The sequence below is a fragment of the Vigna angularis genome, chromosome 2 (assembly GCF_016808095.1).
Source record: "Vigna angularis cultivar LongXiaoDou No.4 chromosome 2, ASM1680809v1, whole genome shotgun sequence".
Classification (NCBI taxonomy): Eukaryota; Viridiplantae; Streptophyta; class Magnoliopsida; order Fabales; family Fabaceae; genus Vigna; species Vigna angularis.
In genome coordinates this window covers 41484056-41542436 of record NC_068971.1, presented here as the reverse complement: position 1 = coordinate 41542436, position 58381 = coordinate 41484056, and the positions used below count along the sequence as shown (strand labels likewise).

General features: G+C 31.9%; 6 protein-coding genes and 1 non-coding gene across 15 annotated transcripts in view; 4 read left to right on the top strand and 3 right to left on the bottom strand.

The window, feature by feature from the left end:
- Positions 1 to 4683: 4683 nt before the first annotated feature.
- Positions 4684 to 9791, top strand: LOC108347952 (F-box/LRR-repeat protein 17). The gene is made up of 11 exons (XM_017587416.2): positions 4684 to 5328; positions 5621 to 5722; positions 6228 to 6372; positions 6497 to 6681; positions 7551 to 7655; positions 8070 to 8167; positions 8250 to 8467; positions 8559 to 8625; positions 8733 to 8818; positions 9016 to 9114; positions 9431 to 9791. Exons 1-11 carry the CDS (start codon positions 4778 to 4780, stop codon positions 9494 to 9496), a joined length of 1722 nt encoding a protein of 573 aa, XP_017442905.1. The 5' UTR covers positions 4684 to 4777; the 3' UTR covers positions 9497 to 9791.
- An 890-nt stretch (positions 9792 to 10681) lies between these two features.
- Positions 10682 to 10753, bottom strand: TRNAD-GUC (transfer RNA aspartic acid (anticodon GUC)). Its single transcript has one exon. It is a non-coding gene; the product is annotated as a tRNA-Asp (tRNA).
- An 85-nt stretch (positions 10754 to 10838) lies between these two features.
- LOC108347985 (putative uridine kinase C227.14) lies at positions 10839 to 17349 on the top strand. Of its 6 annotated transcripts, none has more exons than XR_008246978.1 (14): positions 10839 to 10929; positions 11054 to 11172; positions 11376 to 11419; positions 12285 to 12342; positions 12912 to 12997; positions 13444 to 13521; positions 14106 to 14298; positions 14732 to 14762; positions 14838 to 14896; positions 15139 to 15212; positions 15890 to 15976; positions 16665 to 16746; positions 16885 to 16972; positions 17112 to 17163. XR_008246978.1 is itself a non-coding variant. In XM_052872981.1 (14 exons), exons 1-14 carry the CDS (start codon positions 10866 to 10868, stop codon positions 17196 to 17198), a joined length of 1071 nt encoding a protein of 356 aa, XP_052728941.1. In that variant the 5' UTR covers positions 10839 to 10865; the 3' UTR covers positions 17199 to 17349. The 6 variants fall into 6 exon arrangements, 4 of the variants coding, with proteins under 4 accessions (XP_052728941.1, XP_052728942.1, XP_017442960.1 ...); XM_052872981.1 differs by lacking the exon at positions 16665 to 16746 and adding an exon at positions 16788 to 16849 and having other exon boundaries at positions 16944 to 16972; positions 17112 to 17349; XR_008246977.1 differs by lacking the exon at positions 16665 to 16746 and having other exon boundaries at positions 17112 to 17349.
- A 3005-nt stretch (positions 17350 to 20354) lies between these two features.
- On the bottom strand, positions 20355 to 23206 carry LOC108347912 (auxin-induced protein AUX28). Its single transcript, XM_017587373.2, has 5 exons — positions 22794 to 23206; positions 21630 to 21856; positions 21188 to 21323; positions 20814 to 20881; positions 20355 to 20722 (listed from the first exon to the last, which is right to left on the bottom strand). Exons 1-5 carry the CDS (start codon positions 23066 to 23068, stop codon positions 20685 to 20687), a joined length of 744 nt encoding a protein of 247 aa, XP_017442862.1. The 5' UTR covers positions 23069 to 23206; the 3' UTR covers positions 20355 to 20684.
- Positions 23207 to 34945: 11739 nt separating this feature from the next.
- LOC108347948 (auxin-induced protein 22E) lies at positions 34946 to 36367 on the top strand. Its single transcript, XM_017587412.2, has 4 exons — positions 34946 to 35350; positions 35435 to 35640; positions 35733 to 35832; positions 35962 to 36367. Exons 1-4 carry the CDS (start codon positions 35121 to 35123, stop codon positions 36032 to 36034), a joined length of 609 nt encoding a protein of 202 aa, XP_017442901.1. The 5' UTR covers positions 34946 to 35120; the 3' UTR covers positions 36035 to 36367.
- A 10944-nt stretch (positions 36368 to 47311) lies between these two features.
- On the bottom strand, positions 47312 to 51041 carry LOC108347991 (transcription factor UNE12). The gene is made up of 6 exons (XM_017587480.2): positions 50516 to 51041; positions 49749 to 49868; positions 49588 to 49653; positions 48616 to 48681; positions 48049 to 48126; positions 47312 to 47969 (listed from the first exon to the last, which is right to left on the bottom strand). The coding sequence occupies exons 1-6, from the start codon at positions 50831 to 50833 to the stop codon at positions 47739 to 47741; spliced, it is 879 nt and encodes a 292-aa protein (XP_017442969.1). The 5' UTR covers positions 50834 to 51041; the 3' UTR covers positions 47312 to 47738.
- Positions 51042 to 57614: 6573 nt separating this feature from the next.
- The window catches only part of LOC108348001 (tryptophan synthase alpha chain), a 5028-nt gene continuing 4261 nt past the window's right edge, over positions 57615 to 58381 (top strand). Inside the window, exons 1-2 of one of the 4 annotated variants that reach the window (XM_052873220.1) lie at positions 57615 to 57777; positions 58194 to 58381. The exon at positions 58194 to 58381 is cut by the window's right edge and continues 12 nt beyond it. In XM_052873220.1, coding sequence (XP_052729180.1) covers positions 58208 to 58381 — 174 coding nt within the window. In that variant the 5' untranslated portion in view covers positions 57615 to 57777; positions 58194 to 58207. Of the gene's footprint in view, positions 57778 to 57871 lie in introns of those variants that run through there. The other 3 variants (XM_052873222.1, XM_017587497.2, XM_052873221.1) reach the window with 3 other exon arrangements.

The following is a 58381-nucleotide window of genomic DNA, read 5'->3' as shown; positions in this document are numbered from 1 at the left end:
AGCACTCAAGGTGAATTTTATTCATGTAAAATGAGGAATGAATGAAAATCCTTGTGAAAAACATGATTAAATACCCTTTACTTTGCGTTTCAACATCGTTACTGCCTAATATCATCTTAATTAAGTTGGGCACCATCACTTAAAACACGGAAGGTACAACCACTTACTTGTCACCATCGAATGCCAATGTGTCGTTGCCTAACACCACCTTCCAAATCTTCATGTCTCTATTGGGGAGACAACTCCTTTCTCAATAAGCCTGGTGGCGCTCAACGCCCCTTTTGCACTCCCAACCCCCAATAACTCTACACTTTTGTTTACTCTCTAATATTATGCTAGGCATAATTCTTGAGGCATAATTCTTGAGGCATTCGATGAAGGTATTTGTTTGAAAATAAACTTTCCTTGTCCAATCATGCTTTCTTGAAGTCTAGTTTGTTTCCCTCCACCAGAATTGCTTCATAATCACTTATTTGACACACTTAAACAAAGATTGGAGTTAAAACAAACACAAAATAACTACAAAAGCAAGATAAACTCAAGGGTTAAACAATATAAAGACTGTAATAGAGTTAATTTTAATAACAAAACTTGACACAAATGAAAGGTAGAAATATACACATAACCGAAAACAAAATCTTACCCAAAATATACGAAAAGTGGTAGTACTCAATAGATGTAAACTTTGAGACACAAAATCTCACCCAATTTAGTTCTTTGGTTTCCTAAGGTTGTCATACAACATGTCACAATCATTAAGCGCAGTAAAAACAATAACAAAATTCACGATATACCTAGATGAGAGCAACCACAAGTATAAGTTTTCATTAAATCACAACACATTCTCACTGTACTCCAAAATCAATTTATGATCAAACACAAATGGTTCTCCTTAAAGTCATGCAAAACTCACTCAAAGTTATTAAACCAATGCATCATATTTGCCAGACCAACCGAGTTACACTTACTATCAGTAAAACATGAAAGAAAATAAAAAGGAAAAGAAAACGCAAACTCTTTTTGGGTGGACTAACTTATTACTCAAATCCCTTAGCTTCTTGTGTATTCTTCTTCGTCAACATTAATACCTATCACTTGCAAGAACATCAAGAAACTTAAACAAACACGTTAGTATTTTAGAAACCAATAATTGAGAATTGAAAAACATAACCATAAAAACAACAAAGAGAAAATTAAAATAGAAAATTGAAAAACATAAACAAAAATAAATAAAGAAAATAATCATAAAACATGTGCACACCAATCAAACAACAGTTTCAATACGAAAAATGATTGAATTGGATTTCCCAAATAACCTCACTCAGATCTTTCTTATTGCAGTATCACTTGGTACTTTCATAAGGTGATGAATACTACTTTTCCTGTTCTTTAAGGTACAAACACCCAGACTCCTCTTGTTGTATCTATTTAAGCTTGACACACCTTACCCAATCTTTTGGCCTAAGCATGCATCAAGACTTGCATTAAGAACCAGATCAGTGAGCCCAAACACACAATCTCATCTCCGGTGACTTGTGTTATCTAGTTTGATTTGGTTGGGTAGGCTACTAAATTCTCATCCTTGGGACCCTCTAATAAAGAGATCATGCTATAAGCAAAACTAAATCAATGAAAAGTAGAAACACCTATACACAAACTGCATATAAGAAAGCATATGAAAATAAAACATACAATGTTCTCTAAAAGAGTCACAAATGCCCAAATTGCATTGTGTTGGAACACAAGTCCCCGACAACAGTGCCAACAACTTTTTGGTTGTAAAACCAACGACAAGTGCATCGGTCGGAGCATAACAAGTGATAAATATCGTTTTCTCCCAAGGGACTTGTGCAACACTCGACAACATGCATTATAACTCAATTAGACCATAAAGTTCACAAAAAAACAATAAACTCTTTTTAGTATTTTCATTAAATAGTTGGTGTGCAAGGAAACTAAACATAAATTATTTATAAATTGTCAAGACCAGAGTTCATCCACTTCACTCTCATGCATTCACAAACATCTCAATTCCATAATCAAGTCAAAATAAACTCACAAACATACTTAAATCCTATCCCTAGTGACTTTGAGCATATGATAACTCATTAAGGTCCAATTATTTGATTCCTCAATAAGCAAACATACATTAAGTTCAAAAGTCTTAAGATTACTAATGAATCATGTTCTATCCCTATATACAAGAATCCATTAGACATTCAGTTTAAAGTTATAGGTTTAAGTCATATTTCTTAATACACCAGGAACCATAAATGGAGTCATGAGTGATTAAATCACAATAAGCATTAAGCATAAAAATCAACTACTAGCTTTAAAATGAAAAAACATATGCATTCACATCATAAAATGTACAAGATTCAGTTTATTATATCTAATATCAACAAATAAGAATAACTCCCCATGGTAGAGAACTTAAGGTTCTACAAATTGAATAGATGAGGAAGAAATTTAAACCAAAGAGAGATGAATGTCTTTCCCAAGGTTCTTGGTAGTTGCTTCATGATCCAATTGCAACTCCTTTTCGCATCTACACCTCCAATTCGTGACCCATCTTCCTCCTCGATCCTAAAAGGGGAAACCCACCATGGATGAAGGAGCAGAGAGAAAGCTTCCCAACACTCCAAACAGTCTCCAAGAGCCTCTCCCAAGCACGTTAGGCGATTCTATTTGTGTAAGAACAAGGAATCCCTAAAACCCTTGTGAAAACATGATTAAGTTCCTACTTTCCAATATAAAGGTTGACAAACTCGCCTAACTATTTCATTCTCACCCAACGAGACCTAAAAACTGATGCTCCTTGACTTGTAACTCATTGGGTGAGTTAATTTTTTGCCTAACAACTTGAATACCGTAGGTTTAGGTTGTCAAGCTCGCCCAACGAGTTAGCTTGACGCCCAATGGTGATTTTTTGGTCGTTCGAAAGTGGTCAATGGCAATATAACCCTGCAGATGAGTCTTTTCTTGTTTGCAGCCTTGAGTGTGATTCTATAACTCATAAAGTGGGTATTTGTCTAAAATAATTATTTTTTGTCCAATCATGTTTTCTTGAGTTGCAACTTATTTTCCACCATCATAATTGTTTTCTATTTATTTATTTCACACACTCAAAAAGAGATGAGAGATAAAACAAACATATACTAGCCAAAACACAATAAAACATAAAAACACACTAAACTTAAAAATAAAAACAAGGTAAAAACTATGAAAGAGTTTATTTATTCATCAACATATATACACATAAAACACGTAAAATCAATCGTTATATGCGGTTAACACTTATTTAATTGAATGATTCACGTTGAATATTCTAAATAAATTAAAAATTGAATTAAAGAAAACAAAAATAAAAAGTTTACATTTAAATTTCACACACATATATATATATATATATATAATTTTATGATGATAATAATAAAAATGATAATAATTTTATTATTTTGTTTTATCATAAAGAAAAATGAACCCATGTAAACGTTTGTGTTTTTGTTTAACTAGTATATAATATAAAAAAATGGTATATGTTTAATTTATCTACATTTTAGTTATTAAAATGAATTAATTTATCATATTTAACAATTATTTGTACTTTAAGAAAAAAAAAGTTAAATTAAATTAACCATATGATATAGTAATAGTTATACAGTAAGTATCTTCAATATGTTTTTTTAATCCGCAGTATTGTTAATATGTATTATATAAATCTTTATAAAATCAAGTTAACAATTGAATTTAATGAAATTCCTGTTATCAATTGTATATTTATTTTTATTCAGTATTTACTTAGTTTATACTTCTGAATTTATTCCAAATAAAATAAAAAAGGTAAAAGCTAGTAAGTCTTATAATTATTTTACCAAAATAATTTTATGATATTTATTAATTTTCATAAATAAGTATTGAAAAGAAAAACAAAATGGAAAAGGTGCATGCTGTATTTAAAAAACTTATTTATGATTAGATAAAATTTATTACAAACTATTAATTATGACGGAATTTATTTGAGACATGTAGAGAGTAATTACAAAGCAATCAACTTGATGCAAATGTTATCATTTTAAAAGATCTATACTATTATAAAAAAAAGAATTTTCTAGACTGATGTATATATTTTTTGACTTTATCTTATAAGTAATATATTTTTTTAAAATTAAAATAATTATATTATTAATTTTATATTTTTATATGTCTGTTTTTAAAATTTAAATAGTTTCTCAATTTATTTTTAAATATTGTAAAAGTGATTTATTTTTATAATTATAATAAAAATAATTTTATTATTTTTATCCTGGAACAAGTGAACAAGTTATGATGTGTGCTTCACTAATTAATATATATATATATATATATATATATATATGTATGTATATATTAGTATTAAAAATAAATATAAATTGTATTTTATAATCTATTTTATTCATGAAAAATATAAGAAAAATTTGAAATATAATTTTTAGTTATAAATTATGCAATTTATTTAAAATCAGGAGGGAACTTTAAAACTATAATTACAGTAATAAGAAACATAAAATCTGATTTAAAGAGAAAGGTAAAACATTGATTTGATTCCTAAATACTTAATTTTTATATTTAATTCAGACAAGAATTTAATAAAAGAAATGGAAGCCTGAAACACAGAAAATGAAGAAAACAAATATGGCGCGAACTCTCCCGCTCTGAACCTTTGTTTTATGTTACATCTCAAAGCCTCCACTGTGTCTGTTTCCGCCAAGATCCCTCACTTCTCAGAGTTCACACCATGCAACACTTTCACCCAAGATCTTCCAATGCTGTCTCCTCCCAATCAAAGTTCGGCAAGAAACGTGGTAGCTACAACTGCGGCCGCTGCGGTCTCCCTAAGAAGGGCCATATCTGCACCGTCAGTACCCCCGCCACCTCCACTTCTGCCACTCCTTCCCGTTCTTCTCTCTCTGTGGCAGCATCTGCTCCTTCCTCCTTCTCCGCCGCTGGCTGCCCTCCTCTCCACCCGCGTCGTGCTCTGTCATTTGATGATGAAGAATCTGACGGTCTTGATCCATTGGAGTCCTCGGCCATGTGGCCCCAGGGGGATGATCTAGATTCGTCTGGATTGCCCGGGAATGTCCTTTGGGACGTGCTAAAGAGGCTCCCGCCATCGGGACTCTTAACGGCGGCGAAGGTGTCCAGAGGCTGGAGGGATATGACGAAAAGATTGTGGAAGGCGGCTGAGGAGTTAAGACTCAGGGTTCCGGCGAGTGTTCAGGTGGGTTTCGTGGCGTCGATGTTGCAGAAATGTCCGGGGATTGTGAGTCTCTCTCTTGTAATGGAAAGGTCCGGTTCTTTTATTTTTTTTTTATCTTATCCGAACTAATGAAAATCGAACAGTGTAATTTGAAACATCCATCCATTCCTTTATGTCTGCACTGAGGTGCAAGATCTTTTGGAATCCATAAGATGTGATTTGATTAATGGGAAGAAAAAGTCAGTTCTGAATAACACCATACTATAAGTTGGACATCATACTCTAATTAGGACAACGATCTAATCATCATTCACAGGATATATAAAATAATTTGTGTTGGGTTGAGATTTTAACTGTATAATATATTCCTTGATCTTGCAGTGATTTGGATTCCACAATGCTGGCTTGCATTGCATTTTCGTGCCCCAATTTGATATTCTTGGAGATTTTGGTTTCTGATTCTGCAGTCAATCGGATCACTGGGTATGTTTTACGTTTTTACTCTTTTATTTATATGTTCTTTGTTTTCCATGATTTTTTTTCTAGCTGTTGAACACTAGAGTTTGCATCTTAAGGTGAAATTTTAAGTCGTGAATACGTGATTATGGCTTGGGTTCAACAGAGACAAAATTGTATATAACTCTAATTCTAGTTAGGGTTTGGAATCTCAGATTTTGAGGACTTTTATTTAAGTTAACAATTGCACCTAATAATTGCAGATTTGGTATTATTAATGAATTGATTAGGTAAGTTTGTGTTTGCAAATCTTTAAGGTTCTTTTGTTATAGATTTTGGTTTATATGAGAGGAGTGACATTTAAAGAAATAATATAAAAAAATGAGCTTTACATAGATTTGAGAAGGATAGTTTTGAGCGGTTACAAAACACGCTATAAACAATTTGTACTAGTATTGAAATATGCAACATAACCAGAGGATGCTACTTTTTACTGATTAACTTTGCCTTTCCTGCAACTTTAACTATGCAGGACTGAGTTAGGTCGATTTGTTGCTGATAAAAAGAGCCTCAAAAGCCTTAAGATGGAAGGCTGTTCTAGCCTTGGAGGCTTCGTTCTTTGTTCTTCTAGTCTTTCTACCATTTGGCTGTCCGATCTGTACTCTCATTCTAAGATGGTAATATTACTTTTCTATCTTCTTTTAATTCTGTTAGATTTGTTAAATTTCTGAATTTGATATATCCCTTTGATCTTAGCCTCGGAGTGAACTCTGGTTACTAATAGATGCTCTGAATTGGTAGGTTTTTAATTGTCCTCACTTGAGGGAGATTTCATTGAAGTTTTCTCATCGAGAAAATAACAGTACTGATCTTGCAACCATGGTTGAAGGTTTGGGAAGAAGTTGCCCCAGGTTGCAAAACATACGTATATATTCAATGCAGCTTTCTCATACTGCAGTGCTCGCTCTTACTGCTGCTCAGCTAAGGTTTGTTTAAGTCTAGGATTGCTGGCCTCCTTTTTGAATTGTGTAAGGGGATTTAAGCTTTACCATAATCCATATAGCGGTCAATGTTAATGTCACCTTAAGTTTGTACTAGACATGCATAGAATAACATAGGTTTATTTCATTTTGTAGTTGTTGACACGAATTTTGCATTATAAACATATATAATTAGTATTTTTTTATGAAATATACATTTTTGTTTTCCTAACAGTTTCTATAATAAGCAACCACTATTTATAGGAGCAATTCTCATTTATTTTTGTTTTGTTATATTCGATGAATCACTAGCACTTTAACCTGTTTTATATGTATGCACTCAATGTGTCCGATATTAAGAACTGTGGATATTTCACTGATACATATTTGTTACGTATCTCGCATTGCTTAAAGAAAAGTATGAAAATCTAGTTGCTAGCTACATGCAAGGTATAGAAACATGTATAGTATGAAAACATTGAAGCGCTACTCTCCAATGATTCAAAAACAGTAACTCCCCTCAAGAAAGGAATGAACATGGTACTATTCCTATTCGTAGAGAATAGGAAGTAATTTATGATGACAGTGATTTGTAATTTTTATTTTTTTCTTAGTCATGTACTAATGTCTAAAATGCTTTTAATTTGAATTTGCAAAATTAGAATTATGTATTTATTTATGTGTTTTATAAATTCTTTATACATATTTAAAGACATCGTTTGCAAATTAATATGCTATACTTTTTTACAGTAATCATACTGCATATCAAACATGTATGATATTGATAGATGTATGGTATCTATGTGTCATAGGTTATATTTCAATGGCTGTTGCAATATTTGCCCTGACAAAGTTTTTTTGCTTCTGTTAATTAGGGGGCTGCGAATGCTTTCACTTGTTTCTGGATCTGATGTTACTGATGCATCTGTTGCTGCCATTGCCTCAAGCTATCCAAATCTGGAATTGCTTGATCTCAGTGGGTATGTGTGATTCCATTCTGGTTTCCTTCAATATCCTGAAAATTTGCGTATGTCTTGAAAATGGAAAAAATTAAAGGTCTGTTGCAACTCGATACATTTTATATAGAAGTGGAAAATCCAGAACAGTACCTCATGCTTTATGAGTGGATGAGTGACCAAAATAGATTCTCTTCAGCCAACTGCAGTCTTTGGTCTAATACAGCGGTTTTTCTAAAAGTCTACAACCACTGGTCAATTAGTTGTTAGATTGGTTATTGTTAATGGAGAATGATTAATGTTACGATATAAAGTAGTCTTTAGATTGATCAATTTTAGTTAATTGACATAGAAGTGGTCAATGTTATTGGATATTGCATATCTGACTGTGTTGCCTGTTCAAGAAGTTTGTTTAACGGTTATTTTTCTATATAACAGATCCAGCGTCAGTGACAGTGGCATTAGCATGATTTGCAATGTGTTCTCTGAAACATTGACACGACTTCTTCTAGCTCTTTGCCCTAATGTGACTTCAAGTAATCACTGTTTTATACTCAACTGGTTTACTAACTTTCATTTGGTTTATTTCTACCTTAACCTCTTTATCTTACATTTCAGGTGGCATTCAGTTTGCTACTGCCCAATTGCCACATCTTGAAATTATGGACTGTGGCATGACAATATGTGAACCAGATTCTGGCAATCCAATTGCCGATGAAAATAACCACAAACTACAGAAGATGCCTATTACTAATCTACACCTTACAAACCAAAAGCTAATCATCAAACACAGCTGTTTAAAGAAACTTAGTTTATGGGGATGTTCGGGCTTGGATGTAAGTTTTATTTGACTGGGAAAGTTTATTGAACATGTTAGTTTCTCACGCTTCTAATATTTGGAGTCTCTTTTTTTGAATTAATATACAGGCCTTATATTTAAACTGCACTCAGCTCAAGGATCTGAATCTAAATTCTTGTAGAAATTTGCACCCAGGTAGTATTTTCACACCCGTTCTATGGTTGTTATCAGCTGAAGAATTGATGCAACATTAAGGATTTCCTTAAATAGTTGTTTCATCCCTTTTCACCATTTTTTTACAGAGAGACTGTTGCTTCAGTGCCCTAGTTTAGAAAATGTGCATGCGTCTGGTTGTCAGGACATGTTAGTAGGGGCTATCCAAAGTCAGGTATCGAAACAGTTCAGATATTTTCTTCTTAATTTATAGTTCTATAGGCTTTTTAAAATGGAAGCTTCAGTTGTGAGTAACTGTGAAGAAATAAATTCCCTTAGTTAATGAACAAAACATGTTTACCCGGGTTTCTGGAATTCTTCATGTTCTAACCCAAACGTACCTTTGCATTCGTGGTTGTGATTTGTTTGCAGGTTTGCAATGCTTTTACTGATGTGGAAAACTATTCACCTTGTAAGCGATTACCTGATGGCTCCAAAAGGGTTCGGGTCCCTCATTTAGTCAATACTGAGGTAAAGCTAAAAGAAATAGCAGATCATGTTTTAGAATAATTTGGTGTCATTTGTTATTCTGCTAAATAGACGAATTTTAAGAATGTTAGTAGTAACTAGGAAGCTATCTCCGTAACCCACCGTGGCCAGTGGCTTTTTGTCACTTTCCGCAAAGTCATTCATTTCTTTTCATTCCACATTATGGAAACGGGATTAGAACTTGCTTGGATACTTTAACTTGTTACTTGTGCTATGATGATTTTATTTTGGATTCAAACACCTCAGCTTAGTGTTCATTTTTCTAACATAGTTTACACAATTTTTTAAAAATGTGCAGTCGCCCGATGAAGAAACGAAGAGAAGTAGAAAGAAGAGACGACTTTGTAACGTGCTTCTGGATTGAGAAGACACGAGATGAATCAAATTGAATCTCAGATAGCTGTTAACGCCTTGCATGTTATTTAAACTCTACTAGGCACAAAATAGTTCGGATTTGGTTCTCGAATTTGCCCCTATGATAAAATAGAATGCGATAACTTTCTTTTTACGCAATCTGTTATCGCTTAGCACTGTGATTAGTCACCTCAGGTCTGTCATTCTGTTCCGTGGATTTTTTCAAATAAAATTACCCACAAATTTATTGGTCTGGAGCTGCTGCCAATATAGTCTGTGTTAATCGCTCTCTCTATCTCACACATATTCGTTTCCTTCACATAATCAACTCAGGTTGGAATTCAATATGCAGTTATAATATACAAAGTTTTAGAGCAAAATAAATATAATATACCATTTGGACACAAAAATGGTGGAGTATATATAGTTTTGTGTAAGATACTGAAATTAAACGAATATCTACTAAAGCGAATATTTGAATATTGATTTCGCACGAGGGCATTAATTCTCTGTTGATTTGAATATAATTTTACTTAGATCCAAGTGAAATATCCAATGATTGTTTGAATTTAATTTCCTTTTTATGCCTTCTCAAATGAGCTCATTTACACCTTAAACTTTGATAAATATAACAGTCTTAATAATTTCGATTTAAATAAATGGTGAAGTCTTTTTTTATTCTCTAGTTCTTGACATTTATTTCCTATAATTTTTGATGTTCACTCAGTTTTTTTATTTGTCCTTATAATGTGTTCATTTGTTTTATTTTGGTTTCTATTGAAAGAGAGCAATTCATAACGAAAAACTATTATAGGAACTGAAACAAAGATAAGTATTTTACAAAAACTTCAATAAAATAACAAGAACCAAAGTATTCTTTTTATAAAAAAAACTTAAATTGTATTTGAGTTTAATTTTTATCTTTATTATATAAGGTTGCTTTTCTATTTTCGTTTTGAATTTTTATAATTATTTTATTTAGTGTGTATAAAATTGTAATACTGCAGTTCCTTGTTATTCCAAAGTACAGTAGACTCGTTTTAAAGTTTTTTGTTGAGATTAAAATGAGATTATTTTGATATTATAAAAGAAAAAAATAATATTTTGACTAATATATGTACCAGCTAAAGTAGACAAACCCCAAATAATACTTGTGGCTCTAAATTTTAAAGTAAAAAAACAAAATTTATAAAAACGCCGTTGCCGGGGATCGAACCCGGGTCGTCCGCGTGACAGGCGGAAATACTTACCACTATACTACAACGACTTGATGAATAATCATTTAAACTAAATTTAATTAAATATATGATCAAGCACTCATATAATACCATGACGTAGTGTCATCGCCATACAGTTGAAGGCTTTTGAAATCCGGGTAAATGGAAGCAATTTTCTCTTCAACGACGGGAAGAGGGTACTGGAATAAGGTTCGTGCTTCGGCAGGTATGCTTCTATGTAATCCTTATATGGTTCTGATTTCGCAACCGAAATTTCGCATTACATTCCCTCCTCGTTTTACTCTATCCGCGCACTACTTCAATCTTCCTTCTTATTTCGCTTCTCGCAGAACCTTTGCTCCTGAGAGTAGTGGAGAATCGCGATCGGATTCCGTCTTCACTGTCCATCGCTCGTTCTAGCAAGTTTGTGCAGCTGTCACTTCACCCGAGGAAGAGTTCTCTCTTTAAGGTTCAGAATTCAGTTTTGTATAAGCATCAAATATACCACCAAAACGATTTGCAAATGAGAATTGATTTATTAAATCAAATTTTCATGTCATTTCAACATAATACGTTTGTTTGTAAGAGATTTCAAACGCATATAAGTTTTCATTAGAGTGTTGGCTCTGCATGCCTTGTTAATATGTTTGTTACCGTTATTTGCTCTGCCAGGTTTTATCAGCTGAAAAGGATCAAATTCACGTTGTAGAGGGAAGGTATAACATGTTTCGTGTTGTATACTTTGATGTGTTTTTAATCTTCGTATGTACTTTTTTCTTTCATCCACTTGCAAATATAACATGAATATATGATATAGATGTCAAGCTCATTTGTGGGGTATGGTGCACGGATATTTACATTCATGAGCAAATTTTGGTAATCATTCAAGGAAAATGCGGAACTCAGCATAGAATTCAACTCACGTGATATTTACTAATTGAATGATCGACATTGATTCTGTGTCATTATTTTCTAGTTAACAAAGAACCGTAGTTATTCAGAAGCAGTCTTAGCTGCTAACATTGGAACTTAGTCTTAGCTATTGATAGTTTTCAGTCATTGATAGTAAAGCAGACTCAACTGCTAACAAAACTCCTCCTAACTGCTGATTAAAACTCCTCCTAATTACCCTAACCACTTCTTACTCCTAACTATCCTAACCACTTCTTACTAATTTCTATGCTTTTTCCTAACGTAAACCTTCAGGGTTCTATCAGATACATGGTTTCTGTTAGTACTGTATTCAGTTTGATATTGTTTTTGTTATAGGGGTTTTCTTTTTATCTGCGGTTCTTTACAGCCCTGTCTCTTTTCATTCTCTATATTAACAGAATCCTTGCCCTCCTTTGTACATTTTATCAATACAAAGGTTACCTTTTTGTTCAATGCTCTACTCATATTTTGACGACATTCTTCTTTCTCAAAATGACATCTTTGAGATCATCTTTATCACTCATATTCTTGATAAACACATGAAAGATCTTGGTTTTGTGGTTTTTCCTTGGATTTGAAGTTTCCCATAACAGAACTGGAATTCATATTTATTGGTGCAAGTATGACTAGAAATTCTCATTGATACAGGCTTCTTGGTGCTAAACCTGTGAGCTCCCAAATTGACTATTGCTACATCAAGCTTCTGGTAGTGCTCTCCTTGATTCGTCTCATTATCGTTATATGATTGGTAGATTGTTTTACCTTTCCACCACTTGACCTGACATTTCCTATGTAGTGCAACATCTAAGTCATTTCATTGATTCCCCCATTTCTTCTGATCAACAAGCAACTATCAATATCTCAAGAATGGTTCTGGTTTAGATATATATATTTCTCTAAGAAAATCATATTCAGCTCAAGGGTTTTAGTGATTCTGACTGGTCCGTCTGATTGCCATGACACTTGTCAATCTGTGATTCTTTTTACCGTGTAAGCCCATCCCTCAGTTCATGGAGGTTCAAGAAACAGTTTCTCTTAGTTCCTCTTGCTACCGCAGCATGTAAATTTTTAGTGGGCTGATGTATTTGCTTGAGAAATTTAAAATCTATTTTGACAGACCTGCTTTCTTTTATTACGAGAGTCATTCTCCTCTCCATATAACTGCCAATCTCATTTTTTATGAAAGAACAAGGCAGATTGGAATTGATTGTCATTGTTTTTGAAAAGGTCAACTTGGGTTTACTCAACTCCTACCAGTTTTTTTCATATCTTCAGTTAACTGGTGTCCACCCAAAGGCTTTATTACCCGCTGATTTTGCTCATTTCACTCCAAGCTCGGAATGTCAAACATCTATTCCAAGGTTGTGGGGGCATCTTAGCTAAAGTTAGTTTTCAATCATTGATTGTAAAACATGATCAGTTGTTTTTTCATTGTTAGTTCTCAATTATTGATAGTAAAACATAATTAATTTGTTAGTCTTTCTCATTCTGTATTTTAGCTTTGTATATAAATGAACTTTCTATCTTTTGTATAGCAGTTTTTTCTGATCAATGATAACAGTTGTTTATTCATCAAGCTCTCTATCATGTTCTCTTGTATATTCATCAAGCTTATTGAGCTTGAATTACAATATACAGAGCAGTTGATTTCTCAGGAATAAAAGCTTTGGTGAACCCGTAAAAAGCAGTACACGAAGATGAGCATAGCATTGAAATTTGGCTACATAGTTTTTTTGCGGTAGAAAAAGCTACAAAAGATTGTCTGAATTGAGTTTATTTTGTTTCTTCTGGTTCTTGTACTATGCAGTTGTGTTGATGAGTTATATGATGCATTAGTTGCACGTCTTCTGCCTTTGGTGTTACTGTCATCAAATCCTAATCACAAGTAAGTTATTGTTTGTGGAGTTACAAAAACAAAGGTTATTCTGAGTAATAATGCAATTGTATAGAATGTAATTTTCCTTGCAGAATGATGTATATCCTCTACCATGTTGTATAGGGCCATTAAATGTGTCTTTTCCTTTGTGCTAAATACATTGTGTCTTCTCCTATGTGCTAAATACATTATCAGTACTATCCACTGCATGATTTTGAAGTATTATGTGACTGTCATAGCTATACTGTTATTTATACCTTAAACTTTAACCACTGAATAACCAAATTCTGTCGTGAAAGCCTTGGTTGGGTTGTGCAAACTGCTATATTACTTATCTGCTTGCCATTCTTTATGTTACCTTCCATTAAATATGTGTTTCCTACTATCCAATATTTGACAATTTATTTATTATATCAAATCTAGTGAAGTGGTTACAGCTCCTTCCTTTACACCTTTTTTTTTTGGGGTTGCGGGGGTGGAAGTGGCGAGGTTAGTGAAGTAGAAGATATAATCAAGCATCAACTAATTATACTGTCCTTTTGTGTCTTCATATTTTAATCACGTTAGTCACGCTTTCTGTGATACTTGCATAGGCTTTTAGTTGGCCTGGCTGGTCCTCCAGGTGCTGGAAAGAGCACTCTAGCACACGAAGTAGCCAGACGCATAAACAAAATTTGGCTAGAGAAAGCTTCTTCCTTTGACTCTAAGGTGCAACCTCCAGATATTGCGATTGTCCTTCCCATGGATGGTTTTCATCTTTATCGTTCTGAACTAGATGCAATGGAGGTAAGTGTCCTGCTGCTCAACATTTTTTGTTGCTATCCATATGAAATTTTATACCAGATTCATTTCATTGATCTTAGTGATGATCTACAGTTGACTAGTTAGGGAACAATCAAATCAGTTGTACTTTAAAGTGCATTAAGTGGGTTATCTGTTGTCATTTTCCATTTGACAAAGTATTCAAAAGGTTGGGATATGCACATGCGATGTATTTTTTTAGTGATCTCTTTCCTTTGAAATTGAATTGATGCTACTTTCACATTATTGGAAGATTAGACCATAAATTAGTCACCTTTCCAAACAAATAGAAATAGAAGTTCTAGAGTGAACTACATTTAGTAAACTGTACAAATACCTGTGAAATGAGATCCTTATTTACCGTTGATAGCATGAGGAATCATAATTCTGACATTCTGAGTGATTTTTTTGATAATAGAATCCTGAGGAAGCACACGCCAGAAGGGGAGGTATTTTTTATTATTCATTAATTCCAGAAATTCTATTTCATCAGAAAGTCATTGATCTTTCAATTGGTATATCAGCTCCCTGGACATTCAATTCATTGCGGCTACTCACATGTCTCAAGAATCTAAGAATTGATGTAAGATTTATTATTATTAACTTTTAAGATTTAGCGGTGTTATTATCAGCAGGATTGGAAACATTAGAATTGGTTCATGGCCATAAAATTTTTCTAGCTCAAATTATGCGGATTATCTCTCTATGGGCGAATTCTGTGGGAAAACTGGGATACACAGAAAGAACAGTTAGCATCTATGGATTGACATGGTGGAATTCTTATCTCGTTTGCTCTTTTGCATTTTGGTGAAACAAAATCTTCAGGGATCAGTTTATGTACCATCGTTTGACCATGGTGTTGGGGACCCAGTGGAAGATGATATCTTTGTGAACCTTCAGTGAGTATTTCAACATTAAAATGTGGACATTTTGATAATTTGACACATTATAATTATATATTGAACAAAAGCAAATGATGAAAGATAAATATTTAAAGCTAACACCTTGAGAGAAATTGTCGTCATTAATGAGGCTAGAAGATAAAGTTTGACAGGGAATAATCAGATTCTCCACCGGATGATATGATTGTGTCTATGTTTGAATTGGTTACGATATCCATTATCTTTAAAACTCTTGCCAAGATACAGTAAATATTTTTTAAACAAAAAATCCGGGTATCACAATTTAAACTTACATGTTCAAGAATTTTCTGTTGAGTAATGTACCAAATATAATTCAACTTTATGGTAATTTAGTACATGTATAACAATTCTGACACATTAAGCTCCGGGAAGACATTGGTTTCAATAGTTTGGTTGTTCGTTATATTATCGATATGATGAACAATTCTGAAGTGAGGTTTTTCTGTAAGGCAATAATATCTTGTAATACGAGGTTTTTCTGTAAGACTTGTATTCTTATTTCTTTGTTTATCCCCAAATCCCCAATTAGCTGTCTTTTCACACATCAGGGTTTATAATTTAAAAGTTGTTGCTACTTGCTACATGTCTGATTATTTTGGATAGGTTGATATACACTGCATGAATATATTTTATTATATTTTTCATTTGTTTAGGCACAAGGTTGTTATTGTAGAAGGTAACTATATACTCTTGGAAGATGGGGTATGGAAGGAGATATCATCTTTGTTTGACGAGAAATGGCAAGTATTGATTTCACCCAGGCACATATGTCTTCTATACTTCCTGTTGATCTTTTTAGTTTTGAAAGTTGTACGTTAAGTTGATGAAAATTCAGCCGAGCCGGTGACACTGCTTAAAAATTCTTCTTGTGAAAGAATTGTATGTTACTGAACCACGTATTTCAGCTGATCATTAATTGTGCTTGTCTCATGCATGTAATTATTGTTTCTAGCTAGATCTTTGGTTTCCGAAGCCCATGAAGATACAGATGCCTTGGGATAGAAATAAACGCATCGATTCACTTCGAGGCTCATATCTCAATTATTTCTTCTATAAGTCCCATATTTAGCTATGAGAGTGTATTCATCTGATAAAAAACTATGTATTATTATACACTTTTGTCGTTTAGATAAGAAATACATGCACATGTGTCTTTAGACCTGTACTGAAAGCAAAGAATGTATAGCTTTGTTTGGAATCTAATGTATTCTGACAGCATAGTATGATTGTTTTGGCATGACTATTTGCCTTTCTAGTTGCACCATTTGTTGAAAGAGTTCACTAAAATCTCAAACTAGCGAATTCTGGTCCCTGTCAGTGGTTTATGTTCATTTTTCTGCATTTTTGTTTCATATCTACATAACCTGTGAGACTGGAGCTGGTGGTTTATGTTGTAGAATGACAGTTGGGCAATTTCAAAATCTGTAGAAAATGGCTTTACATGAATCAACAAAGATGCAACCTAATCTGATAGCGATTTCTGCTTTTGAACTTAAGAGAATTGTCAAGGGTATCCTTTTTTGTAATTTGTTCGTTCCTATTCTTTTCTAGGTTTATTGATATTGACATTGACAAAGCTATGCAGCGAGTTTTAAAGAGGCATATTTCAACTGGTATTTACCATGTACTTTTCTCCAATGTGTATCAGTTTCCTCCCTAAGGAAGACATTTGAATTTACTTGTGATTTGTGTCTCCTCCATCTATAGGCAAACCTCCAGACATTGCTAAACAACGGGTAAACTACTCATCTTGTAACTTATGATATTAGTTATTCTGATTATCTGCCCAGTTGCGTGTTGAATGTATATATTTGATCTATTTTGTTGGCACTGAGTGATATACACTTGCATGCATCACTATATCTCATGATGCAGATAGAGAACAACGACAGGCTCAATGCAGAACTTATAATGAAGTCCAAGAAAAATGCTGATATAGTTATCAAGTCAGTTGATTTCTGAGGAATCTGTTTGCGCCAAGTCAATCCTGAGGAGAGTATTATAACCTCAGAAGGGGATGTCTTTAATAAAATAATTTATTTTCGTGATTTTTCAGAGTCAAACAAACTGATTTTTTTTTTTTAATTATTATTATACAACAAATTTTAGTGCACTTTTACTTTTTTTTCCTCAGCTTTACTAAAATTATATCGTTAACTGTTCCAAAAAATTATCCCCAGCTTACCTGACATGTTTTGGCAGTGGGTCCAAGTATCTAGACATGACATGAAAACCACTGCTGGCTCTGATTTTAGGTGTGTCGGGGGATCCCAACTCACTGCTCTCGTTTTCTGTCCTTTCAACTAAAAATATAACCTGTCAACGAAAAAATGAAAATAAATAAAATTTGAGAAAGAATGTTAACTTTGTTTTTGAATGTATATGGTTCCCTGTATGTATGCTTTACCATGGATCTGCCTTTACCGCTACTCCATTCTTATTACTACTATACATTGATTTGGTTGGCACTACCAGAGGACACGACAATACTGATTTATATACACCCTATTGTAACAGTGAACACTTTAGCTTGTAAACATATTTATAAATAGTCGGTTTCCTATTTTAGCTATGAACACTTTAGCTTGTAAGCATATATTTTAAGATAAATAATCAGTTCAAGTTCAATATAATAAGTATTAATATATTTTATTTTTAACATAATAAAATTATAATTTTAATACAAAACTTTTCATTTTATCATTTTAAATTTTGTTTATAGTTATTAAGGTAGTGAACACATCCTTGGTTTTTAATAAATGTCATACATGTTTGTTAAGGGAAAAAATTAACATTAAGATGTAATTAACTTTGAAGGTATTGGTTCATCAATAAACTGCATTTTAGTATTAAGCTAGCTTATCATTTAACCTTGTATGGTTGAAGAGCTTTCAAAGATATGATTGATGCTATCAATTCTTATGAGCCTACTTTTCTAGCTCTTTATGAAATTGAAGTTTCACTCCTTAATATGGAGATGAATAACATTGAAAAGTTGTTAAAAGATAACAAATTGTATATAGAACAAATATGGTTGTTCTATTTTGTCAAACACATGGATTGATAAAAAGCAACGTCGTTTGATAATTTTTCCGTGAACTTATATAGAGACAATATCTTTAATACTTGAAGACATTGGAAGGTTTTTTTTTTATCTTAAAATAAAAAAGGAGACAATTCAAAGAAACGTTAGTCTAATTAACTTTATTATAACCATTCTCGTTCATTGAGTTGTTGAGACAAGTCATAAATAAGAGAGAATTTGTAAGACACATGGTTATAAGATTAAATACCATTTATTTATCATTACAATAGTTGGATTAAGAGAAAGTTAATTTGAGAAAGATGTTCACTTCAGACAAATGAAATAAGAACAAGCTATTTAGGAGGTGTGAAACTACAAAACTATCCTCATGCCATTATTTTTTAATCACAAGACTTTTATTTTCAAAGTCATGACTCCTCTTATCCATATTCTTCATCATCTAATGAATTGAAAAACAAAATAGTTAAAGCATCTTATATTATATTTTATTATATATGTGCGTGTGAAGCAATGAAGAAAAAGAAAGAACATAAATGCAAAATTGTATTTACAATAATTGATAATAAATAACCACCAACTTCAGTGTTCCTTCTTCCATTTTTCTCCGATGGTAATTTTGTTGTTCATAACTTTATCTCTATATACACTGTTTTTGTGATTATTACTCCAATTTAATGACAAATTGTAATATCTACATACATTAAATACATAATGTTTATATAAAATTCAATGTGCATTCGTTTGTTTTGAGGATAAGCGTTATACTAAAATCTATCCTAATACAAGTCCTTCGAAAACAATTAATACCTACATCTCATCATGTTCAGGATAACGTTAACACTGATAGAAAAAGAACACTCCAATCTCTATACCCTAAAAAATATATTCTAATCCGTAATCGTTAACAAAATTTAACATCAAATCTAATTGCAGTGATTGAACTGCTGAAAGCAACTTGGCTCTGATCCGCAGCACAACCTATCAAGTGTTACGGTGGAGACCACTCGACAATGTTAGTTTCCAAACCATATGTGACAGTAATTACTTGTCATCATCGCTTTCTTGCATTTGCATGTTAGTTTCATCAATCACCACAAAAAAAAAATGGAAAATTCGAAACCACCAACCAGATTACCAACTTGTAAGTCAACAGTTAAATTAAGATCCCACATGGATGAGGAAGATCCAAGCACATGCAGACATGGAATATTTTTAAAACAAATTGCAAACACATGGTTATGATAATTTCACTGAAACTGAAACCAACAATTTGACATATTAAAGAGGCACCTACTTATTTGGTGACATCGACTCAATATACAACTTATAATGTGAGATGACACTTTATAACTGAGCCATGTCTCAGAAAAAAAGATGCGTATTCAAGTCAATCATGGACTGCTATTAAATGCTGTCTGTTTAATAAATTTCACCTTCATGGTCAATATTAATCAATGGTTTAGACCATTCAAATCTATGTGCGAGGATAGAAAACAATAGTTTTGTAATTTTCAATCACTTTCAGTGAAAATATTTATATACTGAACTAGCCGTAATTTTTTTTTAATTAAGGATATTACCGAGTTAAAAAAAAAAAAACATCACCAAATCATCTAAGAAAAGAAACACCAACAAGTTAAATTCCATTTGTAAATGCGAGGAAAAGTTAAACGAGGGATGATTTACGAGTATTGATGTTTTTCCCATCTCGTCAATCTATAAAATTAATAAGTTTGACCAAGAAAGCACTCTCTCTCTCTCTCTCTATATGGAAAATTAGACAGCAATATCTTGAAGGAATATAATAATAAATTAAAGAAAGTAATTGAAATGGCATGCATAAATGCTCCATGCACACGCACATGTTGTTGTTTCCCATCCACCATGTTCAGGGAACATTTCCAGTACTATCTATTGGGGTCTTGATGATCGAAACAAAAACTAACGTAAATGCAATAAATACAGTTTTGTTATTATGTGAAAAATGATTAATAGCAAGGAATCTCATAATGATAAGGGAAAACTTTACAAGACAATTTTAAATGTAAAGCATGATAATATGTCGCTACAACTACAACAGACAAACACATCTTAAAATTATTATTAAGCAAGCACTCACACAACACAAGCAGAGATATATAAGAAAGCCAAGTCTAACAACAACATAATTGAGAGTCATTATGTTTCTGTTCATGATTAGTACTTAATTAGACATGCATCCATCTGATTGTTTTGTTTGAAATATCATATAACAAACCATAATGATACACAAATTAACTATAATTCAACACCCTGCAATGTCCATCCCTGTCTGCTGCTGCTGCTTATCCTTACTTTAGTTACTAACCCAACTGGGCACCACAATCACAAAGGATGGACCAGGTCATCAATGTCCCACTAGTCTAGCTCCTGTTCTTGCTTTTTGCCATGGCTCTTGGTGCTGAAATAATCAAATTCAAACAACGTTTTTCAGAATCTCTATCTAAATCAATTAATTAAATACAAGGTTTTTAAATAGCACTTTTTCTTACCAAGACCAAGACCAATCGCCTCCTTTCCTTTCATGATGCGTAAACGCTTGCATGATTCAACAAACATCCTGGTTGACATGAACAAAATACATGTTATTCCTTAGCCTGTGCTGTCTATATGTTCAACCATGGTTCATATTCATTCTCTTTATTTATTAAATTTCTAAGATTTTATACCAAAATGGCTTCATTAATTATCATCAAAGTACACATTCAATAGGTGCATAATTAATGAGGATATAATATACAAGCAATTATTATGATGCAAGTAAGTTAGTTTTCTGTATAGAGTCTTCTTTAGAGTTACTATACAAAGTTCAATTATGGTGGTCAAGCTGATTTGGAGTGACATCGAACAGAGGTGAAAGACTTACTCCCATGGGACATCACCGACAAGCATCCAGTCACCATCCTTGTCCTCATAGGTTGGGACATAATCAGAGCTGTTCAAAAGATCCATCAGTTTGCTCTCATTCATGAAATCCTTCATTCCTTGGGATTCACAATTCCCTGCCATTGCATACATCGTGCACCATTAATTCATAATCATTACAAACCCTAATCATCAAGCTTCTAAGTATTACATGCATGCAAAAAGTTGAAAGGGAGGGTGAGAGAAGTTACAGGTTAAAATTTTCCCGATATAACGTTGAAAGATTTGAAAAGAGGATGAAAGAAGTTAAGGTTGAAGTTCTATACAAACAAAACTATTTTCATAAAAAAAACATGCATGCAAAATCTTGATTTCACTTTTAAACTGGTGGTTTGTTTTGGGAAAATGAATCATCATTTAAAAACACAGGCTTAAGTATTTACCAATGGTGAAGGAGCTGAACATTTTTCCTAAAGAATCAGAGAGCTCGCGGTAACTCTTATACATCTTCAAGTCCACTTTGCGGAGATAAGGTGCTCCATCCATGCTAACTTTCACAAAGCTTGCATTAGGGCTGCTATTCTTCTCACTCTCTTCTCCAATACTCTTTTGCACAGCTAACATGTTCTTCCGGAACGACCGCACAGGTGGCCAACCCACCACCTGTGCCCTATGCATTTCATTTCAATTCATCACTTTGTTATCATCAAAACAATATACAACACAACTCATCATCCAAACATGTGGTTAATTATTCTATAACCAAACTATTAGATAAATCAAATTCTACAGATAGAGTTGGTGATGAAACTGAGAGGCTGAGAGCCATATAACTTTGCGTGAAAAATAGATTAATTAAGCACGTAAGAATTTATGTTTCTGTTTTATTATACCATAATCCAACCCTCCTTTTATATCCTTTTTGAAGACGAGCTAGCTATTTATATTTACTGGTGTAGTTTTACCTTTATTAACCCATACCGTGTTTTACATCGCTGCGTAAATGAATCGTCAGAAGAAGAAATGATGCTATGGCCGATGAGGACAAGAAAGGTGTAACTTTTTTCTGGTGTACTACCTATCATCAAAACTTTCAGACATAATTGTAAATTATTGCACTTTTCTCCATAACTGGCTAGGCAAGTAGAACACGGTTTTGGCATGAACCCGTACGTGATTCCATATTTATGTTGTACGAGAGTTGAGAGCGTCTTATTTTTCCATTGCATATTAGTATAAAGGAAATAAAAATATTTCTTTTGGAAAAAACTCACAAAAGTATATTTTTTAATCACTCTCTCACCCCCCTCTCTCTATCACAAGTCTATGTTTCAGTCTCTTTCATTTCTTTATTCCACCCTCCACGATCTCATCTCTTCCCACCGTTTCTATCTTTTCCACATCAAGCGTCACACATATAAAATTTACTTGCTTATTAGCCCTAGACCATACCATGAATTAGTATATGATACTATATAAAGCCTTGTTTACAAGCTTATTAACACACACACTCTCTCTGTGTGTATCATGAAAGGTAGAGTTAACTAGGTGGAAAATAGAGAAGAAATTAAATGAGGTGTTTGAGAATTTTGTAACGAAAAACTTACTTGGCTGGAGGCTTAGCAGGATCTGCAGGGAGAAGGGTGTTGTCCTTAGGCAAGGTGTTGTGTTTATGAGATGGATCTGGTCCAGTGGTTGGTTCCTTGGATGAAAGATTAAGCATCAAATCTACGGTGGCAGTGTCATGGTGAGTTTGAGTCTCAGAGAAACCTCTCTTCCTAAGAAGTTCTTCAGTGGGTGAGGCAGCGTTTCCTCCAGGGAGTCCAAGCCTTAGCTCAGTTTCCTCAAAGCCCATGTTCTCCTTGTTGAGGCCAACCTCCATGAGTTTTCAGTCTCTTATATCAGTGTTTCTCTCTCTAAGCATTCAGTTATTTGTTTGGTATGTGGCAATAATAGTGAAAGATAGGAGGAGGTGGGGGTACTAATGTACTATGGTATAGGGGCAGGGGCAGGACAAGGGGACGTTTAAGGAGGGTAGCGTTTGGGCGTGGTGCCCATTAATACAAGGACGCATGGTGCGTCCTGTCTTTTTAATCGAAATTTTTTAGAGGGAATGGGTTTCTGACACGTGGAGGAATGTGTGAGCTGGACTTTTCTGTTCATGCTGCCCTTGCTGACGACAACCTGATGTTATCTTCCTATGATTGTTCAGTGGAAGAAGCGGAAGTGGACACCCCATGTTGCTTGCTTACACACTTCATTTCTTTATTCATCCTAGGGTTTCGTCATTTCACACACACTCACTCCCTTTACGCCTTTTTCATTCTAAATTATTCTTCTGCTTTTATTCCTGTTTCCCTTCTCAAATCATGTCTATTATCACATAACTATACCTTTTCTAATACCCTTCTTTGCATTTGCATGCACACACACGCAACATCGATTATTCCATACACAGTAACTGTTCATCTTATGCTCCAAACCATAGTTTTTAAAACTCTACTTTTTCCCACTTTTATGTTTTTTACAAATTCAACTGTTTTCATTGAATTGTGATACCCTTTATTAAGCAAAGATCATCGTTAGAGGTGAACACCACTATTCATCTTTGGGTTTAGCCACCATTATTATTGGTCTTAGATCGATAATCCACCTAGGATCGATAAAAAAGATTCCAAACTCAAGGAGTACTCGCTTCCCGAGTGGACTCTTACGTGGATGCATGCGTGAAAAAAAGGACTTGTATTATATTTTACCATCGATAATCAGGAATAGACACATACTAACTCCATATTAATCAAACCCCCTGTTGATTTTATGCAGTTAATTCACAGTGTAATTAACAATTTAAAACAATTTCACTGTACAAACTTATTCACTATTTATCTAGAGTTGTCAATCTGAGTAGCCATACATAGTTAAATCAACCTACATTACTGAAAGTGACGATACTTCACCACCGGTGACAAGAAGATTTTTTGTTTCCAGCGTTTTGTTCAGCATCCCTAGCTCGGTAATTATCAAACTTAATCAGTTGGTTCTATATGAGGCAGGCATGCTGCCTATTAAGATAACCAATTGTTCAGTGGTAGAGAAACAAATAAAGCATACAATAAATATCAATAAGAAAAATGAAAGACATGTGTGTGTGGTTGCATTCTCTTACATCAATTTATTATAGCACTTAATACGATATTTGATGTACATAATTATTACAAATAAAAGTACTCAAGCGCACTTTATAGACGACAGACTCATTTTTTTGCTGGGATGTGCCCTTATGTATGTGCTAAAGGAGGTTCACAACGGAAGTTGTGGTGAAAAAAAAAACATATATAAATGAAGATGTGCAATTATTTGACAGGAACAGTTAACTGTTTGTTGTTACTGTGTGCATACATAAAGATTTGAGGTTTGATCGGAGAGGTTTTACTTGAGAAATGCACGCACACATGGTGGCCACGTCCATGTTGCCCCAATTGTCTTCTCCTTTCAACATCTGGAATTGTCAAACTGGACAGTGAGAAAAGAAGCTGAAAAGATTGTGTCCAAGATTATGTTAGAGACCTTCTGATCGTGGTTGATATTCGAGTCAGGTTAAGTTTGAGACACCCAAATCTTGTTTTGGCAATGGCTTTTAATTTGTGGGATGACTGTGATCCTCATTCACGCAAGTTGAGGGACATCATTTCAAACCAAATCCATTTTGTTATTAAGAGTCTTCCAACTTATCAAGTAGAACCCATATATTTAAGTTCTTATAACTATAATTTCAAATTTTGTTTCTTCTTACAGAAACTTTTCTTTATTAGGTCAACCTAACATGTTACCATGAACTCTTTTTTAAACGTTACGAATTATATATGTGATACGATTTATAATTTATGATATTTTATTTAAATATCCGTCTCTCTACCACACCTATATATAGGTTTAGTGTACTAAACATGCATGGTTTAATATTCGATTAATCAAAAGAGTTTGAGCTTTTTTTAGGTTTCTCTCTTGCAAGTTTTCGTGTGTGTGTGTGTATATATATATTTTAAAAGTTCGAATGTTTGTATAGTTTGGAAATCATTATTGAATCTTTACAAACTTAAAAGATGGTTTAATCCGAAATCATGATAGGGAAACAAATTTTGAATTTAAAACATCAAAACGCATGTATCGGTTTGAGCGAAAGAAACTTACATCGATCAAACTCTGTGGGATGATATTCAAAAAAGTATAATTTAAAACTACAAAGTTATAATTGCTAAAAACCAAAAAAAAAAATTAATTATTTCAAGATGTGCAAGAACTTGAATAAAAAAAAAGCTATATAAAGGATATATATATATATAATAATTAATTTATTTTAAAGGTGAGAATGAATACTAAAAGAAGTTAATTGACAAGTCCTTAAAACGGTAGATCCAGAAGTGTAGAGTCTAGTATATAGGAAAATGGGAGGTGATGGTCAAACATGTGAGGTTTCATGAAAATGGAAGAATATGAATTAGGAAATTGTAGAAGATGAATACCAAAAATGGTGTGAGAGGTGATTTGAGTTGAGTTTGCCCTTTTCCCACTTCGCTCTAATTGGGTATAGGGATAAGGGTGGGACCATTATATGTCACATAGTCATGTGGTAAGATTCATTGGAAAGAATTGTTAGGTCCCACGGAAGTGGCCATGTGGGTTTGTTGGCCTTATGTAGTCCTAGGTGTCAAACCCTATCCCATGTGCGCCGCTGTAGGGCACCCCACTCACTCTTTCTTTCTCTCTCTCTCTCTTTCTCTCTCCTTTACCTTTTAACCCTTCTGTTTATTCCTATGTAGATTTTCTTATTTTACCATTTACAAATAAGAGACACAGCAATATAGGGACAAGAGTAATGCTTCGTGTAAATGGGGAAAAAGTTGCACTATTATGAAACATTTCCCTCACAGTATAACTTCTTATCCTCTAAATTATAGGCCTTCACCATCCCATTTATGTATTAAAAACTATTTCAATAAATTATAAATTCATATAGCATTTAATTTGGAGAGGAGGAGTTACGTCGTGCCATCAGTGGTCATTATAGAACAATGATTTATTTTCCTTTTGCTCTCTTTATAAGTTTGCAAGGACTATATACGAGAGATATGGTATATAATTTAATACACCGGGCGGTGGTTAACGTTTATATATAACATGTATAAATTTATATAACCAATTTTTAAAATAATGTTTTTTTAAATAAACAGAGATTAGACCCAGATAGGGTCTCATTTCAGGGGGTTGGGGGCTATCTAGGAACAGAAAAAAAAAAAAAAAAAAAGAGATTGCAATCAAGCATTGCATTAAAAATTATTGGCATTTGGTAGAGAGATCCTAAACCATGATCATGATTTTGGCGATATATAATTAAGTTTGTTTTGAATGCGTAAAAAGTTGTTCCTTTTCTTGGATCTTGCGTGATCTGAGATCCAATATTGTGCTTTCTTGAGCTCCATGAGAAAGTGCAAATTGGATTCCATGTTTACCTAAAGTGTACACACCACCTTAACCATTTTCAACATGGGAAGCCCCTTGGTACTAAGAATCTGAGATTTTTGTTTTGTCAATGTTTCACATTCAGCTTGTGTCAGTTCTGCACATGACATATGCGCAGGCTTGGCTAGCTACGGTCGACTTTAATGTGTTGCGTGAATTTAGCTTTAATGTGACTTACATTGTTCACTAGCTTAGCTACACCCAGTATTTCAGACATAAATCACATTAATTTGGCCATGCACAAATTACAGATGCACCATCTCACTTGTTCCCCTTCGTCATCCAAACACTATCTCATAACCTAAGTCACTGTCTGCTTTCACTGCTAAATCTTTTTACCACATTCCCTGTCCTTCAAAATATTCAATATTACAAACACTCTCATAGTTAACATCATCTCCTGATCTTTCAATTTGGACAATGTATTCATGCTCAATGATATTTAAAATACTTTGCTAATATTTTTTAATAAAATATCTAATTTATAAAATAATAATACTTTTATAATAATAATAATTTATAAATTTTTATTTTAATAATATTTAATACATATAATTTTAATTTGAATTCACATAATAACAATTATATATTTATAATATTTTTAAGACTTTTTAAAATATGTATATATCACATCGTATTTTATTATTTTTGAAATAAACACATGTTACTTTTTTTTATCACTTTTATTTCTATCATATAGTACACAATTTTTTTTGTCTTCCTCTCTCCCCTAGTGTTGTCAACCATTATCATGGAGTCTTGCATCATTTTTCCAAAAACGCATGAAAAGATACTTACTCAATTTTTTTTTATATACACATAATATAACAAAATTTGATCAAAGAACTTGTATTAATTTACACTAAACTCTAATTTTTCAACAAGCAAATTGTAAAAAATTATTTGTTATAATATTTATGTTATTAGTTTTTTTTTTAAAAAAAAACTTGTATTGCTTTAACATTGCAAAATAAAATAAGATGGAGAAAAGTGTAAGTTATCCTTTAACTAGAATGTCTTAAATGGCGAGACAAGGTGAAGGATAGAGTAAGGAACAACGATTACAAATCGCTTTAACGAATTGACTTTCTTGTAAGTTTGAAGCCTCTCGCAAATATCAATAAATTCTTCATTGTTCTTAGTAGAATGACAACGCAGATATTTCAATTATTTCATTTGTAATGTTTAGCCCGAATTAGAAATAGATTATGGGCCGCTGTTTCTAACACAAGTAAATTCAATTACACATACATATATAAAGATAAAGTGAAACTACAATTATTTATTGAAAAACGAGACCAAATTTATTAAAGAGATTGATGTAAAAAAAAGTTAAACTATAGTTAATGTAATTTATTAAAAAACTAAGAGAAAGATAAAATGATGTGAAATAAAGTACAAAAAGTGTTGATGGACTCAACTTTTGTTTTTACTTTATTTTCACTCAACCGATAACAAAGGTTGTTTCCTATTTCCATGCTATAAAAATAAAATTTTTAAGTGATCATAATATTGATTGATGGAGACTACCTATCAGTTTCATTCATAATAAAACTCTTTTTAGTAGGTTTCATTTCTCAACCACCTTTGTTTTAATCTAGGGTTGAAATATAGATTTTACTTAAAAATTTGGTTTTCAGTTTCAACAAACCAATGTTGTAAAAAAGTTATAAAAAATGTTAAAAAAATATTTTCGATATTATTACTGTATTTTTATACCGTCGATAAACAGAAGGAGCATGATCAAAGTACATGAGTAAAAGAAGTAAAACTGTGAAGAATAAAGGATGAAGGATTGGTTTGAATCAGAGTGACGTAGCAATGGCCATGCCATTGACCATGGCTGCGAAACTGGGGGGCCATCTTAACCCTCTTTCGTGCAAAAACTGTCAAGGAAATGAACTAATGAGTGCCAACATTTTTAATTTGTTTGTCTCTGAAAGTGATTTCTTTTCTTTATTAATGTATCGTCAACTTCAATATCCTACTTCAACATGGATCAGAAACTGCCACATTTTGGTTGTCGGTTTGACAGAATATGTGATTTCAACCCAGAAAAAAACCATGTAAGTTTGGGTGGTGGTCAAAGGCAACATTCACCAAGAACACTACGTTAAGCCATGTTACAAGTTAATGCAAAATAACTTGGTAGTTACGCTTTAAGATTTGGTGTACTAATTTTGGGATTCTCAACCTTTGATCTCTATTACTAAAAGGAAAATATTATTAATATTGAATTCAATGTGTGTACTATCAGATTGTTATAGTAAATTTATCTAATTGTCTCAACTTTATATTTTATATACATAACTATTAAAAAAAGTTGTATAATGGTAATTTATTCGTGATTGCTTTCACATACTTGTAATCATATTGAATAAATAATGGGTTAGCATATATCTCAACCAAATAAATAAATAAATGAACCGACGATAGGCTTATATAAGAAAGATATCTATTTAGTGTGTAACTTAATTTTTATGTTTTGTTTAGTGCACGAGATAGAATAGATAATAAATAACGGACAAATAAGATAGAAATTTTTGTTTTCTAAACGAGTTTATGCTAGAGGAAATAAGAAAATAAAAATATTAATCAATTAATTATTAAAGAAAAAGTTAAATATATCTTGAGTACTTCAACTTTAATAAATTAAATTTTTTTTTGTTCGAAATTGTGACATTTTTGTTATCAATTTTTATAAATAAATAGATATAATATTTTTAATTAAATTATTTTAATGTGTTAAATGTATTTTATAATAGAAATAGTGACGTCTTAATTTGTTTAAATAACTCAAATATTAATATAAAATATATTTGACAGGTAAAAAAAATTAACGTAATCAATTTATCTTTAAAGTTTGGATATAAAAATATATCAAAATTTTACATATTCTAATTTCATATCAAAATTTAATTAAAAATATATTTAATCCTAAAAAATCAACTTTTTATTAAAGGAAAAAGATTTTCAATCCCAGTTAATGGTTACTTTTGCTTATTAAAGATAAAAAAAGTTGTTATTCTTAGATTTAAAAAAAATAAGATTAGTCACATACTATCCAAACACTTAATAGTAACACTTAATAGTAAGGAATTGATTTCTTTTATCAACATGATTTAAACTCTTTTACATTTTTACAATTATTCACATTATGTTTACAAAACATTGTTGGAATTCAAGTGTGAAGTCGATCCCTTATATAGTTGGCTCAAATAGATTCAATAGTGATATTATTTCTCTTGGTGACCGACAACCTCCTTCTCGATAGATCCAACAAACATATACATAAATTCTAGCAAAATATAAACCAATATCATAAACTAGTTTTGATCATAATATAAAAAATAAGTAAAAAGAGTGACCTCAAGTTGTCTCTCCATACTTTTTGAGTAGGAGTCTTCGTATTTGTTCTTCATGTGACCTACCAATATTCTTTAACCTACCAACTACCTTCCCACCAACCTACTTTGACCCTTTACCACAATTTTCAAACAAGTTATAGGATACAGGCAAAAGTCAGAATATCTTTTCTTTGCCTTTAAAACTTTCATATTATATCCTAAACTCTATTACCATACCTAGCTGACATTAGTAGATTAAATTGTTTTTAAGGTGATTAATTAGTAGATTAAATTGTTTTTAAGGTGATTAATTAGTAGATTATGTTGTGCAAATGTCACAGTAATCCAATTGCTACAGAATGTCCAAACATGCCCTAGTGTCTACCTTACTATTTGAGTTCACATACAACTATGGATATTTCTCTCTGAACGATATATTTGCTAACCGTATATATCCTTTTTCTAGATACTATTTCCCTTAGTAGATTTAATTAAACCAATCACTCCACTTTCCTTCCCGATACCTTCCTAATATCCCTTCACCATAATCACTCATCACAACTAAAAATTTTATCTTGATTCTTTATTCATTTTCATTATATTTATATTTCCAAAAACAAAATACAATTGTAAAGTAAATTTTCTTTACAAAGTATATAAAAGATAATTTTGAGGTTAATCAAATACTAAAATTAAATCAATTGCAAAGAGAAAAATTAAGAACTTCCATATTAGGAATGTTGATTTGAATATTTGTGAATCATTTTCCTCTTTAAATGGGTAAATCTTTATGCGAGAATCTACTAACACTTAAAAACTAGTTAAGTAATTGGAATTGGGTATTGAGTGAAATTGTGTGTTTTGAACTTTTGTAAAAATCTTTTAGTAAGCCATAGACGGTCTTTCTATTGGTTGTTACTACTTCTAAAATTCTGAAAATTTTTGTAGTATATTCTTGTATTATATATTGATTTTTCATGATTTCACTAGTAGAAAATATTGATGAAAAATTTAAAAAAAATAAGCCTATAAATTGACGTCTCTTGTAAAAACAAAAGACATCAATTAATGTCTGTTATAAATGCAACAGACGTTAATTGACGTCTATTCAAAGTCAACATACCGTCAATTTAACGTCTTTAGCTATGACGTTGGACATTTCATAGATGTCAAAAGCCTAAAATAACAAACATAAAATCTATTTTTTTGTTAGCGATTTAATTATTTATTATCATACATATAAATTAAACTTTGATTTTGCTTTTTATGTTAGAAAACAAAACAATGCAAGCTTCAAGCTGCTGCTAAAATAAGAAGGAACCAACTTGATATATACTTGGATGAGTCAACATTGGATGTTAATATTATTGAACATATGGATGTTCTTGAACGGTGAAAGAGTCAAAGTCAACGTTTTTCAGATTTGTTAGTTAGAACTATTGATTTGCTAAGTGTCCCAATTATTACAGTTACATTTGAATATGCTTGCTTTCTGTAATTGTTTAAGGATTTTGAATAATTATAGATGTCGTCTATTGGTAAAAAATGTTGATACAATAATTTGTACTTCCAACTAGAAGCATGAGTTTCGTGATTATGGTAACTTATTTAATTTAAATTTTATTTTATTTTAGTTTTCATAAATAATTTTTATATTTTAACTTTCATTTCTTCAATTCAATTTCATGTGGTATTAAGATGATTATGTTGATGAAGATGAAAGAGTGGAGGGGAGTTGTTCTAATGGTGTATCTAATAACTTTGAAAAGGAAAGTGATGAAGATTGAACGAAGAATGATGATGGAAGTTTTTGTATTGAATATTTTGTTATGTATTAATTAATTTATACCTTTGTTGACAATGCATTAGATTAGATCATGATGGTTGACAAATTAGTTTTTTTTAATGTTACAAAATGTATAAAGTTTTTGTATGATACAAGTAGTGAGTACAAAGTATTGGAACTAGGCTTGCATATAAGCAAAATATCTCAAATTGGGCTTAAGCTACCAAATCAGAAAAAAAAATCAAATTTTACAAGCTAGTCCGCTAGTCTGTCCTTCTGCGGGCTAGATTGTATGTTTCAACTAGTTTCTAATTGGCGGATCAACCTTACTTAACACGTTTCAAAAGTTGCTTTAAAAATTTTCCATCAACCAATAATATAATCAAATTATAGTATATAAATAGATGTAAAATTAATGTGAGCTTCCCCTCACAAGATACCTTTATAAAGTTGAATTAAATTATATATAAAAATAATAGGGCTAAAATTTATATATTTATTTAAATATCAACAATAATCTTAATATCAAATATGAAATTTGAATCTATTGTAAACTAAAGAAGTCTTGCAACCAAGAACCTTGGTATAATATGTGGGAAAAGGAATTATAGGCCATCGAAGTCGATGTTATATCCTATTTGTATATCTATATCGAGCACTAATGATGTGAGCTAAATATATAAAAAATGAACTCCTGATAAAAATTGAAAAAAAGGTTGCAATATAAATTAGAATTAAATTAAGAAATGAATACATGAAAAGTTGAAGACAAAGCTAACGAATGAAAAAGTTATCCATGTATTTGGTTTAGGCTTTAATAATTAAAAATGATTTGTGAATGATTAAAAAATGGAGTTTAGAAAGAGGAAGTTAACTTTAACAGTGCAGCGCGAATGAGAGGTAGACTTATATTACATCCTTGCTTAATTGTCTGTGCTAGCTGTTGTTGCCGAGAGAGATAGCTTAAAAAGAAGGTGCATTCATAGCATTTCATGCCCTCTGTGTGGCCCAAACAATCAATCACATTCAATGCTTTCGCATCCTGGGGAACAACCAACCAACAATGCTGTGGGAGTGGGGACTACCCACAAAAATTTAATTCAATCTAATTTAATTAATCTAATTTAATTTAATTTAACTATTGGGCCTTCCTTCTTCAACATCAAAACAAAAAGGCTTCAATCTTATCACCCACGTGTGGCTCAAGGCCCACATTATACATCGCCATCAAAATTAAATACATCGCTCGTGTGTGTTTTCATAATACGCCACATAGCCACGCTACCTGCCACTACTATGCTTCCAAATTAAACATTACATTACTTCTTTAATCACCGCCTTTTCCAATTCCACAACCCTCTTTCTTCCTGTACTCATATTTCACTTTTCGATCTCACCATTGTAATTTCTATGTGAGGAACCGATTCCATTTTCCATGCCATGTATATATATATATATATTGCTATGCCTCTTTGCATGCGAAGGGAAATGCATGAACTGCTGGGTCGAGAAAAGGATGCCCCTGTGATTTCGTTTTAAAAAATGGTTCTGCATGTAACGTCAGGCTTTTGAATATCTCTGTTCGAATTGTTTAACCTTTTTGCTAGCAAGCCTAACATATCTATGTTGCATGCGTGAATGTGAGTAGGTTTTGGAGAGCTTCCATTATGCTTTAACTTGTTGCGTGGTCCAAGCAATAACTGGCTTCTGTTGTGTGTAGCTTTTTCTTGAAGGCGCACAAATAAATGTGAAGAAAGGGAACTGCTGATGAACCCTAATATCCTCTCTGTTGGTGGGACTTGGATACATCTATCATTGATCTACATAGATTTTTCACGTAGTATCCAACTATAATAAATACACATAAGCAACCAATGTTGTCAAATGCTATAAATTAAGATTTGTAAATAGTTTGCGTATAACGATATACTGATTATAATCACCAAAAAATAATACTACACGCTTGTATAATTTTATAAAGTAACATGTAAAAATGTATAGTTATCGAGTGAGTGGCCATCTAAATGGCCATTAATCAAAGCAATAAAATTTGACGTCCTTTTACTATATCATTTTTTTAACTCTATAAAGTAGCTTGTTCACTTACTGTGTTTGGTATTTCATATCAGATACGTCTTCAGTGTCACAGATACACTTAATTGGTGTAAACTTCATCATATTGTTTTAATAAACTTTGTTGTTCCTTCCCTCTGAAAATTTACCACGACATTCAAAGTATTTTTTTTTAAACCTTAATGGTCAAATCCCATCTTCTTAAACACCCGATTTAATATTAAATCAATTTGGAATAAAATCTGGAATTGCATAAATTAAAACCAAAATCGGATATTTGTTATGCGTATAGATCGATTTATATAATTAAATAGACATATTTGATTTTGATGAGGATTAGGGTTGGATTACTAGGCGGCATATATATGAAATGAAGATGCATTGTTGAGAATTGACCTAATCCACTGAAATTTCATTGAATGCTATATATTGTAGATTAAGCGTATATTATTTATATAAGTAATGTTAAAAAGGAAATTTCAGTTGGAGAATGTAGAGATAGGATGAACTGGGAGGAAGGAAGGAAGGAGGAGTTGAGCATAGCACATGCAAATCTTACGTGGCATGCGCCCACTGGCCAACATCCACATGGTCATGCCCATCCCATCAAAGACACCCAAGTGGGTCCCACACCCCTGTCACATGGATTTGTTCTCACAGAGATCCAACGCTCCTGAAACCACTCCCAAAAGTTCACAGCATCTGAGCCGTCGGTTGATGGTCCACGTTTGTCACTGTCATTGGCTGTGTTTGTTGCCCGGCTGTCCCCTCTCATTTCGACAACCTGCTTTTTCCTGTCCTTCATGTGACAGACAGTCACATCTGTCATCCGCTTCCATCGTGTGGACTGGGCCCACTCTCCCATTGATGCCTTGTCAATCTGTGATTGGTGGGTGAAAAGAGCGTGTCACAGAAGAGACATGGTCGGTTAGGTTATCCCTCCTCGCTATGCGCAATTCATGCACCATGAGCATATGTCAGCTACATTTATCGTCCCTCACTAACACGTTCCTATAAAATTGACGAGCCACCACCTAATAACTCATGCACCACATCTTTTTTCAATCTTCAATCAATCTCTTCCTACCTATCTCTCTCTCCTTCCCATAACTCAGAATTTAGCATCTTTTCAATTCGGAATTGAAGTTCTTCATTTACATTTATAACACACAGCGTGTGAACTAGTGAAGTAAGCGAGATCGAATTCAATGGGGAGCTATGAAATTGAGCTGAATCTTAGGGCCACAGAGTTGAGGTTGGGATTGCCAGGGAGTGATGAACCTCAAGAGAAACGTCCATGCAGTGGCTCTGTTGTCAGAAACAGCAACAAGAGATCTTCACCAGAATTGGAAGAGTCCAGGTGCAAAAACAACATCTCTGATTCTTCGAACTCCACAACCACAAGTGATCACAACGAAGACAGTGTCCAACCTGCAAAGTAAGCAACTTACATATTTATATTTACTTTTTTTATGTATGTATATGAGTGAAAATTAATGATGAATACATGAATGGATGACAGGGTACAAGTAGTGGGGTGGCCACCGATTAGATCTTTTAGGAAGAACAGTCTACAACAGAAAAAGGTGGAGCAGGGCGATGGAACTGGAATGTACGTAAAAGTCAGCATGGCTGGTGCACCTTACTTGAGGAAGATAGATCTCAAGGTTTACCAAAGCTACCCAGAACTCCTCAAGGCCTTGCAAAATTTGTTCAAGTGCACATTTGGTAAGAACCAGCAGCAGATAACTTTTCTTTTTTAGTTTTCCAATTGAGATATATGGAATCTTGAGCTAATGAATAATGATCCATGGTTCCAGGTGAATACTCAGAAAGGGAGGGATACAACGGATCTGAATACGCTCCTACTTATGAAGACAAGGATGGTGACTGGATGCTGGTTGGAGATGTTCCATGGAAGTAAGTCTTTTGATCTATTTCTTTCTTTCATTTTATATTCATATGGTTGAATAGTTTTTATCATATCTCACTGAGTTTTTTGTTGTAAATTCGCCATCTCATAAGCTGTTTTGGTTTCATTAATTGCAGCATGTTCGTATTCTCCTGCAAGAGGCTGAGAATAATCAAAGGATCAGAAGCAAAGGGGTTGGGTTGTTTATGACCAGAGAAAATTTGCAAAGGAAAAAGAGGATAGTGATGAGGTCTTCAAAGACAATACCCTTTGTGCAAGCAAGTGCAAGGTGATTATGAGAAGAGAACTAATGCATAGTTTATCAGAAAAAAAAAATAAAAAATAGACTCATGTTTTATGTATACATTAGTTTTCCTTTATTGATTTCAAGAGAGGCGGCTTTGAGGTCTGCTTCCTTATATATGTAGTCTTCTAAAGAAATTCAACCGAAATGGAAAAAAATAGAAAGAGAAAGAAAATATAAGAAAAGCTAAAGCTGTATTGTACAGATCGAGAATATAATAATGATCTCATTTTGTCCCAGTAAGATATCTTTATGGGGGAGAAGTTATTCTTTTGATAAGGCTATATATCTTTCCGTTTGATTTTAGGTTGTAAATTTCGGAAATTTTGATTTTGTTCATGTTTTGAAAGTTTGAAGATAATTACTCGACTTTGGAACAATCATGGATGACACGAAAAAACAAAGAAAAAAAAATGTGCTGTGTCGAATATTTCATAAGAATATTGAGAACTCCACCACCATTGTGAGTGGATGAGCACGAATATGAGATAGATTTCAAGTCAAAGGATTATAATTCTCTGTCCCAATATGTCAATTACGTATGGAGAATTCTTATATTATAAATGAAGAAATTCTTATATAGTTTAAAATTGCTGTGTTTATGGCCATAATTAATTTTTGCACTTTATATAACTAAAATTTACAATTTACCTAGAAAGAATCAATAACTAACTGCATAATATTGATCTATTATCTTCGGATTCAGATTTTTTACATTCGTTATTGTCTATTACTACTGACACAATTATTGATCTCACACTACAGGTTACCATCACCTTAATATACAAGACTCCAGAAAAGAAAAGAAAAAACATTATTTTTAATTTTTAGAATTTCAGTCGACCATTAAAATTAATTATCAATTCTGATATTAGTTATGATTTTTTTTGGAGAGACTATTAAATTCAACATCAAACAAGACAGAGATTGATAATGTTTTAATTCAAAATTTTAAGAAAATTAAATTCATAGTATTTTTGTTTTTGTAAAATTTAACTTTTTGATTTTTATTCCATGTAAAACTTAAAATCAGACTTTGATAAACGTTTAGATATGAATTTGATTTGAGAGATGCGTGCTACCCAGCTTTGGTGGAAGCTAAAAAGCTAGCCATTGTCAATACCTGAATAAAGTGGGAAGTGTATATATGTTCTCCGATATAAGAATGGGAAAAAAATGAACATTACATTACATTTAAAACCAAATGTTCTAAGCTCATTTAATTATGATAATGTTATAAAATTTTATAACTTTTCCACTAAGTTTTTAAATATTTTACAAAAATTAAAATGAGAAGTAAATATTTTTTTAAAGTATAATATTATTTAATACTTATCCAAAATAATGGAAGAAATAATAGAAAATTTTATAGGATTTAGAAATACACCTAATCTACATATATAGTGTCCTAAAATAATAATAATGGGGCTTGTCTGGACAATGGAACATCTTTTTATTTATTCATTATTAAGGAAACACGAGGACTAATTTGACAATCATACTTAATAACTAAGAAAATGTTATGCTAAACACTTTGGTTATTTTACACAATTTGGACATATAATAAAATAATAATATTTGTCTTCTTTATTACATCATATTAACTTATATTTAAAATAAAAGCATACTTAGTTATGCTAATATTACGAAGGAGGTAAAAAAATATTCTTCAAACTGGTGAGTGGGAAGGGTATGTTTTTTTTTTGGAGTTATTTTCAATGTTAAATAATTGTTATGGTACGATATATAACTAAAGTTTTTAATTCATTCTAAATAATCAACAACTATATACTTTATTTTAGTTATTTTCAATGTTATTATAGTAAGATATCTTTTGGTAAAATTTATAATAAAATAATAATAATAAACCTATGCGATTTATTCTCTATTTTTCATTTGTTTTTATTCACTAGATAACTTTCTTATTTATCTCTTTATTTCTACTCCTTTAAACATTGGTTTTTTCACCCTTTTATTTACTTTTACAAAAAAAAAAGCATACTAATTTTATTTTAAATAATATTTGATTAAATTTACTTCGATTTCTTTTCTTAAAAGGGAAACTAACTAAATACAAAAGCTCAAAACCAAAAACATTTTTATATTAAAGATTTGATTAGATTTGTGTTATTCTATTTATTTTCCGTAAATACATTCTTCTGGATACAATCTTATTCAAACAAGATTAAACATTAAATGTAAGTGTACCAGTAGGGACCGGACGACAAACAGGACGGACGTCCACGTCACCACATTAGACCCAAGGAACTATCTTTTCGTTTACCGTCAGGAAGGGTTGGGCACGGTAGGCCAGACGCCCGTACGCTTACAATCACGCAACCTTACCGCTTGCCACTCATGGGAAAACCAACTCACATGAAGCCGGCCGGTCCTGCCGCTGACCAACCGGGTTGCCTGTATGGGTCGGCCTGTCAGGAGGTCGAGCCTCGCGAGGCCGACCGGCCACGTCACTAATTAACTTAGTTTAAGGTAAGTAGTGGTTAAAAGCTAGTGGGCTGAATTTGGGCCGTGATTAACTTTTCACTAATCCCAAGCCTATAGCGAAAACTATAAATACAGATCCAAGGTGAGTGGTAGATAGGTTGCATTTACTGCACATTTATTACTGTTCAATAGAAAAGTCATTGCTCTCACTGACTTTGGCATCGGAGAACCTTTTGCAGGTCTCCCCCCTCCCCCCACCGTGCACGGAGTAGGAAATTGAGGAGCAAGGACGGAGAACCGGACGTTCGGAGGACGAATAGCGTAAGACGTGGGAACTTTGGACGACACAGTCTCTTACATCCGAAACAGTAAGCATTTCTTAAGAGACCATTACCAATTTCATGAAACCAATTCCTTTAACTTAGAGGTGTTAAAAGGGTAACACAGCTCAATCCGGATTAGTTTACCACGAGTTGGTCATTTAGGGAGTCAACTCAACCTGACTCACTTATTAACAAGTTGAAAAAATTTGAATCCAATCCGACCCACCACGGGTTGGTGGGTTAAACGGGTTGACTCACTGACTCATTTAATTATAATTTTTTTTTAAAATAAAAATTACAATTTTTTTAATTCAAATTTAAATAAACTTCACGCTAAAATGATGTTAAACTCCCACAATTCAAAATAAAAAAAAGTATCATAAAATCCAAACATAATCCAAAAACATGTAAAAAGGCAAAACAAATAAGTCTTTAATATTGATAATTTTTTTATCATTTGTCTATTTATAATATTAGAGTCTTGAATAGATAAATTTACAATATTTTTCTCTCTTTGAAACATTTTTTTCTTTAACATCATCTACAATATAATAATAAAAATGCTAACTAATAATATTGAAACACAAAATAATAAATAATTAAATTAAATTAGATGGGTTAGTGAGCCAACCTGGCTCACCACGGGTTCAATCCCGTGAGCTGGGTTCTAAGTGAGCCAGGTTCTAGTAAGCCATGTTGAAAAATAACCTACATAAAAAAAAATTACATTTTTTTTAAACTGAATTCGATTCAAACCCGTGGTGAGTCAGATTGGATCACGGGTTACGACCCATTTTGATAAGACTACTTTAACTAATTCAAGTATCATTGGTTCAGAGTTCAAGTTTTAATAGTTAACATACTAATATAAAATCTGTAGCTTAGCATTTCAAATAAACTCCTAAATCACTGAAAAAGAACGCTTAGTTTCTGTTTGAATAGTGCGTATAAATTGTTATAAACTATATTAATATTTTTTGTCAACTCTCATGCATAAAAAGATATAAAATTAGAAATTATCAAACATCATTAACTAAAATCATAAAATAAGAAATTTTAGAAAATTTAAAATAATTTGGTTTTGTTTTCAACACGGACTCTATCTTGAACCTCTCTTTTATAGTGATAAAGTAGGAAAAAGGATATGAAAGAAGGCGTTTTGCTATCAATCAGCGTCTATCATGGAAACTGATTGGTTGTTTCAGATTTGGAATAATTTCAAATGTCATTTAAGGTTGAGCTTACAATGCCCTTCAGTTCAAGTTATCGTCCGTGTTGCGTAACCTCATATTATTGATCTTTCAAACTCAAAGTTGATCACACTTTCCATAAATATGCTAAGCCCATAAACTCATCAACCAAACCATATATAGGCAAGAGATAAATATTGATTTTATACTGATAATTTTTACAACTAGGAAAAATAATAAATATATAATAAGTGATTGGTGAAGAAAATTATTGTCTTCAAATATAAGAAAAGTATTTAATTTCATCTTAATTTTTAAGTGATGTAAGAGTATAGAATATGGTAAAAATATAATTAATTTTTCTTTTTCCTATGATTTTATCGTTTTAAGCAGTCATTGAGTTAAATTGTAGTATCATGAAGCACGTCTGTCCCTTCTCTTTACGATTGCACAACAAATCCATTTTCGTAATAAGTTCAGTGGCATGCAGCAAATTATTTATCTCAAGAATTGAGCATAAATATTAAATAGTTTACCACAACTAAATATAAATTGTCTTTTTTTAAAAAAAAAGAAATTTAAAATATGAAAGTTTAAAATTTGTTATTTAAAACTAAAGAATTTTACGTTCTACTTTAAAAAAAAATATCTTCCTTTCGTATCTATCATTATTTACTTTATCCTCAGCTTAACTTTATTGTCACTTTGGTTTCGATTAGAACATAATCAATTTAGTTTTAGTTGGGATATCTATTAGTTGTTAGTAAAACTATTTTTCATCTTATTACTTATATATTTTTTTAGCGATGTTTGTAACACTATTTTAACTGGATATAATTCTGAGTTGTTTTTATTAATCAAAGTCAGTATATGTTATTATAATATTATTGAAATTATTTTTCTATTTAAATCAATTATTTCTCAATCAATATTTGTCAAGAAAAATATACTTAATGTTGACATGAAGTTTTTCTATTAATGATATTTAGTTTATATTTTGATAATCACAATCAAACGACTTTTCAAAATTCTAGACTAATACTCGCTTATTTTCCAAATTTAATATGCAATTTTCCTTATCATTAATGTCTCGTCTAAATCTTATAGGAAATACTTTAATAGAATAAAAGGAAAAAAAATTCTTTAAGAAAATGACTTTTCCATCAAGTAATTTTAATTAATAAACTTTTATTTTTTAAATTTCACATACTAAAAACTTGTCCATCTTAACGACAACTTATTAAATCGTCAGATTTTATTCATCTTGACGTTATCTTCTTAATTATTTTTATTCTTTAACAGAATGACCTCTTTATAAAATAAAAATAAAAATAATGTGACGCGAAACCAATTTTACCTGTTTAAACTAGATGTCATTGTTAATCTTATTTAACCTAATATCTAAATATTATTCACATATAAATATTCTCTGTTTATTTTTATATGTATTATATTTATTAGTATAAATATTCGGTTAAGTTTATTAATAGTAATTAAAACGCCTTAACCACAATATCAATATTTCCTCATTAAATAGATATTATTAGAGTTAACTGAATAGAGTATCAACACCTGAAAACTGAGCAGAAAATAAGATGGGATATGAGTCATAAAGGAAGTAAGTGGTAAACTTAGATATTTCTGGTAATGTATATTTTTGAGAATTCTGGTTGGGTAATTGGTAACTTTAAGAGCATTAATTTGAGGAAAAACAATTTAATTATACTAATGCTATTAATATGATAAAAGCACTAATTGTTCATGCTTTGTCCAAGGGTTATATGAATAATTCTTTGTTAGATTTTTCTATCCTGAAGTTCATTAAAGTAAATGATCATGCTAGAAAAAAAAAAGTAAGCTGGATATATGGATTAAATGCATCCTTTTCTTAAACAATTTTTAATATGATACAAGTGATTTGGTGATTGGTAGACTTTAATATATAATTTTTTTTTGGGATGTCTTAATTTACAGTGTGTTGCATGCATATTATAATCCTCATTAAAAAAACAATTTGAGTTAAAACAATTCAAATTTAATAATTTTTTAAATTATAAAATGTTTCATTCAATTTGAGGTCCTCCCCCATGTATTATTTGGTTTTGGGTCAAATCTGGACAACAAAGTCCATGTTTTTGTTGGGCCTGTATCCTTACCCAAATTTTGACTTTATATAATAGAGATTTTTATTATAAAAATAATGTTTTGTTTCACTACTCACTCCTAAAAAATCTTAAGGCTTAAGATTATAATATTTTAATTTCAGCTAAATAATTTTTCTGTAGATATTAAAAAGTATAAGGTATAAAACATATCATTAGGCCCCCAAAAATTACATGAAAGTTGATTCTAAGATTTTCAATTTCAATCTAATAGTTAATTAGGTTTGGTTAGTTATTATTAGCCTCCTAAACCTTAAATAAATAGATTATAACGCTAGAATTATATGATTGGTGGAGAGAAAATTTAAATTGAGCTCAGATAGCTAGTTTAATATTTTATACGTGCAAATAGTATATTTACACCGCCTTGTTAATAACTGATAATTAGAATTTACTCATTGAACATACCTTTAATTATTTATCAAATCACATAATTTTATGGTGTCAAAAATGAATATCTGTCTTCATTTTGTAAACTTCAATTAATAAAGATTTGTTTGAATTGAAGGATACATTTGATAAAGTAAAAAAAAAAGAGAAAGAAAGTGAAAAATAAAATTATTTAGATTAAAAGAAAGTATATATATAAATGAATAAAAAGTTTGTAAGCAGCGTACTACTGGTTATATGTTTCTTATTCTTAAAAGTGATGTAATTAAGTATAATATTATAGTGAAGATAAAAAATGTTAAGTTTTTTGAATATATATTTCCTTTAAAGATTAATAATGAGACATGCAACAACCTATACAACAACCTATAGATACTAATAGTGAGGTCATGTGTGAGAATTTGAAAAGAAGTAAAAGATAAAGAAAAGAAACTTTTTTTAGAAATGACTTTTATACATATCTAGTTGAAAATGATCCATCGAGGTTTTTAGAAGCTACTAGTGCTTGTGATGCAACACATTAGATAAGGTCATTAGGACTGAAATTCATTGGTTGTAAGTTGATCTTTAATAAAAAATTATCACTCAGATAGATCCATAGAAAAGTATATGGCAAGATTAGTATCAAAATGTTTTATTGAAAAACCCAACATAAATTACTTTGATAATTTTGCCCCTATGACTTAGATTTCCTTTATTTGAGTATTGTTAGCTTAAATAACAATCCATAAACTAGTGATACACCAAATATATTTTAAGATCGTTTTTCTGAATGGTGAATTAGAGAAGGAAATTTATATAACTGAACCTAAAGGTTGTGTTGTACTTGGTTAACAAAATAAAATGTGTAAACTTTTAAAATATTTGTATGGGTTGAAACAAGCACCAAACCAATGATATGAAAAACTTGATAATGTGTTACTTTGTGATGGTTTTTCACCTAATGATGCTGATAAATATGTGTACTCTAAATTTGAAAATGGTGAATGCATTATTATACGTTTATATGTGAGTGACATGTTAATATTTGGTACATGCATTTATATAATCTCTAAAACTAAATTATTTATAGGATCCAAATTTAAAATGAAAGACATGAGTGATGACAATGTGATTTAAGGTGTTAAAGTCATAAGGAAGGGAGATAGTATGTTACTATCCCAATAATAATACATTGAGAAACTTAGAAAGTTTGGATATTATGACTTCAAACTAGTGAGTATCTCTTATGATGCTAACTCTAAATTAAAGAAAAATAAAGGTTAATATATTTCTCAACCTCAGGATGCCGAGATAATTAGAAGTTTACTACATTTAATAAGCTTTTCTAGACCTGATATTGCTTATGCAATAGATAGATTCAGTAGGTATACTCAATGCCATAATCATAATGCTTTTGCAAGACTTGTGAGATACCTAGGAGGTTCAATGAATCATGTCATTTAATATAGTAGATTTCACGTTGTAGTAGAAGGGTGCAATGATGTTAACTAAATCTTTGATTTAGATGATACAAAATTCACTCGTAGTTATGTATTCATACTTGGGGGTTATTCATATTTCTATCTTATTTTACTTTTATAATTTTTTCTAACATTCTTAAAGAGAAAATTCTTATATAATTTTATTATTTCTTTTATTGAAAAAAAATCAGAGATAATACTATGTCTGCCATGAATATGATTAAGGCACTCTCAAGTACATTTGAAAATTTTATAGGCGAAATTTGTTTCTGTTGACAACAACGAATGAAATTTTAACTCACTGAAATAAAATTATTTTATGTGATTTCTAAAGCTACTTATTTTTCTATCATATTGAGTGTTTCTTCAACCTTTTCTACTGCTTCTCATAAAAGTATTTTTATGTTATGGACATATTTTATTGTCAGATAATATTTATAAAATATTTTTTCATACCAAAACTGCTATTGAGTCATGAGAAACACTTGAATTGAAATATGGATATATAGAAAAAAGGTTTATTTAGATATTCTTGTGAAAAAGTTGTTGATAATAAATTCAAAATTATTGAATTTCAAATTGTTGATAGTAAATGGATTTTTAGGAAAAAATTAAGAACTTATGGGTCTATAGATAAATTTAAGGCAAGATTTGTTGTTATTGGTTGCCATTAAGTAGAAGTTATAGATTTTTTTTATACATATTCACATGTTTCAAAAGTAACTACCATTAGAGTTTTGATTGCTCTTGCATTTTTAATTTAGAAATTCATCAAATAAATGTTAAAATTATTTTTTTAAATGGTGATTTAGAAGAGGAAATATACATAAAACAACCTGAGAGCTTTATTGAGCCAGGAAAAGAAAATAAAGTATGTAAATTTGTTAAGTCTTTATATGATTTGAAACAAACATGCAATAACATGAAAATTTGACAAAGTTATTCTTTCATATAATTTTCATATAAATAATAGTGATAATTGTATATATGTGAAACAATATGACGATGTTTATGCTATTTTATGCTTATACGTGTATAACATATGACATATTTTGTGTATTAAGCTTTTAAAGAAAGGTAGTGACATTATTTTAACATAATCCCATTATGAAGAGAAATTGTTTAAGAAATTTAATTATTTTGATGTAAAACAAGTTTTAACGCCTTATAACTCATCTACTAAATTAGAGAAAAACCATAAATTAGCAAGTACTTGAATCATTGAGGGAAATGAGACTAAAATCCATAAATTAGTTGCAATAAGGGACATCCATCCCCACATGAATTACGACCCCGTGGAATGGAGTTCAATGGATAATAATGAAGTTGGTGTTGATTAAAATACACAAGTTAATTTGATTAAATGATATGTCTCATTTCTACAACAGACAAGGTGTATTATAAATTATGGCAATAATAAGATTGATGTATATGTATTATTATGCTTATTTTTGCCAATGATAATTTTTGTGAGTCACAAACTATCCATTCAAGGTTTACCTAGTAAATGTCATGGTGGGACCGCCATTGCGAGACATGGACAAGTCTCTAAGTGACAATCATAAAACAAAATACATGCACAAGACCATAATGAGCAACCACTGATTAAAATCTATAATGAACGTTGATATTGTGTGTGTTATTCACTAAAATTCGATAACATGAGATGTAGCTCAAGACAATTAAGTGTATGCTTTTTCATTGGGTGAAACTTTATAAGCATTAGGTGTAAGATTCAAACTCGAAAAGTTCTTTGTGTTGAAACACAATATTTTGTTTTTAAAATGATATAATTTATATATTTTTTAAATTATTTGGGAGATTGTTAGAAATATTAGTATAATTTTAAAAAAACTATTAAAATAAAATCCTACTATTACTATTGTTTTAAAAAATATTAATTAGAGGTAAGTTTTGTTTATGATAAATAGTTTATTACATTTATTTTATTGATTATTAGTTAATATTTTTCAATAAGATTATTTATATTTGATTCTCAAGTCTTTCTCTTCTATCTAAACTAGGTACATGGAGAAAATAAACAATAAACACCAGAACTTACAAAAGTGTTATGTCTTCATGTTGTTTTGTGTAGTGAAGACGTTTTTTCTTTAATGAGTGTTAGAATATGTTAGAGTGGTAGGAAATTCTTGTTAAATATTTATGAGAAAATAAAATAAAATTTATAAAGTGGAATCAATTTTTGTGAAATAAATAATAAATACATGATTAATGCAAGCAACACTTTAAATTATATAATAATTTTTTTATTTTTTGTTGAAAAAAGAAATAAATAAATAAAATTGTTAGCATAATGTAATTCATTCTTCATTAATTATCAATAGAGTTTACATATACTATGCTTTTTTTCAACAAAAGAGAAAACGTTTTAAATACTTTTTACATATTTTCTTATTTATTTGCCACTCTTTCACTGATCTTTTAATTAAAATTTTATTTTCATATTTATATATGTTAATTTGATATGTTAATATTATTATTTTACAATAATGAGTTGCTTATTGAAATGGAAATTCATAAAAAAATAACAATTTATTCACTTTTAATAATAATATAATCTTGTATCAAATGTTGTTTATAATATTAACATATAATGTCATTGAGATATAATTTAATTCACATAACTTAAATAAAATAACATTTTATTTCACCATATAAAAAAGCAAACACACATAATACTTGTCATTCTCCTTTTTAAGTATGTAACACATGAAATCCTTAAAGTTTTCTGTAAGTACATAAACTCCTTTCAAAAATTATGATTTCATATTTTATAAATCTTGCAAAAACAAAATTACATAAAAGTCATAAAATAAATTTTAAAAATTCTTTAAAAAACCACTACATTCTTCCAAAATGATAAAAACATCTTGGAAAATATACAAGAACTATTTTCACATAGAAAAAGGCTTGGAAAACTGAACTGAATATCCTCTTAAATGTGTTTGCCTTTCTTTACCCGAACATTGATGAGTTCAGCGAAGACTTCCTGTCACTTGAATTGAATAAGGTTACAGTTTATACAGATTGACAAGGATTGGGTGAAAGGGGCACCCACATTTGTGCTTCCATTTCCATCTGATGAATAAAAATTTAATGATGATTCAGAAGAACAGAGAAAAGTCGTCCAATTACTTTTTAGTAAACAACTCACACACGCCCCAAACAAAAAACAAAGCACCATCATAGTTTTTGCAAGACTGGCCATAGCCTAGCATTGTTAAAGCAACTATTGTTCATTTCAGCTTCACTATTAAAAGTATACACACCACTCTAACCTTTTAGAAGGTCCCACATCCCACTACAAAAGCGCTTAACATCATGGTCCACTACCCCCACCATTTGACACAAAAAAAAGAGACGCATATCAATTCAACTTTTGACAATTTCTTCCTCTCTACTTGAAATTCGGTAAGACAAGATAGGGGTTTGCTTGTATTTTCCAAGGCATTGACATCGAACCCTGTATTGACAAAAGCTGAAACAAAGGGAAAAAAGGAAGAATTATGGCATCTGACTTTGATTGCAACTTGATGCGTTAGGCGTGGGTCCCAGCAGTATTAGGTGAGCCCGTCACGGGACCAATAGTAGATTGCTCAACATGTGTGCCTAAGGTCTATGAAGGAGGATTAGTTTCAGGCTTCACTATACTAGAAGAGTCCGGTGGTTGTGACTGGTAAATTGCCGATGCTAGTGAGATGGGCATGATGCAGAGAGCCTTTGATTGAAGAAACTGCATGGCAGCCCCAACGTTTTCTTCCATAAGCTTGGCTACCTGTCTTTCTGTGCCATCATTTGACAACTTGTCCCATGCTGGTCGGTTTCTAGCACCTTCACCACCTTCTTCCTGATCATCACCAAATTCGTTAAATCTCTTGAGGATATTAAAAATAAAATTCTTTCAACTATTTCCTCACAATAATCACCTCAACTGATGATAACGGTATGTCAGTTACCAGTGGTGCCACTGCACCCGCTCCACCCAATCTACTCATGCTCAAAACCTGAAAGGTACATGAATCAAGTCATTGGAAGTCCTTTGCGGTCTCAATCTCACACTGCTACAAAGCTAACTTTGGCTAGAGAGAAAAACCTTCTGCTTTTATATTGATACCATGGTTCAAACAGTAATCTGTATTCCAACATAAAACCCTTCAAAGTTATTGGAAGGTTTAAAAAACATATAGCGCACTAAGCACCATGAAAATGCTACCATTTGACTGTGTTTAGATATTCATCAGTCTTAATCAGCCAACAAGTTCTCATCCAAAGTGGCAAGTGGCCACCACCGTATTGTGGGATTCATGATAACGAGTTGAACGCTAACTAATTGACCTCTCAGAGCCATGGGGATAAAAATGTGAAGGTTACCAAATTTAACAGGCAATGTCCAATAAATTAAGATAAGTCGTTATAAATTGTCACCGTTACAAATAGAGACCAAACCTAGAAAATAAAAGCAGGATCGCCGAGGAGAACAATGGCATTTTTACCTTCACTTGAAGCCTTAGGAACTTGACATAATCAACAATTTCATCTAACATGGCAGCTCTATCCGTCTGAAAAAGTGGAAATGCACCACAATATTAGAACAAATAAAATAATTCAGTACTCTTATCTTTTTTCTACAAACACTCAGCAGCCAGGCAGCAAAAACAGAGCTATCACACATATCATACAAAACCATAGCAGAAATCCAGTACAATTATTTGACACTAAGTATTCTTAAAAATTCCATTTGCATGCACGCCAGATCAGGATATATGCAGATGTTATTCCACTACCAGAAACTAGTTATCCTGGATTAAACATTGCATTCAGGCAAGCTCCGCACATTATACAATAATGTTCAGCTTTAATAAACTCAATGCTTTAACCAGGCCTTGTGTAAAGAAAAGCTCTTGAAAAGCCAGAAGTGTCCTAATATTCTTGAATTGAAGCAATTTTTACATGCAAAAGCAACCTAATTTGTAAAAGTTAAATGTTCACAATAAAGTTATAAAAGTAATGACATATGCTTTTTCTAAGGTGTATTGTAAAAGGAAGACAGAATGTATGAAAATCAATAGTATGAGTGGAGATGGGTGAAGTACAAAACAAGTATGTAATGAACAATATCCCCCAAGAAAGAAGACAGATACGTCACAAGCAAGCCTTGAAAGGGGTCACTTTTAGCACTGCTTTTTTTATTCTTGCCATAATGTTTTTACTAATGCATTTTTATTCACGAGAAATGAATCTGCTTAAACACAAATTGAAATTGATCATAAACTGTGTGTTATTATAAAGTCAACAAGCTAGAAATTAAAGGGAATAGTAATAAATACGCATCTTATGTAAAGATTAACTTGATACTCTTTATCATTTCTAACAATTCATGATTAATCCTTTACTTTACCAAAGTCTATTCCACTTGCTAATGATAAATGCAAGACCACAATTAGCAATACGAGGAAATCACATACCTTATTGACACTAGGAACAAGTTCTTGCAACGCCCTGATTCTTTCTGCTATTCTTTCTCTGCGCAACTGTAATAAAAAAGGTAACATGGAAGACAGAGTGAGATACGACCTTAACCCGCAGTTTAATCAAACAGTTTGTATTCAAGCATCTAAAAACTTACCCGTTCAGCTATGCTATGTGGATCTGTAGCCTGTCCTCTCCTTGCTCGCACCCTAGGGCGTATTGCTGGAGGATGTGGAGCAGTGGGCATAGTAGAAGGCATGGGTTGCCCATGAAAAACCTACAAGAGGGTTATGAATTATCAACCGTACAACAAATGCTACTTGATCCAGTAAGAATGAGAACAGGTGTAAATAACCTAATCTCACAAGAAAACAATCATTCAAGGATTACTCGAAGTCGAGCATAAATATACTACATGATTTAAGAGGTTTGAAGATTAAAGAAGGTAACTATAAGTGCCTACAAAAGGTGTAAATAACCTAACTCAATAAATCATACTCAAACCTAACAAATCTGACAATATACCCAACAGCGTGGGCAATTACAGCCAGACATGTTATTGACGTGTTTATACCAAGTTGACTAGCATCAACCACAACCACACACCTAACAAATCCGTCAACATGAAACTCGAATAATCTCATTTTTTTATACACTTTAATTTGGAAGGAAATCACCAGTCCACTGCTTGGTACTATTTTCATTAACCTTTAATTTAAACCGTTTCGCTTTGCTCTATGCAAATGCAATGGTGGTAAGTTGAACCTGGCAATTCAACTAAAGTAATTCTAAGCATATAAAACCACTTCCTGAAACAAACCCTCATATTAGACCGAAACAATTAGTTGATGCAAATCACAGAACTCGGTCTCAAGAGAAGATCATATAAAAAAAGAAGAGAGTCGAAATAAGGTAGAGGTTTACATTCTTAGCTCTACCATCAACCACGTCGTCGCGATAGCGCTTTCCACTAGCGGAGGCTTCCTCGGGCTTCATGAACCCTCCTTTGCCTTGGTCCAAGCTAAGACCTAACTGATACACCGGCGCGTGGAAGGCGGCGCCGGTGAGGTGAGCGTTGGCGTCGGCAGAGTTGAGCTGCAGCATCATCGGAGCCGGAGAAGTGGTACCGGAGAGTCCAACATCGGCAGCAGAGAGGCCTGAGTCTCCGGAAGCGAAGGTCGGGAGGCCGAGAATTTGTTCAAGGAAATCGTCTGCGGGAGCGTCGGAAGGGTTATTCGCCATGAGTAGGAGTTTGAGCTTGAACCGGGACGAATCAAGGTTGAATCGGGTAAACGAGTTAGGAAGGGAGAATCTACATGAAGCGGAAAGTGAAAATGGTTTGGTTTGGTTTTGTTTCTTCGTTTTGCACTTACTTAACTGTGCTTTTTTTTTCTCTACTGGGTAGTTAGCTTCCCACTTTGCACAATGAGTGCGTGTGTCTTTATCCTGCTTACAAAAAAGCTTCTCCTTTCTTTCTTTCTTTTTTTCTTCTAAAGGGGCTCTATTTTTGGTATTTACACCCAAGTCCACTCCTCTTTTCTTTCTCCACCTTTCCCAACTATTTCTGTTCCTATTAATGACTTTGGAAGTTCTTCTACTACACACTTCTTCTTTTCTCCTTCTTCCCTCAATTTCTTTCTTATTAACAAATTCATAACCATCTAATACCAATCGCGTGTTCGAAAGAACCTCTGATTAATATCAGACATTTTTCCTAAGTAGATAGTAATTTTAACATTTTTAAATATCATATAACTTCTAAAATAATAAAATTTTAATGACTATTACATATACTTTACAACACTACTCATGTTGTGTTCGTTGCATCCTATTGTCCTAATGCAATCATCCAAGACCCAACAATTATTATGTTTCTCAATTTATATTTTTCATTTCCCTTTCTATTACATTTTTTATCACAATCAATTAAAACTATTTGACGTTTTTCCTTACCAAATTCTTACTATTCTATTACTGTTAATTTTTTGCTGAGAAAAGGCATCACTTGTGCAAACTCAACCCTACACTCTACACCATGTAAAGTCCTAATTCAAGAATTTCAGGTCTTGAAATCTTTGTTTGCCAACAAGATACCTAGCTTAAGCAACCTCAATTTGGTATACGTTGAGATCAATTTCTCCACAAGTATTTCTAAAAAAAAGAGGAAGAAAAACTCGTATTAATTCTTTTTTATATATGGTTAATTTGTATAATTTTATTGTTTTGTTTATTTTACTTGATAATTTCAAATATAAAAGTAAATATTAAGATAAAATAAAGTGGCTTGTGTAATATTTTAGATAAAATTTATATTATTTTATAAATAATTATAACTGACGAATATTAAATATTTTTTCTTCGTGAATATATGGGCCTGGACTTGCCTTCAGCCCAAAAATCCATTTTATTGGCATAGAAGTGAGAGTTGACAAATATACAGATAATAATAATAATAATAATAACCATTTTAAATTAAAATGAATTAATTTAACATTTAATAATTTGATTAGTAATAAAATTTTACTCTAAACACACACTTTCTTAATTTTCTTTGAGTTGCTGACGAGAAACATCTACAGCATTCTCCCCTCCCTCATATTTTTATTCATTTTTCTACACAATTTTGAAGCAACTGCATCTCCTATTCTTTCTTCTCATTTAAGGAAAAGATTTAAGGAAAAGGGAGAATGATTGATGGAATAGATTGGTCACTTAATTCATTAGTTGCAAATTTTACGCAAGATTTATTGATTTTTTGTATTATCTTATTAGTGGGTTATAATAATTCCTGCATGCATGATAAACATGATTAGGATTTCATATTTTTTATGATTTGAAGGGTCAAGTTCACTTTGAATCATGATTTATGAGTTCTGAAATTGATAAATTTGAGTTTCAATCAGTTAGCTAAATATGATTTTAATCGGTAAAATAGATTATTTAATCGCTATCATTTTGTGTTAATCATGGCATATAATTAGAACATAGAGATGTGTAACATAAGATATGCATATATCATCAAGTTGTAATTTTTTCTAATAATTAGAATTAAGTTGATTCAACTAATCATATAATCAATTTGATAATTATGAGACCTATTTACTATATTTGAGATTTAATGATTGAATACTCATGGGATCATGCCAAAGACCACACCTATAAAATGTAGATCTCACTATATCACAATTTTTTAATGCAAATTTTAATCAACTTTATTATAATAGATTTTTTTTAACAAATTCTAAATAAATCGTTACTTTATATTATACTTTTTGTTTCTTTTGTTTTTTACTCCCTTCTTTTTTTTCTTTGTAATAATACCTATTTTGGTCCCAATTTTGATCGGGAATGTTTGAAATGGTCCCAATTTTTTTTTTCTTTTCAATGTTGTCCTAAATAACGTATTTTGTGTTCAATTTAGTCCTTTTTGCAGACGGCGTTTAAATCGTTAACGGCCAGATGTCCAGATGTTCAATAAATGACATATCACCCTTGACACGTCATCATCATCTCCTACCTCCAGAAGCCCTAATTTCCCCTACATAGAAACCCTAGCCACCACCTAACCCTAATCTTCGCCGCCACGGTCACGGCCAACCACCATCTTCGCACCTCCATCATCTTCTCCACCACCTAAGCCCTAATTGTTGAAAATGTATTTCTTATTAGGGTCTTAGCTCACCAGACCACCATCTTCGCGCATCATCTTCCTCGCGCTTCCAAAACCTTAGGCCGCCACCACCGCTGTGCAGCAAAGCCCATTTCAGGCTGTCACAATCACGCCACTCAACACGAGAACCTGCAACCACCACATCTTCATCCGCGGCGCCATCAAACCTGCAGCAAATCACGAGTTTCGTACAACATTCATAGCCAACAGCGGAATCTCCATGGTCGCCGCTACTACTACCACTCTCCCTTCTTCAACGCGCCGCCGCGACACACGCCTTCATCATCCTCGCCAACCCCAAACCTGCAAACCACAAGAACCAGAAATCCGCCGCGGCACACACCTCCATCGCCTCCACCGTCTGGTAGCCTCACCCCTTCAGCCGTTCGGTTCCCTTCTTTTTCTCTCTCACTGCTCGGCCTCTTCCTGTCTTCCAACTCACAACGCCACAAAGGACTCCACGTAAGTCAATACATGACATTTCACTCTATAATTGCACATATGGACATCTAGCCGTTAACGATCTAAATGGCGTTTGCAAAAAGGATCAAATTGAACACAAATTACATTCTTTAGGACTACATTAAACAACAACAAAAAATTGGGACCATTGCGAACATTCCCAACCAAAATTGGGACCAAAATAGGTATTATATCTTTTTCTTTTTATATATAGCATAGACCAAAAGGTTAACACCGTTAAAAGGTATAGGCAATGGCCAAACGGTTAAAGTAAATGGTTTTGCAACCGATCGATCTGCTCTTCTAGTCAACGAACGTTAGTTAAAGTAAATGGTCTTATTCATATTGGGCCGACACATAGTTCATGGTCATTGAGCCTCAATAAGACAAACGCTTGAGTTATTGGGCCAAATCCAGCAGGATACGGCCAATGATATAATCCGACAGGTAATAAAATAATACTAGAATAATTAAAGGAGCGCAAGTGAGCGGAGCAGGCGACTCAAGCATTGGAAGATAGGAAAATTACGTCAGAAAGGTACATCTCTCGGCCTTACAGATACCCATACAAAAACAATATGTATGTATGATGATAAGTAAAGATACATTCAATGTTATTTGTTGAAATAATTAATAAATAAATAGTACATATATATAATATTTTTCTATGTAAATTTTAAAAATAATAAAATTTAGGTTTAAAATTTAACTAAAAAGGTACAAACTATACATAAAACCCGTACAAATACAAATTATATAAAAATAAACATAAGAGGAAGAAAAGATGAAACTAAAAGAGTTGGACAAAATGTCACTAATTCTAAAAAATTAGTATTTTGATTTAGTAATGTAAATCACAAAGAACTAAAACACGATTAAGTAGTTTTTTTTTTATTAAATGACATTTAAATAAGATTGTGAGTTTTTTAGTCTTGCTACTTGATCCTATTTACTAATAATTTTCATATGAACTTTCAATGGTTTTATTATAAACATTTTTTATCGAATCCTTTTCATTTCGGGTCCAAAATGTTAAAAACATGCTTCTTTAATAAGTTTGACATAAAATTTAATCAATGATATTTTTATTAGAGGATATTGTAACATGCGTGTATTCCTAATGCAATTTTTTACACTATCAACTAATTCGAAAAATTTGTATATATTTTTAATGTAGTATTAAAAAAAGTCAAACAAAGCTTTATTTACAATGACAATATAAAAGGGTTTTGATATTTTAAGTACATGTATTATTTACTTCGCACAATTTAAAAGAAAATTTTGATTCAAATTTTATTAATATTGTAAAAACCATTTTTCATAATGCAAGAATGTAAATATCATAAAGAACAAGATATTCATTCGGTTGATAAGAAGTATAAGTCCGATAAAAGCAAATGTTGGTGGTATATCCATATTTGAGGCAGATTTGACATTGGAAGTTTGGAAATCTTTCACCACGTTCTCGTTCAGTGCGTCCACGAGCGACTCGATATGGAGAATCCAGGCAATTGTGGTTCTTGATACATTCTTGAAATCTTAATTGATCATAATGTTGAGTGTAATTGATTGAAGGAGGCAATTTTTTTTTTCTGAAATCGATCGTCAATAAAAAGTGATAAATTTTTCGTTCACATCATCTCATCTTCTTACCAGCACGTATAGGGCACATTTATCATCTCTTTCATATTCACAAGCCATCAGACCTAAACCAAGTCATCGCTACTCACACCATTGCCATGATAGCACCTACAATTGCAATCTCTGTCGATGACACTGATGAACCTCTCTTTGTGTAGGATTTTGTTCTTGCCTCAATGGTGTCATTTTCACCAAACTTCGTTCATGACTGTTGTTTGTCGTGCACGAGAGCTCACAAGGCGTAGTTGTGACTTCCGCCCTTTCTCTCTCTTTGATTTCTCTTTTCCACGCGATGGTTTCTTTCAAGCCTGCCACCGCGTGTTCACTTGCCAACCATGTCCTCCAACCATTGTAGGCGTTGCCATTTGGAAGAGTGTTAAACAGAGTCACCAAAGTCCCTTCCTAATAGGTCTCACAACAAAGTTGCAATCCACCATCACGACGATGGAGTATGAAAGTTGTTTTGGTTTGGTGGTAAGAATAGAGCGCGAAAAAAAAGAGAGATTAAAGTTCATAGGTTTTCTATGACTACTATGTGAGTGATTGTGTGTAGCGTGATGAAGATGGAATTGATTGAAGAAAGGTGTCATGGGTATGTGAGAGGAACAATGATGAAATGCTAATAAAAAAATGGGGTTTGTTCCATGGTCGTTGAAGGTGATGAGAACGTGATGGAGGAATATTATCGTATGATAAAAATGAACTAGATCGTTATAGTTATCAACATATTTTTTCTTTAATAATTATCAACAGATATATCTTTTGGTAATTATCAATAAATTTCTGTAATTATCGACAAATTCTTTCTTCAATAATTATTGACATATATATAAATGTTATCGACTGTATTATTACTAATAGATTTTGATTCATCGAAAATTTATTAAATAAAATTGTTATCGACGAATTTTTTACGTTTTCAACAAATTTTAAATATTAATAATACTTGTTTTTCTTATACCTAGTGAATATTATTTTAGTTTAAAAGAACACACGATTCTAGTGAGTTCATCAATAATAGATTTATGGTTCTCAAGAATTCGCGCATGGTTTTATTCCCAAGGCAGGTTACTCGAAGATCAATTTGCAGCTGTCATACACGAGTCATGGTTTGAGTAAAGAAATTATCATGAACTTGTTCTCATACTTGATAGGAATGAACAATTCAAAAAATACGTGATAAAATTGACTTGGAGAGCATTGATTGTATCCAAGAAAGCAAGATCTAATCTTGAACTTTCCACTCATCTTAAGCAGGATTGACAATTCTGATAACACGATCTTCATCATTAATAAATCTTGAATGGATAACATAATTAACAACGAATCAATAAAGATGAGGTGATTTAATCATCGACTCAACTTATTGTTTCTTGTGAACATAGTTAGAATCATCCATTTTTTCTATTACAGAGTTGGGAAAAAACTGCTAACGGTGAGAGTTTAAATTCATCATTGTGGATCAATTTCTTACTCTGGATACCATATTATGAAAGACTATGGAGGAGAAAAATAATCATAAATATCTGAAACTATATATTTATATTGATGATATGAGAAGTACATCTTGTATATATAGGTCTGAAAATATACTATTCTATCTAAAAACATAAAAGAGAAAAAAAATAGAAAACTAACATCAATTGAATAATTTAATGTTTTTACATCTCTAATAAAATATAGTGTATATTTCCTAGTAAAATATGATCTATATTTATATGATCTATGAACCCTATAAAATTTATTGTAAAAATTTATTGTAAAAACTAATAATATCAAAGAAAATATTAAATAATATCAACAAATAATAACAATAATAAAATATTTTAATTAATTAACCATATGTTAAGTTGATACATAATATTAAAAGAAATATTACAAATGTCAAAAAGTAATTAACCAATATTAATTATAGTAATATTTTAATAAGTAGTTCAAAACTTACATTTATATTAATTTTAATTAACTAATTAATGATATAAAGTCTTCAATGGAGAGGATTTTTATTCTCATATTTTAGCATTGAATTTTAATTTTCATTTAACAATACATTTAATAGAATTACCTGAGAAAAAAAGTCATAATATTTAAATTAGTTGTGTAATGTCCATACATAAACTTTATCCCACTCCTTACAAATTCATTCCCCGTGAATTTAATTTAAAGCAGACAAGTAAATGAAAATGAAAGCAAAGGACAGAAACGTTCAATGAATAAAATTTATTAGTCCAAAAAAGGGTAAAAAGTCTATTCATGTTTTTGTATACCCATTCAATGCATAGCGTAGTTGAATTTCTTTATCGTCCACAAGTCTGAGAAAAGGTGAATCTAATATATATAAAGGAAAGGTTGCGAGACTCAGAATAGGATTCACATTCAGAAAGGAGAGAAGAAACCCAACATAAAAAATCAGGTCATTCTCCGATTCTCTGTCTTTTTCAACTTTCATTTTCACTTATTTTAATTTTTAGTACCACAATTTTTTCGGTACTTGCGTTGATTTCAAACCTCCGTATTCCATTTCAGAAAACACTGTATTTTGGTTAAGATGAATGTGGAAAAACATGTGTTGATATCATTTGTCTCTTTGCTTTAGCATTTATCCAATTGATTGTGGTGAAAGCTTTGTCATTGTTCAATGGGTTTCTAGAATGTTCCGTGGATTTTTCTAACCAATGTACTGCTGTAAATTCTGTGGGTATTGAAGGGTTGGATTTGGTGCATTTTTGGTTTTCCGTGAAGATTCATTTTCTCGTTTTCTGTAATATCGCGGTCAGGGGTTTTTCTTCTGTTGGGAACCCTTATGCTTAATTTCATGTGAAATTTCAGTAATTATCAATTTTATGGCTCTTGCACTCAAGTCAAGTTGCTTCTTGCAATTGAAGAAACCTGAGGTCGGTTTCCATGTTTGTTTTTCCTCTGAGAAGGCTTTAGTCTCTGTGAAGAGATACACTCCAGTGGCTGCTATGAGGACCATGGAAGTTCCGGGACTCTCTGAAACATTCACCAGACTGAAA

What these genes read in the sequence shown, in the direction of transcription:
- LOC108347952 (XM_017587416.2), top strand. Translation starts at nt 4,778, where the DNA reads ATGCAACACTTTCACCCAAGATCTTCCAATGCTGTCTCCTCCCAATCA. An exon ending in CTCTCTCTTGTAATGGAAAG is followed by an intron (nt 5,329 to 5,620) that starts GTCCGGTTCTTT and finishes TTGATCTTGCAG; the next exon opens with TGATTTGGATTCCACAATGC. An exon ending in GAATTGCTTGATCTCAGTGG is followed by an intron (nt 7,656 to 8,069) that starts GTATGTGTGATT and finishes TCTATATAACAG; the next exon opens with ATCCAGCGTCAGTGACAGTG.
- LOC108347985 (XM_052872981.1), top strand. Translation starts at nt 10,866, where the DNA reads ATGGAAGCAATTTTCTCTTCAACGACGGGAAGAGGGTACTGGAATAAG. An exon ending in CTGAACTAGATGCAATGGAG is followed by an intron (nt 14,299 to 14,731) that starts GTAAGTGTCCTG and finishes TTTTGATAATAG; the next exon opens with AATCCTGAGGAAGCACACGC. An exon ending in TCTTTGTTTGACGAGAAATG is followed by an intron (nt 15,977 to 16,787) that starts GCAAGTATTGAT and finishes ATTCTTTTCTAG; the next exon opens with GTTTATTGATATTGACATTG.
- LOC108347912 (XM_017587373.2), bottom strand. Translation starts at nt 23,068, where the DNA reads ATGGAGGTTGGCCTCAACAAGGAGAACATGGGCTTTGAGGAAACTGAG. An exon ending in CCTGCTAAGCCTCCAGCCAA is followed by an intron (nt 21,857 to 22,793) that starts GTAAGTTTTTCG and finishes TGAAATGCATAG; the next exon opens with GGCACAGGTGGTGGGTTGGC. An exon ending in GGCGATTGGTCTTGGTCTTG is followed by an intron (nt 20,723 to 20,813) that starts GTAAGAAAAAGT and finishes TGATTATTTCAG; the next exon opens with CACCAAGAGCCATGGCAAAA.
- LOC108347948 (XM_017587412.2), top strand. Translation starts at nt 35,121, where the DNA reads ATGGGGAGCTATGAAATTGAGCTGAATCTTAGGGCCACAGAGTTGAGG. An exon ending in GACAGTGTCCAACCTGCAAA is followed by an intron (nt 35,351 to 35,434) that starts GTAAGCAACTTA and finishes AATGGATGACAG; the next exon opens with GGTACAAGTAGTGGGGTGGC. An exon ending in GTTGGAGATGTTCCATGGAA is followed by an intron (nt 35,833 to 35,961) that starts GTAAGTCTTTTG and finishes CATTAATTGCAG; the next exon opens with CATGTTCGTATTCTCCTGCA.
- LOC108347991 (XM_017587480.2), bottom strand. Translation starts at nt 50,833, where the DNA reads ATGGCGAATAACCCTTCCGACGCTCCCGCAGACGATTTCCTTGAACAA. An exon ending in CACATAGCATAGCTGAACGG is followed by an intron (nt 49,654 to 49,748) that starts GTAAGTTTTTAG and finishes TTTTTATTACAG; the next exon opens with TTGCGCAGAGAAAGAATAGC. An exon ending in TCCTAAGGCTTCAAGTGAAG is followed by an intron (nt 48,127 to 48,615) that starts GTAAAAATGCCA and finishes TGTACCTTTCAG; the next exon opens with GTTTTGAGCATGAGTAGATT.